The sequence below is a fragment of the Rattus norvegicus genome, chromosome Y, assembly GCF_036323735.1.
Source record: "Rattus norvegicus strain BN/NHsdMcwi chromosome Y, GRCr8, whole genome shotgun sequence".
Classification (NCBI taxonomy): domain Eukaryota; kingdom Metazoa; phylum Chordata; class Mammalia; order Rodentia; family Muridae; genus Rattus; species Rattus norvegicus.
The window spans coordinates 26,636,292-26,708,380 of record NC_086040.1 but is presented as its reverse complement, the minus strand read 5'-3'; the positions used below and the strand labels follow the sequence as shown (position 1 = coordinate 26,708,380).

Here is a 72,089-nt window from a genome sequence, read left to right as displayed (position 1 = left end):
AAAGGGAATGAATCCAGAGAGAGTAGAACAAAGTTAAGGATTGGTGTGATCAAGGTAAATTGCAAACATGTGTGAAGAATAAATAAAAATTCTAAAATAAGAAAAAAAGTTCTGAAAATATATTGAGGATTTTTTATATCCTATGGAAGTCATTTTTCCGTAAAAGTAGAATAGAGTATCCTAACTTTTGTTAAGTTGCAGAAAAGTCAGTGAAAAAACGTAGTTACACTGGTTTAGTGCATGCTGTCTGCATTATTGAAATATCAAACTGAGGCTCATTAATCTGTACAGTTAACTTATATCACCTGTTCAAATAAAATAAAATGAAACACTGTGTAATGATCCACAAAACCAAACTGCACACTATAGAAGTAAATGCAAACCAAAAAAATGTCCCGTCCCTAACCTCAACAATTTTACTCTTTGAAACTCTGAATAAATATGAATATAAAGGTTCTAACCTGATACATAGCATATATTATGGTGTCTTTGTGACTTATATGGTAAGATTTTTAGAGTTGCAAATTGCCATCAATTATGTCATTCATTTTTAAAATCCTAGGACAACAAAATCTAAAATCCTTGGGCTTTGGTCCTGACAGCCAGGGATTGTACTCTGTACATGATCACTTTATATTAATTAGCTAAACTCTGAAAGGCAATTAGGTGCTTCACAATATTATATTGTTTCATTGCTATGGTTATGATAAGTGTTTCTTGTGAGAATATATATATATATATATATATATATATATATATATATATATATATATATATTTCTCATGACAAATTTTGCTTTTTTTTCTGGTGTTTTGTGAGCTATTGATGAGCTTAAACCTAGCTTCCTTACCAACCTAGCACTTACAATAGATTATGTTTCAGTGTTGAACATAGACACACTAAAGATAGGGAAAACACTGAAAATAGTATGGGCTTTGTTCACTGTTCCAAAATATCGTTTTCTGACTTCTTCTTCATCATCTTCACCACCACCACTATCACCACCACCACCACCACCACCACCACCACCACCACCACCACCATCAACATCATCATCACCATCATCATCCAATTTACATGAAATTGAATTTGGAATTTTTTGTTACACCAAAGATGAAATGAGAAGTATTCTGCTTGAAGAAGAGATACTGATGAACACTAACTGCTCTGCAGTCATTTTAATGTCATAAAGACATTGCCAAAGTTGCTTCAGATGATTGAATGAAATGCTAGCATTCTATACTACAGGGTTTGAGAGTCCCTTAGTAATAGAATGGTCTTTTACAGCAAGGTCTTCATTATCAGATTTGATTTAACCCATCTACCAACAAAATGAAATTGTCCCAGAAATATTATAGTGCCTCTACAGAAAGAGATTTTATCCACTGATACACATCTACTTCTATTTCTTAATTGTCATGTTGACATGGGCATAGGATACAATATGTTCTGATTTACTTATGGCATTTTAGTATTATTTGGGTTAATTTTGAAAATTTCAAAGGAACAAACCTATGCCATGATTGTATCCCATACAATTTTTAATTCGATCTTGAAGAGTTTCATGAAAACTGAATGTATATCTTCCATTTAAAAAATTGTAACAACCATCATGTGAAACTCCCTCTGAACCTCAGTGGATTGATGTCTCTGGAAGCATTTAAAGACTCTCCTACTGCATTATTGCATCTCTATAGAGGCTTCACTCCCATAGTGGCAGTCCCAGATTTGCTGTAAAAAAATCATTTTCTGTGCCTTGGAAAGGGTTTTAAATTTGTGAAAATGGCGCAGACAGGCCCTAGAAAGTATGTTTTAAAATTATTTTCTTAAAATTAGACTTATTCATGCAATATATTTGAGTTATGACTTGCCTTCCCTCTATTCCCTCCTTCTTCTATTCCTCTCCTGTCATCTGTATCTACATTCTTCCGACTCTCACTAGAAAACAAACAGTCATCTCAGCGATAAAAATAAAATGCAAGTTAATGAACTGGAGTAGAACAAAACAAGCAGATAGAAAAGAACCAGTACAAGGTACAAGAATTAGGTACAGACACAGGGACCCAGACTTCCAATCACACACTCAGGAATTCTATGGAAACATAAAACCAGGAAAATATATACACAAAACATACAGAGTAACAATTAATAGATACATAAACAAATAACATAAGGAAGAAGAAATCATGAAGAAAAAGTCCTGACCCATTATGAGACAAGGAACCTCCAAAGATAAGGTTGAGTTCCCTTAGTGCTTTATACACAGTCTAAACTTAAATTTAATTTTTGTACCCAGTGAGATTCCCTTGGAGAAAATTAAGTTTTCATTTTCAAATGATTACCCATTGGAGATAACTTCTGGTTTAGAGATAATGTGAAGTGCAGGGCTTGGATTCTTTCAAGGGCTAATTAAGAGATAAGGAGATATGTGAGTTGCTGTCTTCTGAACATCATGCAGTTGTGACACTCAAGAAGTCACAATCTATCTGAACAGATCCTAAATAATATTGACCCTGCCTATTCAAAGTAACTAAGGACAGTGCTGGAGAAAAAAAAATGATGTAGCCACTGGTGTCTTATTAGTGGTTAAATGTATAGTTTCACACCCATGTTCACCGAAATGGCTCAGGTTAAATCCAGGGGTTTATGAAACAAATAATAAAGATATGCAAGTGCTATCAGGGTTTAGTACAAAGAGGGTATGTTGCTTGGGGAGGATGAGGTTGAGAGTGTAGAGGGCTTCCATACATGTGTTGTGCATCTACGGAATTGTCAAAGAATAACTTGCTTTCTTAAAACTTCTAAATGTAACCACCAAGAAAGTTTGGGAGATATTCTCTCAAGTCTGCTCTATTTGTTTTAAAAATTGGGTCTCATTGCATAGCTCAAATTGACCTAAAACGCCCAGTGTTCTGTCACATGCCTCCCCTGCCCTTATTGGAGGTTTACTATACATGGACAAAATTAAAGGATATATGTAAATCTTCTGTTTATGAAATTTGACAACATAATGCAATATTCTGTTATTTGTTTTTCATTTAACAATATATCTTGAATACATGTACATGGGGAAATTCTTCATGTAACATCAGGCAATTAAGAAATGGTAGTATATTCTTTTGTTTAAATAATAGCCTACCTATGTAATTCAGATTATTTTCATTTTCATTAACTAAAGTTCGTTACTGTAAATCAGCATGAACACTGACTCAGTCACTGTACTCAATGTTGATTATTTACATTGTATTTTGTATAAATTACAAAACACGTTGTTGGAATGATGTCAAGGCTGTTAAGTAATGTAATACTTGTATAAATACTGCCAAATTGCCATCTCAGAAGACTATAATAAATACATTTTGTAATCAATTTTATATGATAGAACCCATAGTATACCATTCAAAATTATTCATGCACATATTTTAAAAACGGTATCAGTCTCTGATTTCTGTCACTTGTTGAATTAGGGTATGGACTGAAGAAACTGAAGGGGAGGGCAGCCTCTATAGGAAGACCAACAGTCTCGAATCATCCCCACCCCTGAGATCTCCCAGACACTTAGCCACCAACCAGGTATCATACACGAGCTGGTCCAAGACCCTGACACATGTATAGCAGAGGACTGCCTGGTCTGGCCTAATCCTGGAGCGACGTGAGCCCCCAGGGACCAGGGATGACTGGCAGGATATGGGGAGCATCCTCTTGGAGTAGGGGAGGAGGAAGTGGAATGGGATTAGGAACTGTGGAAGAGGACCTGGAGAGGGAGCAATGGCAGGAATGTAAATAAATAAAATAATTTTTATAATACTTTTAGTCATAAATTCAAATGCTCGTTTCTTTTTAGCATCTACATTGCAATACAATCGTGAAGTTTAGCGTTTTATGCTTACTGAACTGTGTAAGAATTAATCCTTAATTTTCTCTATTCTTATTACTTTGCATCAATTGTGTTTGCATATGTAGAATGCTTACTATTCATAATTTGTGCAGAAAATACATTCATGAATTTTTTTTATTTTAATGATCTGTTATGTGTGAATGTCTGTGTATAAACTTGTGCACATGAACACAGGCACCTGGGGAGACCAGAAGATGTCAGATACCCTGCAGCAGCTTTTACAGCTGGTTGCAAGTGGCTTCATGTGTGTTGGAAACTGAACATGTTTGCTCTAGAGAGTAGTAAGTGCTCTTAACCTCTAAGCTAATACTACAACACTTATTACATAATAAAAACAAACCTATTTATAATTTTCTCATGTATTTCAGGGTATCTTTGAACTTGGGACATCTTGCCACATTCTAGGTGCTGAGACTACATTCAGGCAATTTCCAGCTTTCTTTCCTTTATCTTAGTAAGATGTGTTAGATTAAATATGTTAATATTATGCAGTAAATCCTCCATATGTTTATTTATAGAACCTTGGCTCAGTGTCTGTTTCATTCCTCTGCAATGACTATATTAATTTTAGAGTTCACAGTTCTCTCTTTCTTTACACAATTGATCAGATGTGTTTTTCTTTCATATAGAATGAATAAGAGCCTTTTAGTTTTTCTTTGAATAGTTAATGTACTAAGAAAATGTGTTGAAATTCCCATTTTAAGGCCAAGCCAAAACATTATTTCTTTAAAATGTTCCTAGAGTTATGTTTTTCTTTTTCTTATTATTATTATTGTTCTCATTAGTCTCATTATTAATATTCTGTGTAAGCTTTTATGTGTTCAAGTCATGTAGTGAATATGGAAATCTTCCAAACATATATGTGTAGGTATCAAATTTAGGTTCTTGGTTTTTCATGGCATAAAATTTTATCTGCTCAGGGACCTCACTAGAACACACTGTAAAACATTAAGGTGACATATAGCTCCAGGCTGCTTTTATATATACAATGTTTCCATCATTTTGTTTTAAAAAATATTTTTGATTATTCTAATATATTTTGTTTTCAATGTCCAGTTGGTAAGTCTAGTATGCTTATTTTATTATTTAGGTAATAATTTAATCATAATTATTATGCACTTGATACCTAGCTAATATGAAATTATCTTATAAAATTGAATAAATGTAATTAGTTCCCTTCAGCATGAACCTTGGTACATAATTTTGTTCATTATTACTATGTATTTGCATAAAACAGAGAATATTTCATTGTCCCAATACTGATGCCAATTTTATACAGTATGACAGCTACCAACTACATGTGACTTTTAATCATTTAAAAGGAGTTAAGATTATATTGTTAAATGATATTTCCATAACATCAAGTAAGTAGATTTTTTTGCTTCAATTAATTAAACGTGCTACAGCAGGAAAAAATTCAATTTCCTTTGATATGTTAAAATGAAATTTATCTTTACCATTCTCCTGCCTATCAGAAAGCCAATATTCTTATACAGGAAGATTTGCCAAGCACATGGCAGGATAGCCACAAAGGCAGTGCAGTGGCATGAATAGCTTGGTGATAGCCAACAGCTCTCTAATTTTGCTTAAGTCCTGTTCAGTGAACATTGATGGTACTGGTAGTTGATCCACATATATAAGGTTATTGAAGCTGTGGTTATGGGGGAGAATGTACAGCCCCTTACATACTAAAGCCAGTATCATACCTAAAAACAATCATAGCCATGTGGCCTTATATACAGAATTAATTACAGTCTCTGCAGCAAAGATCACAGTAAAAATCCCAGCCAATCATATACACAAAAGATGCCTCAACATATAAAAGAGACACGTGCTCCACTATGTTCATCGCAGCCTTATTTATAATAGCCAGAAAATGGAAAGAACCCAGATGCCCTTCAACAGAGGAATGGATACAGAAAATGTGGTACATCTACACAATGGAATATTACTCAGCTATCAAAAACAACGAGTTTATGAAATTCGTAGGCAAATGGTTAGAACTGGAAAATATCATCCTGAGTGAGCTAACCCAATCACAGAAAGACATACATGGTATGCACTCATTGATAAGTGGCTATTAGCCCAAATGCTTGAATTACCCTTGATCCCTAGAACAAACGAAACTCAAGACGGATGACCAAAATATGAATGCTTCACTCCTTCTTTAAATGAGGAAAAAGAATACCCTTGGCTGGGAAGGGAGAGGCAAAGATTAAAACAGAGACTGAAGGAACACCCCTTCAGAGCCTGCCCCACATGTGGCCCACACATATACAGCCACCCAATTGGACAAGATGGATGAAGCAAAGAAGTGCAGACCGACAGGAGCCGGATGTAGATCGCTCCTGAGAGACACAGCCAGAATACAGCAAATACAGAGGCGAATGCCATCAGCAAACCACTGAACTGAGAATAGGTCCCCCGTTGAAGGAATCAGAGAACGAACTGGAAGAGCTTGAAGGGGCTCAAGACCCCAAAAGTACAACAATGTCAAGCAACCAGAGCTTCCAGGGACTAAGCCACTACCTAAATACTATACATGGACTGACCCTGGACTCTGACCCCATAGGTAGCAATGAATAACCTAGTAAGAGCACCAGTGGAAGGGGAAGCCCTGGGTCCTGCTAAGACTGAACCCCCAGTGAACTAGACTATGGGGGGAGGGAGGCAATGGGGGGAGGGTTGGGAGGGGGACACTCATAAGGAAGGGGAGGGGGGAGGGGGATGTTTGCCCGGAAACCGGGAAAGGGAAAAACACTTGAAATGTATATAAGAAATACTCAAGTTAATAAAAAATAAAAATAAAAAATAAAAAAAAACAAAAAAAAAAATAAAATAAAATGGGGGTAAAGGGGGTAAGAAAAAAAAATCCCAGCCAATCAAAAAGCAGGAGAGAAACTTCAAACTAGTCTCAAGGCTCTATTAACAAAATGTCACTTGATTCAAGGCTGAGGAACATTACAGAAGAGGGGGCGAGAAGATTGTAAGAGACTAATTTTACTATGAGATGGTGTCTCAAAGTAAAACGAGAAATTACACTCATAACCTCTCACTAACATGATCGACTAAACAACACCTGAGGAAGAGAGGGGATGGGGAAGAATGAAAGTTTAGTTTTCTTTCTTTTTCAACTCCTCCTCCCCCTCCTCCTCCTCCTCCTCCTCCTCCTCCTCCTCCTCCTCCTCCTTCTCCTCTCCCTTTCCCCCTACCCCTCTCCCTCACCCATGTCCTCTTTCCCCTCCCTGATCTCCCTCCCTCCCTCTCTCTCTCTCTCTCTCTCTCTCTCTCTCTCTCTCTCTCTCTCTCTCTCTCTCCTTGTTGGCTATTTCCTATTTACATTTTGAATGTTATTCCCTTCCCTGTTTTTCAGTCCATAAGCCCCTTAACCTTTCCCCCTACCCTTCTATAAGGGGTTCACATTCCCACCCACGCCCTCCCATGCCTCCCCACATTCCCCTACAGTGGGGCTCCAACTTTGGCAGAAACAAGACTTTTTCATTACATTGTATCCATCAAGGCCTTCCTTTTCTACATCCATTTGGAACCATGGATCAGTCCATGTATAGTGGTTTGGTACCAGGAATATCTGGTTGGTTAGCATGGTAATTATAATGGGGTTGCAAATCCCTTCAGATCTTTCAATCCTTTCTTTAATTCCTACAACACAAGTCTGGTACTTGATTCACTAGTTTGCAGATGGCATTTGCCTCTGTATTTGACATATACTGTCTATGTCTCTCAGGAGGTATCAATATCCAGTTATTGTCAGCCTGCACTTCTTAGCTTCATCCATCTTATCTAGTTTTTGTGTCTGAATATGCATGGGCTACATGTGGGACAGGCTCTGAAAAGCAGGTCCTTCAATCTCTGTAATAAACTTTGCCTCCTTATCCCCTCCCATGTGTATTTTGGTTCCCCTTTTAAAGAAGGAGTGAAGCATCTGCATTTGGTCATCCTTCTTGAGTTTCATGTGGTCTGTGTATTGCATGATGGGTAATTCAAGCTTTTTGGATAATATCTACTTATCAATGAATGCATACCAAGTGTGTTTTTCTGTGATTGAGTAACCTCACTCAAGATGATATTTTCTAGTTTATAACATTTGCCTATGAATTTCATGAAGTCATTGTTTTGATAGCTGAGTAATATTCTGTACTGCAGATGTACCAATTTTTGTATCCATTCCTCTGTTGAAGTGCATCTGGGTTCTTTCCAGCTTCTGGCTATTTTAAATAAGTCTGCTATGACCATAGTCGAATATATTTCTCTGTTGTATGTTGGACCAACTTTTGGGTATATGCCCAAGAGAGGTATAGCTGGGTCCTCAGGTCATGGAATGTCCAATTTTCTGTGGAACCTCAAAAGAGTTGTACCAGTCTTCAATCCCACCAACAAAGGTGGAGTCTTCCTCTTTATCCACATCCTCACCAGCATCTCCTGTCACATGAGATTTATATCTTAGCCATTCTGACTGATGTGCGGTGGAATCTCAGATTTGTTTTGATTTTAATTTCCCTGATGACTAAGGATGTTGAACATTTATTTAGTTGTTTTTTGGCCATTTGATAACCTTCAGCTGAGAATGTTTTGTAATTCACTCTACCCCATTTTCTATAGGGAATTTTTGCTTTCTAGTGCCTTACTTCTTAAGTTCTTTGTATATTTCGGATATTACCAGCTACCAGATATAGGATTGGTAAAAATCTTATCCCAATCTGTTGATTATAGATTTGTCCTAATGACAGTATCTTTTGCTGTACAGAAGCTTTGCTGTTTTATGAGGTCCTATTTGTCAATTCTTGATCTTAAATCATAAGTCACTGGTGTTTTGTCCAGGAAATGTTCTCCAGTGCCCATGAGTTCAAGACTCTTTCCGACCTTTTCTTCTATTAGTTTGAGTGTATCTGGTTTGATGTGGAGGTCCTTGATTCACTTGAACTTTAGCTTAGTACATGGTCATAAAAAGGGGATAATTTCCATTCTTCTACATGCTGACTTCCAGTTGAACCACCACTCTTTTTGGAAAATGCTATGTTACTTCTTTGGATGGTTTTATCTCCTTTGCCAAATATCAAATGATAGGTGTGTGGGTTTATTTCTGGGTCTGCAATTCTATTCCACTGGTCTATCCATCTGTCTCTTTACCAATACCGTGCAGTAATTATCACTATTGCTCTGTTATACTGCTTGAGTTCAAGGGTGATGATTACGCCAGTTCTTTTATTGTGAAGTTCTTTTATTGTTGAGGATAGTTTTAAATATCCTGGCTTTTTCTTATTCCACATGAATTTGCAAATGCTGTTTCTATCTCTATTAAAGAAGTACGTAGGAATTTTGATGGATATTGCATTGAATGTGTACATTGCTTTTGGTAAAATGGTCATCTTTACTATATTAATCCTGTCAATCCATGAGCATGGAAGCTCTTTCTGTCTTCTGAGATTGTCCTCAATTTCCTTCTTCAGATACTTGAACTTCTTATCATACAGATCATTCACTTTCTTGGTTAAATTTACACCAAGATATTTTATATTATTTGGGACTATTGTGAAGTGTGTGATTTCATTTTTTCCTTTCTAAGCCTGTTTATTCATTGAGGAGAGGAAGGCTACTGTTATGTGTGAGTAAATTTTATACCCTGTTACTTTGCTGAAGTTATTTATCAGGTTAAGAAGTTCTCTGGTGGAACTTTTGGGGTCATTTAAGTGTATACTATCATATCATCTGCCAATAGTGATATTTTGATATGTTCCCTTCCAATTTGAATCCCTTTGTCCCCCTTTTGCTGTCTGGATTCTCTGGCTCTGACATGGAGTCCTGTTTTGAATAAGTAGGGAGAGAGTTGGGCAGCCTTGTCTAGTCCCTGATTTAGTGGGATTGCTTCAAGTTTCTTTCCATTTAGTTTGTTGTTAGCTACAGGTTTGCTGTATATTTCTTACACTATGTTTTTATATGAGCCTTCAATTCGTGATTTATCCAGGACTTTTATCCACAAGGTTTGTTGAATTTTGTCAAATGCTTTCTCACTATCTAATGAAATTACCATGTGCTCCTTATCTTTGAGTTTGTTTACATGTTGGATTACATTTATGAATTATCCTATATTAAACCATCCTTCCATCCCTGGTTTCAAGTCTACTTGATCATGATGGATGATTTTTTTTGATGTGTTGTTATATTCAGATTGCAAGAATTTTATTGAGTATTTTATCATCAATATCCATAAGGGAAATTTGTCTGAAGTCCTCTTTCTGTGCTGAGTCTTTTTGTGGGTTAGGTATAAGAGTAATTCTGGATTCATATAAGGAATGTGGTAGTGCGCTGTCTGTTTCAATTTTGTGGAAGAGTTTGGACAGTTTTAGTATGATGTCTTCTAAGAAGGTCTGATAGAATTCTACACTGAACCCATCTCGACCTGGGCTCTGTTTGGTTGGGAGACTTTTAATAACTGCTTCTATTTCTTTAGGAGTTATGGGGTTGTTTAGATAGTTTATTTATTCCGGATTTTCTTTGCTACCTGTTATCTGTCTACTAAATTGTCCATTTCCTCCAGATTTTGCACTTTTGTTGAATATAGGCTTTTATAGTAGAATCTGATGTTTTTTTTAATTACTTCAGATTCAGTTCTTGTGTCTCCGTTTTCCTTTCTGACTTTGTTAATTTGAGTACAATCACTTTGAACTCTGATTAGTTTGGCTAAGGGTTTATCTATCTTATTGCTTTTCTCAAAGAAAAAGTTCCTGCTTTTGTATCGTCCTTTTCATTTCTACTTTGTTGATTTCAGCTCTGAGTTTGATAATTTCCTGCTTTCTACCCCCCTTGGCTTTACTTAGTTCTTTTTGTTCTAGAGCTTTTACATGTGCTATCAAGCTCCTGACATATTCTCTCTCTTGTTTCTTTTCACAAGCACTCAGAGCTATAAGTTTCCCTCTTAGCTCTTCTTTCAATCTATCACATATGTTTGGGAATGTTGTATCTTCATTATTCATTAATTTCTAAGAAGTCTTTAATTTCTTTCTTTATTTCTTCCTTGATCATGTTGTCCTGGAGTAAAGCATTTTTAAACTTCAGTGTATATGTGGGCTTTCTGTCAATATTGTTATTGTTGAAGACCAGTCTTAGTGTGTGGTGATCTGATAGAATGCCTGGGATTATTTCTATTTCCCTGTATCTGTTAAGGTCTGTTGAGGGACCAATTATGTGGTCAATTTTGAAGAAAGTTCCCTGAGGTTATGAGAAGAATGTATTATTCTTATTTTTTAGGATGGAATGTTCTATAAATATCTGTTAAATCCATATGTTTTATAACTTCTATTACTTTCTCCACATCTCTGTTTAATTTCTGTTTCTAGGATCTCTCCAGTGATGAGGGTGGGGTGTTGCAATCTCCTACTATTATCATGTCAGGTGCAATGTGTGCTTTTTGCTTTAGTAAGATTTCTTTTATGAATCCTCAGGATTTCTCATTAATCATTTTTATCGAACAAATCCAAATGTAAATATAACATTCTGGTTCTTGAGTTGATATTCTGGAAATTTAACTGGAAGAGGCAAGGACTCACTCTCTAACTAGAGAGCTACCTATACAAATAAAGAAACTACTAATGAAAAGGAAGTTGCTTTAAAATATTTCAAATTAAAAAATGTAGTCATTTTCTTTGTTGGCTGTGGGAAGGTTGTTTATTTGTTTTTGTTTGTTTGTTTTAATTTAATGTGGAGAAATATTTAAAGTACATCCAAATAAGTGTGAAATGCATCACAATAGAATCCTATGCATTCCAGCATTTTTTTTTACAAGAGCAGAGTCCACTGAGAGGTCAAGTATGTACAACACCATTCCTGGTTCATAATTGTCAGAGCTTTAAGTCTAACCCTATCTTCTCTACATTTAGATTTTTATAAATTTTGCTTGATTGGGTCAGATCTAATCTAATAGATCTAATAAGCTCTTATAACTGACTATGTCCCCTGCACTCCTGAGAAAACCATTTATTGTTTTAATTTTTTTGTTCTTGTTTTGGGGAGCTGTGTTTTTCATTAAGATCAATAGAAAATTAATCTAGGGATCAATTAGTGAATAGAAAGGAAAATTATGTATTATGGAGAAAAATTTCCCAAAATGCAGTGTACACAAGAGTAAAACTAAATGTTTGTGTGTAGACATGCATACATGCTCATGAACCATGTAGCTGACAAGCATTCCACACCCGATCAACTTAAGTGATTTGGGAAATTAACTTATTCACACAGAAGAAAACTCATGGGGAATACATTTTTTTCTTAGCCATGTTTATAAGTGACCAAATGGTGAAGCAGGATGTAAACAAATACTACTATCCTTCATTGTTTTAATTCATGTACAATCTCTACGTGCTCTTACTCTATTGTGTTTCTCTGTGTCTCAGTCTCTGCATGAATATATAGGAACACTTGTGTATGTGGCATAAGAGTGTGTGTGTGTTGTGTGTGTGTGTGAGTGTGTGTGTGTGTCTTATATTGTATTTATGTTCATAGGTGTAATGTTTATTTATTTATAATTTGGAAATACTGAAACCCACATTTGATTTGTGGATCAACTATGTGCAGATCTACTCACATAGCTCAGACATTTCATTATACAGGTGAATAGAGAGAGAGCCTAAGAGGATGGTGATATCTCCTAAACTACTCTTGTCAGAAAAAAAGTGGTTTATCTTTTGGCAAGAAAACCCAAACTTCCACAAAGACATATACACTCCATAAAACAGAAAAGGACATCTCATGTGAAAGGAAAAGTTATCAGACTGGGAGAAAAATGAGTTTGCCACATTCCAATATTTGAGGGACATGAGACTGATCTTCAGAAGATATAATGGGAAGGGACAGGCAGAATCTCCAAGGAACCAAACTATGCTAAACACTGGAGCTTCTCATTACATGAGAGGTCAGAGATTAATAAGGATGGTAAACATAATGATAAGAATTTTGCAGTCCATATTCAGTTTCCGTATAAGGCTACAATGTGAAAAAGATGAAAAGTAGTCACCACCAAAGTGCTAACAGAGCTACTTTAGCAGTTACATTGTGAATAACAAAGTGTAACTATACAAGTGTGTGTGTGTGTGTGTGTGTGTGTGTGTCTTATATGCTATTTATGTCCATAGGTAACATGTTTATTTATTAATAATTTGGAAATACTGAAACCCACATTTGATTTTGGAAGCGAAGAATTATATTTGAAAACAAACAAGGCTGTACTGGAACTGAACAATTTTCCATGTAAGTAAGCACACAGCAGGTGCCATATGCAAAAGTGAGCAAAGAAGAAGGAACTGTATACATACTATGTGTACAGAAATACAGGTAGTTTCGTGGAATTCTAAGATGTCGAGATGAAAGAATAGGACGGAATTCTTATCAAGCCAGGCATCATGTTTGCTCTTAGAATACTCACATTCAAGTGTCTGAGGGACGGAATTAGGAATTTCAGGTTAGCCTAGACTACATATGAAGACAACACATATTTTATTATTTTTTATTTATTTAAATCAATTGTTTGATTGATAGAATATCATGAACAATATTAAGAAAACAGAAATTTCATGCCTACACAGTGATACTCCTGCTAAGATAACATGTTCAATAAAGAGACAGGAACTATTCAGTTACAAATACCAGCTGTCATATTGAAGGTTGTGGCATGAGTGGTATGGTGTTGTTTGCTTGATCCTTCTTCACTTTCAAGGCTCATTTTACACACCTTAAAAAGCTTCTCTGACTACCTCGTTACTGTGCAGACATCGAGATGTGCCTTGCCTTTTCTATGTATTAAAACCAGTAATCATTTATTTATCAAATGATTATTTGATTTTACTTTATCTTCAAAAATAATGAGTCTTGAGGAAATGATACCTTTACTGTGTGGGTTTGAATATTCATCATAGCAATCAGAGAATAATCGGGGCCCAACACACACACAGGGTGGTTGGAGAGACTATAACTGTGGCAACAAGTAAGCATAGTAATGAGTGGGTTGATCTGTTTTTCTGCATAACATTGATAACTAGTTAATGTTAAGAATGGGTGAAAAAATGAGATAAAGTCAAGGTTTTCTTTACTTTAATTTGAATGATTGCCTATACAGCATGTGAAACTGAACTCAGACCCATGGTAAAGCTTCTGCCTGAGCTTCATTAGTGCCACAACTACAAGTGTGCACCATCTTTGTAAATATTTGGACACTTGGCTCAATGCTTAGCACACTTTGGAAAATCCCCTGGTGTTAAGAAAGAAAGTATTAGATATGAAAATCTATGATAATTAATCACTTCTAAGCTTTGATTTTTGTGACTACAGAGAAAGACTTTGACTCTGATGTAAGTGAGTATCTAAAAGTATTAAAAAATTAATATCTTTCATCTGCAAGAATCCTTCTAATGGCTTACTGCTATCTTCCAGGAGATGAGTTTCAATTGTGTCAATTGCTCTTTGTGGCAGGAAAAGGGCTTGTCTGTCAAATACTTTGAGATTCCTGGAGAATGCTTCATCCTGTTCACCCTCATTCTGCTCCCATATCCTTTGCTATCTACATTAGTCCATCTCTACACACTGCCATGTACTTCTTTCTGGCGAACTTATGTATCCTGGAAATTGTTTATACTGTCTCTGTCATACACAATTTATGGAGAGCCTTGTAAGTGAGATCTGAGTAATCTCTCTGGAGGGTTGTGTCACACAGATGTTGTTCTTCACAATTTTAGGTATAACAAGGTGCTGCCTATTGGCAGCCATGGCCTTTGGCCACTGTATGGCCCCACTTCACTATTCAACCCAAATGAGTCATGAGGTATGTGTCCATTTGGCATTTTTTTCATGGGGAATAGGTTGCCTTGTAGGGTTGGGACAAAACTACTTGAGACCCAAATCTAACCACCCACAAGGAGTTGATAAATTCTTGCTCATCTTCCATACCACTGTGACATCCATGCTGAACCCCATCACGTATACCTTAATGAACCAAGAAGTCAAGGCAGCACTGAGAAGAACTCTGGGTCCGATGAAAGTTCTGATAATAAGAAGGTAATTAAAGATCCCAAAGTGCTTTTTAAAAAGGTGCAAAATCTGTGAAAACAAAACAAAACAAAACCCCTTTGGTCTTTCTTTCTGTCTTGAAACAAACTTTTAGAAACATAACTTTGTTTTAGTGTGTTCCCTTTGTTCCCCACCATGCTTAATTGTAAACAATTGTAATATATGTTTGCTACTAAATTACTTTAGTAGATTAGTCCAGTACTTAAATGTTTTCATCCGGGCAGCGTTTAAACCACATGCTAATGTCTCAGGGTCCTTGAAAATTCTCTGTACCCATTCTTAGCTATTTGGAAATCTTCCACAAATTGTTTGTAAATGATCTCAACTCATTGTGCTACAATTCCATATTCCTCAGTACATGTAAATTCATTGCATTGGACTGGAACTGCTAAGTAGTTCTCGGGACAGTGAATTGTTAGTCTCTGCTTTGTGTAACATTTGGTCAGTCCATACTTCAGTTCTGGGCACCCAGGCCCTATGATCTTAGAAAAGGAGTAGTCTTTCCCCCACTTTTTATCTATAGGGCAGTGGTAAAGAATTTCAGCCAGATGTTTCTCAACATAAATATCATAGTTTCAGATAAACACACACATACACACATGCACAGACACACACACAAACACACACACACACACACACACACAAACAAGCATGCATGAACACATTATACAAGAATTGATGTGGGTTTACAAGTGACAGAATACAAATAGAAAAGCCGGCTAGTGTCAGATAATTAGATTCAGGTTGCTATTAAACAAGAAAATGAAATAACGTAAAATTAGAATTTGAGCCTTTAGAAATATATTGAACAAAAATAAAATTCCATTTAAGTGTGCTGAAAATATGGAACACATTAAAAAAATCACCATGACACTAAAACTACAGTATTGTTTTAGGCATGAGTCACCCAACCAGAAAGACAATAATTATATTGTCCTCGGACTCATTGTTCTGAGTGTACTTATAAGCAGTAACGACCATTCAGGTCAAAATGTTGGTTAAAAAAATGACTGAGATGCTAAAAACAAATCCTAAAGTTTTGAAGAGACACACAGTCTTTCCACAGACATTAAGTAATTCTCCTATTATTTCTATTACTTTAAAAAGAATTACAAAAGAAAAATACATTAAAATATTTTAACTATGAAAGGAAAATAATTTAAAATAATTTCATTGCTACATAATTGGGTGTTGTTAAGATGACAGGCATCCTCCTAATGTATAACTGCGATAAGTAAAGCAAAAAAAACTTTTTGGTATCTGTGTCAAATACATATAATCTCAACCTATAAGAGAAAAACAACTGGACAAATCCAAATTCAGAGACATTTCAGCAAAGTATTTTTCTTCAAAGGTGTAGTCACATAAGATAAAAATAGTAATGAATTATCACAGAATAGAATAACATAAGATATGTAATAAGTAAATGTCAACTGGATTTCTGGATTGGATATGGGCATAGATAGTGTACAGTTCTAGAAACATTGTTATTATGATTTGATCAACCTACAAAATTACTTTTAACATTTTTTTCAATTTTCTATTTTTTTAAGAATTAGTCATTAGATTGATTAAAGTATATAAAATTTAGTAATTAGGTTACGATATAAAACCATACTGTTTCCTATCAATTAAATCTCCTTTTCCTGTATTGTTTGAATTCTGCTTTATTTTTTGTATTGATTCATATTATTAATTTATTTATGTCTCAAATGTTGTCATTTTTCCTGTTTTCCCCCACAGATTCCCTTAACCCAATCACCATTCTTTTCTGATTTCTTCCTTCAAAGAGTCAAAACAACAGTAGTTATAAGGCATGTTCAGTCCCTGAATAGCTGTTCATATGGCCATGCATTTGAAAATCTACAACATTGATAGTGCAGACATCAGGAAATATCATTCAAAATGATCTTCAAATATTAAATAATCTCCACTTATCAGCTATCAACTATCAGCTTTACAAAACAGGAAGAATTCAAGAGGAAAAATATCCTTGTAATGTACGTAGATAAAATTGATCAGATAAGAAGGAAATCAGAGAGCAACCTTCCTGGATTGAACACAAGAGAGCCTCAGTTCCTGTAGTGTATTCGGTATGAGTTTATAGAGTTTATGGGTTAATACCTGGAAATGAACTCCTACAAAACCAAAAACAAACAGACCACAAACTGAAATATTTATAAAAGCCAAACAAATATGTGGAAAGTATTATTTTCAGCTCTATATGAGAATACTAATGTTTAATTGTATATTAATAAAATTTTAATTTAATAACTGCATATTTTATTGCAATTTTTTAAATAAATAGATTTTAAGTGACTCATGTGATCATTAACCTTAGTGGCTTTGATTGCATTATAGATCAGTAAAGTGTTTATTTGACTGTGATTATCACTATGAATATTCACCAAAATCAAATTATGTGAAAAAGGAACTGCTCTTCTGTTTTCATACTTTTTGTTGTACATATGTAAGAGTTTTATCTGCTTGTTCGTGTGTGCAATACATCCATGCCTAGTGTCCAGGAGGTTTAAGAGGGTGTGAGATTCCATGATGCTGAAATTACAGCCACTTGTGAACTGTCACTTGGGAGCTAGGGTTCGGTCCTGAATTCTCTTGAAGAACACATAATGTTATTAATCACCAAATCATTTCTTCATCTTAAGCAAATGCCACTTCTTGTAAAAATAGTTCCTAAGCTGTCCTGTCTTCACCATAGACCACTGTTTTCTCAAATGTGATAATTTATTAAACACACACCCACCTGCTTCTTACCTTCATATATATTCACACAAACACACATACAAACAGAAACACACACACTCACACACAGAGACACACGCACAACTGCTCTTACCTTCAAGTTTACTTACATACTTACTTACACACACACACACACACACACACACACACACACCTGCTTCTTACCTTCAAGTAGACTTAGTTATTTTCACATTAATTTGTTTATTTATTCACTTTACATGCTGCACCCTGCCCCCCTCCAGTTCACCCCTCTCACAATCCTTTGCCCATCCCTTTCTCTTTAGAGCAGGAGGGGAACCCTCGGGTAGCTCCTTCCCTTGCATATCCAGTCTCTATGATCACATCCTCTGATACTGAGGCCAGACACAGCAGCCTAGATGGATTGGGGTGGGGAGCTAGAAGTGATTTCCAGAAAGAGGCAGAGAGCTGGGGTAAGAGATGCCCATTAATCAATGGGTGTTTCCTTAGCTGAGAATCAGTCTCAGTGATATGGACCTAAAGAAACCATCTGCTGTCGCCAGAGAGCAACCCAAATGGAATGATAAAGAGACACCAACTTTAGACACAAAATTCATTATGACCACAAGAAATGAAAGGGCTGTGCATAGAGAAGATAGTGAAAAATGATCAACCAATGGTTACTGCAGATTGAGACCCAATGGATGAGCACCGATCCCTTACACTATTAATGTGACTCTGTTATGCTTGCAGACAGCAGTCTAGCATGGCTTCCCTCTGTGAGATTCCACTAAGCTGCTGACTCAGACAGAAGCAGGCATCATCTAGTCAAACCACGGTGGAGCTTGGGGACTCTGATGGAAGAAGAGAATGAAAAGGATTATGGCCTCTAAGGATATAGGCACTCCACAGGCTTTGTCTTCATGCAGGTACAGAACAGCTAGTATTGGGCCTTCCCAAAACATGTTGTCTGTAGATGGGATATTTGTTTTTAAAATTCATTTATTTATTTACTCACTTTACATCCCAAAATGGGTGCTCCATCTTCATGGGATGCCAACACTCATTGTCCGGGGCACTTATAAAAAGACAAAGCTACACATTTGCTACCTATGTCCTGGGAGCTCAGGTTCAGTCTATGTTCACTCTCTGGTTGGTGGTTCAGTCTTTGGCAGACCCCAAGTGTCACTGTGAGTGGACTCTACTGGTCTTGCTGTGGAGTCCCACATATCATCTGGGACTTGATTCTTCACCTTATTTTTTTTTTTTTATTAACTTGAGTATTTCTTATATACATTTCGAGTGTTATTCCCTTTCCCGGTTTCCGGGCATACATCCCCCTCCCCCCTCCCCTTCCTTATGGGTGTTCCCCTCCCAACCCTCCCACCATTGCCGCCCTCCCCCCATAGACTAGTTCACTGGGGGTTCAGTCTTAGCAGGACCCAGGGCTTCCCCTTCCACTGGTGCTCTTACTAGGATATTCATTGCTACCTATGGGGTCAGAGTCCAGGGTCAGTCCATGTATAGTCTTTAGGTAGTGGCTTAGTCCCTGGAAGCTCTGGTTGCTTGGCATTGTTGTACTTTTGGGGTCTCGAGCCCCTTCAAGCTCTTCCAGTTCTTTCTCTGATTCCTTCAATAGGGGACCTATTCTCAGTTCAGTGGTTTGCTGATGGCATTCGCCTCTGTATTTGCTGTATTCTGGCTGTGTCTCTCAGGAGCGATCTACATCCGGCTCCTGTCGGTCTGCACTTCTTTGCTTCATCCATCTAGTCCAATTGGGTGGCTGTATATGTATGGGCCAAATGTGGGACAGGCTCTGAATGGGTGTTCCTTCAGTCTCTGTTTTAATCTTTGCCTCTCCCTTCCCTGCCAAGGGTATTCTTTTTCCTCATTTAAAGAAGGAGTGAAGCATTCACATTTTGATCATCCGTCTTGAGTTTCGTTTGTTCTAGGGATCTAGGGTAATTCAAGCATTTGGGCTAATAGCCACTTATCACTTGTCAATTCTTGATCTTAGAGCATAAGCCATTGGTGATTTCCATTCTCTTTTCCCTGCTTTCCCTATAACTAATTCCTCCAAAGGACACTCCATTCCCCACCTCCCCTCCCATTCAGTTTCCTCCCACCCTCCACCCTTCTCAATATCTATTACGCTAAATACATTTTAAAGTCAATATTTAGGAAAAAACACTGAGTAAGTGTAGGAAGTATCCCATAAGTAATTGTTGTGGATGTTTAGGGAAGGCATGAACATGTTAATTTTTATAGAGGTCAATATTACTACATATATTGTTAGAAGAGACACTGTCTTCATTACATTCAACATGAAGGAAACCTTTTATATATTCTTTTAAGTTATACAAGGGAATCTGTTAAAAGAGTTACACACATCACACAACTTTATTACCTTAAAGCTCCCTTTATTGCAAATATTTACACAATGTAAAGTACAAAGGCTTACACTCATGTGAGTGTACTTTGTTTCAAAGTTAACGTTTAGAAATACAGGTTGATGAGAACAGTCATCTCAGACTCAGAGGGGATAAATACATCAGGGAGTCATGTATTACCTTACCTGTGTTCTTTCCTTTATTCCTGCTGAAGACAAATCTCATTTGCAGCCCCTACTGTGAGAGATGGATTAGAAAATGCCTGAGAGTCTACAACCCAGAAAGAAAAAGGACAACATCTCCAAATAGTACACACAGTCAAAACTTTCTTGTAGATCTTAACACTTGAAACAAAATGCAAAGAGAAAATCCATTTCCTAGGATATTACAATAAACAGGAAAGGGTACATGTAGGAAGCATTCTTAGGGGATTTTAAACTTCTGTACCTAAGAACGAAACTGCCTCCATTTAGGTGAAGATTTGTTTCTTTGGCAAGAAAGTCAGTTTGTCTCTTGACGGTTGTGCTGTCTGTTCAATACTAAGGCAACGGTGATGCTTTATGAATGTGAACAGATAAACATACCAGTTTTCACTTCTTCAAAGAATTTCAAGAAGAACCAGAAAGAGAATGTATAATGTTTTAGAAATGAAATATGTGAATTTAAATTAGCCAGCAAAAATATGTTGTTAAAAGTTTCTGCCTACTATTAATAATTTTGACTATTCTTGCTATGAATAAAAAGACGGTTATGTAATGTCTACCAATCCCCAAAGCCTGAAACATTGTGGAAAACTGTCTTATTCCTCCCTAACTTGGTATCTCTCTCATGTTGAAGAGCAAGAATCTTTCTGTACTTGCATGTATTTGCTCTTGGGAGCATGCAAATAAATCTTTCAGTTCAAAGAACAAAGACATGGCAGTCCAATGGGACCCATATGAAATAAAATCTTTCTTCCTGACGTCAATGAACTTTAGCACACCAGTAACAATGCAGATAGCAATATAATGGAATAATCCTGTAATAATAATAATAATAATAATAATAATAATAATAATAATAAAGTAATAATAATAATAACAACAACAATAATAATGGACTAAACCCCTCAAGGGATCACGGAGTAAGGATAGTAAAAGTTGAGATGCGTTTTTCAGGTGATATTGTATCCAGGAAAGCAAGTTTCAATAGGACAGACTCCGCACACATGAAAATTACTCAACCTGTCAGGGCCTCACAGAGAGAGTTGAGAACCAGAGTGGTCTTTTAGGACAAGAGAAAGATTCGCCAACCTCCTAAAAAGAAAAGGAATCCAGACAGTCTGTGTGAGGATGGTTAGCTTATGCATGATAAACACACACACACACACACACACACACACACACACACACACACACACCCATACACATACACACATGCTCTCACACACACACAGATTCACAGAGAAACACAGAAAGAGATATAGACAGTTAGACAAACAGACATACACACAGAGAGACACAGACAGACACAGACAAACACCCAGACACAGACACACACACACACACACACACACACACACACACACACACTTCTCTTGTCTCCTTCCTAGAGTGTCCAGGGGCACAACATGTGTGAAAGGATGAAGTGGGACCAGGAAATAGTCAGTCAGCAGAAGATTTGTCTGCCTGCAAGTGAATTTTGGTTTCTTCCAAGGATTTCAGTGTCACAGCTCTGTTAGAAGGTATTCAGGGACACGCTATGTCTGTGTGCATATATTTTACTCAGGATGAACAAGGGCTAAATAAACCTTGGAGAGGAGGAAGGGTTTTCGTGTGCATTTACATCAGTTGCAGGTTTAAGGTACCAGGAAGTCCTCATTTGCTATACCTTTATAATCTCTGTCCCCGCATCGGTCTCTTGTTCAAGAATCTCCACTTTATCTCCTCAGAAATTGACTCCACTGAATGTGCCCCATCCCCACCCCTGATGTCCTACTTGCTCGATTTCAAAAGATTACAGGTTCGTACTCTGTATCTCTGTCAGATTAAATTCTCAGGAACGTGGCCCTCTAGACACGATGAATTAACGAGTGCTTCCATCGAGTTTTCACATTAAACCGTATCCCCTATTTCTGGCCAGTTCTCTCAGCACCGCGCTATCACTCCATCATCCCCGCTGACCCTCCACTCCTGTCCTCACTCGCCCTCACTCACTCACAGAACCTGTTCCAGTTTTCCTTTCAGAGAGGTCGATGCTTTTCCCCTCACGGGCCTTCTTCTTTCCTGTGTTCTCTCTGCATTTGTAGATTGTAGATAGAATATGATTTATCTCACAGCCGATACAATGCATAGGTAAACGCCTGCCATGTTTGTGTATCTAGATCTCAGTTCCCTCCTGTGCTGACTTTTTTTAGTTTCATCTATTTCCTCTTAAACTTCATGATATCATGCCTTGATCACTATGATGTCATTCCTCCACCCCAATGATGTCATGCCCAACCACCATGATGTCATGCTCCACACCCATGATGTCATGCCTTTGCCCCTTGCTAGAATGGTTGCATCTATTCACCAGGTAACATTCTGAATGCTGCCCTGTCACCACACTCCTCCAGTCCCCCACCAATTACAGTCCCTCCTTGTACCCTCTCCCCTTCTTCTCTGAGAGAGTGGAGGGACCCTATGGGTGTAACCTCTCCTCTTGCACATCAAGTCTCTGCAGGCCTAGACTCATCGTCTCCCACCAGGTCCTGAAAACGCAGCCTGGGTAGGAAAACAGAATAGACAGACAGGCGATGGGTTTAGTGAACCCACATGAAGACCATTGTGCTCCTCTGCCTCTCTCAGTCCTTCCCTCAGTTCTTCAGTGAGACTCACTGAGCTCCATCCGAAATTTGGCCATGCATCTGTGCACCGGTGTCAGTCGGCTGCTCGGTGGAGCCCTGCAGAGGACAATAACTCTACCCTCCTGTCTGCAAACACAAGAAAGGACCATAAATAATGTAAGTGTTTGCCGTCTGCCCATAGGATAAGTCTCACATCCGGCCACTTATCCTTTTGCCATTCCATCATTTCCTCTTCCATCTCTGTCCCTGTGTCTTTAATAGAAAGTGCAAATTCTTGGTAAATATTTTGGGGGTGGATTTGTGTCCTTATCCTTCCACCTTAGGTCCTCTGTGGCTACGGAAAGTGACCATTTCAGTCTCCGTATCCCCACTGTTATGAGTCTCAGCTAAAGTCACCCTCCTGGACGCAGGGATAGCCTCACGCATCCCAGACTGCAGAAAAATCATACAGATAGCACCCACCCTGGACAGTCACTGATTTCAGTTTATTTCCTTGGCCCTCTGTCCCTCTTGCCCATCTGTCCCAAGAAATGATTCTCAAACCTCATTTCCCTTCCCATACACTCAGCCACCCAATCCTTTTCTTCCACCTGCCTCCTCTCATTATTTTATTCCTCCTTTTGTGTGAAATTCAAGCATTTTTCTTGGGTCTTTATTCATGTTTACCCTATTTGGTTCCATAGATCATAGTGTGTGAATTCTGTACTTTATGGCTAATACCCTCTTTTACATGAGTATGTACATGCTATTTTGGGTCTCAGTTACCTCATTCAGAATAATAATTTCTGATTCCATCTACTTGACCGAATCTTCACAATGTCCATATTTTTCATTAGCTGTGTAGTATAGCATAGTGTAAATGAACGACATTTTCTGTAGCCAGTATTTGTTTGAGGCGCATCTGGCTTATTTCTCTTTTCTGTTCATTATGAAAAAAGCAGTTAGGAACCTTATGGAGCACATGTCCTTGGGGTATGGCAGAGGTCTTTTCAGATATAAGACCAGGTGTAGTATAGCTGTGTCTTTAGGAAGAATATTCCCCATTTTCTCAGAATCTACTGGAAAGATATGCAAAGCATTATACGGATTTGCTCTTCCACCAGCAAAAGCAATTTGTATCCTGATATTTATCTGCTTCCTCAAAGGAGGTTCGCCACTGACTATCCCCCTATCTTGGACTCAGGTGATCACATATGAACCTTCTTCAAATTTTAACTGGTCAGTAAATACTAGAGCTTATTACTGATAGCCAGAGGGGAAAGTTGTTACTGGAGGTTTGATGGTGGTGTTAGGTAAAGAGGCAGAAGAGGGTAAGAGGGGAAGGGAGAGGGCTGAAGATAAAGAGGAGGAAGTAATGATGGAAACAGTCCATATGGCCTGGAGAATGCACATTTAGCAAGGGGTTTTATGATTGGGGTATAAGTTATGATAATGTTAGATCTACCCAATACACGTTTATAGATTATAATTATAATAAACATTGTGTGTTTTCTTTATAGGCTCATTGGTTTCTGAAATGCCAACAAGCTTTCCTCTACAGTATTTGTGGATCAAATACTCTGTTAATAGATATCTCCCCTTTTAGGGGCTCTAACCATTGATCCATAGTCCAGTAGACACAGCTGTCTCTTCCTCAGTCATGTCTCTTGTATTTTCTGTGGATATCTGTTTCTTCAGTGATCCATGCCCAGTGTTCCTTTTTCTCAAGGTCTTCAATGATCTCACCCAGAGGAGTTTCAATTTTCTCAACTCGTTCCATCTAGTTGACCACAACTTCACAATGTCCTTATTTTTCATAGCTGTATAGTATTCCACTTCAAATATTTCCTGTTAACAGTGAACCATTGCTAACAGGCTAAAATTTCCCAAGGAAACTTTAAACATTCATTCTCTAAAGCTAGATCTCTTCATCCCATAATGCTTGGGTTGACTGAATGGCATGGCATGAGCAGATTTTTCTAATGGACATCAAAGCCATTTCCTTCTCCAGTAATGGCTGCCATCCCTCTGTAAGAGATTTTTACCCAGGTTATTTTCGGTGACTGATGTGATTTGAAATTGTGACAACATCTGCTTGCTAGAGTGACAGAGATGTTTGAGGTTGACCATGCTTCCACAGCCAGATGCCCTTCACCAGAGGAATGGATACAGAAAATGGCCTATATTTACACAATGGACTACTACTCAGCTATCAAAATCAATGTGTATGAAATTCATAAGCATAACGGATGGACCTAGAAAATATCATCCTGAGTGAGGTTACCTAATAACAGAAAAACAGAAAAAGTATGCACCCATTGAAAATTGGATATCAGCCCAAATTCTCTAATTACCTATGATACAATGCCCAGACCACATGAAACTCAAGAAGGAAGACCAAAATGCAAATGTTTCAGTCCTTCCTTTAAAGGGTAAATAAAATATCTATATGAGGGGTAGGGAGGCATTGTTTTTAGGAGACTGAAAGAATGGCCATTCAGAGACTGCTGGACATGTGTCACACACACACACACACACACACACACACACTCACACAAATATATATGCACCAAAACTATTATGGATAAAATAAGGATTTGAGAGTTTATCATTTGAAGTCGGTACAAAATATTTACACTGTTATATTCACTCTATAGCTGGGCCCCCTTTGTTGCCAAATTCATTGCAAAAATGGAATTGTAAAACAGAATTTTTGAGTACACATTAAGGAATATTTATAAAGTCCCCTATCAAGGAATGTACAATAAGAAAGTGAAATACAATATTCATTCAATTAAATATCTGTAGGGAGAATACTGGCCTTTGGGATACAAAGAAAATGTAGAAAATTGAACTATATATCACAGGAATGAACCTGGGAACTAATTATTATCTAGAAGAATTCCTCCACTCCATATTCCTAAATCTTTTCTACCAATGCCAAACCTTGACTACCTTTCTCCATTCATAGCATGTAACCACTAATGAAGCAAAGAGGTTTCTCTAGCTTTAGAGAGATGAACTACCTAAAGGTTTCCACTGTGTCACAGGAGACATACCTGGAAAGGGCACTCCAAATCTGGTCAATGTAGGGAAATCTGTTTAGCAGGTGGGACATGGCATGTCTCAGTGACATCATCATTAGGCCCTCCCGTAAGTATCTCTTGTAACCTGGAAGCCTCTAGCTGCTTCTGTGATGTCACAAGTGTTGTCCTGCTGCAACTGCCTCTCAGATACTCCTGCTGTACCTCTAGGGTTTACTAATTGACCTCTAATTCAGAGTAAATTGCCATAGGGGAGGGAGAAAAAAGAGGATTAAGATATCAGTGATGGGGAAAAGGAAGCTTCCTTTCTGTCTTTGTATAAAAAAAGGAAGAAATATGTGATTCTTGGGATAGCTCAGAGAGTCCTTAGTATTGATTAAGTGGGATATCTGAACAGTTAGCCTTGATGTGAGCCTTCCGCATATGGGAATCAGAAGCTGGGAGCCTCTCATAAGCAACTGGAGTTTCCTGTTCGTATCATTCCTGAAAGTCAGAGAGTTTATAACATTATTTTTTTTTCTATTCAAAAACCAAGTGATGGGCAGGGCACAGTTGTTTTCCTGAGAGCTCATAGCCTTTATTCTTTTTGTCAAGAAGAATAAGGTCCAAAGGAAGAAGGGAAAGACAAATATTGAGTCCTCAGCTCAGAGTAAACTCCTCCATGCTTTGGATACCTATAGTGCAGTTTTTGTCTGACACTGATATCTGAGAGAGAGAACTGTTTGTAGTTGAGTCTTCATCATCTCAGTCTTTCCACTAGTATTACTCTGACTATCATTCCATTACAATGACGTTTACATTTCTGAGTCAATAGCTGTGAATACTTCACAGTGTTCTTTAATTTCTTTCATTTTTTTTATTTTTTAGCAAATTGTATTCCTTTTTTAATTTGGTATATCTATATTTACATTTCAAATCTTATGTCCCTTCCCAATTTCCTTCTCATAAGATCTCTGACCGGTCCCCCTCCTCTTTTATAACCCCCATTATTGTCTGCTTTCAGTTCACTGGTTTGCCACTAGAATGCACTTCTGTATTTGATATGCTCTAGCTGTGTCTCACATGGAAGATCTATGTACAGTTCCTGTCAGCATTCACTTCTTAGCTTCATCAATCTTATCTATTTTGGTGAGTGATACACATATATATATATATATATATATATATATATATATATATATATATATATATATATATATATATTTCTGCCACAAGTTCGGCATGATCTGAATGGGATTCCATCAGTCTCTGCTCTAAATTCATAGATAGTATTGTTCCACCTTTTAAAAAGGAGTGAAGCATGCACATTTTGTGTGTTCTTTTCTTGAGCTTCCAGTTGTCTGTGGACTGCATCTTGGGTAACTTGAGCTTTTTTGCCAATATTCACTTATGATGATTTCATACCATATGTGTTTTCCTGTAATTGGGTTACCTCAATCAGTGTGATATTTTCTAGTTCATTCCATTTGTCTATAACTTTTTTGAGATCATTGGTTTTGATACCCTAGTAGTACACCATTGTATAGATATACCATATTTTCTGTATTCATCCCTCTGATGAATGCCATTAGGGTTCCTTCTAGCTCCTGGGTATTATAAATAAGACTGCTATGACCACAGTTGAGGATGTGTCCTTTAAGTATATTGGAGAATCTTTGGATTATATGCCAAGTAGAGTTCTATCTGGATTCTCAGGTAGTGAAATTTCCAATTTTCTGAGGAATCTCCAGACTGATATCCAGAGTGGTTAACCAGTTTGTAATCCCACCAACAAAGAAGGAGCAATCCTCTTTCTTGACATCCTTATAAAGATCTGCTGTCTCCTGAGTTTTTATTTTAGCCATTCTTACATGTGTGAGGAGGAATCTCAGAGTTGTTTTCATTTACATTTCCTTGATGACTAAAAATGATGAACATTTCTTTAGATGGTTGTCAGATATTTGATATTCCTCAGTTGAGAAATCTTTGTTTAGTTCTGGACCACAATTTTAATAGGGTTATTTGTCTCTCTGTAGAGTTACTTCTTGAACTCTTTGTATGTATTAGGTAATAGCCCTCTGTCACATGTAGGATTGGTGATATATATATATATATATATATATATATATATATATATATATATATATATATATATATATATAATCTCAAAGTTATTCTGTTCCTTGATACCCACTAGCAAGTTGCTCAATAAGGAGTACAACAACAAGGAGTTGGTGAGCAAAGTTCCTCTATTAGGGGCTTTAGCAAGCTGAATGAATCCTCAGGCCTCCATATTTGTTAGGACAGGAATCTATATGGATGTCACACTGTCATTTAGACAGAGTACACCAAAAACATCATATTATTTCCACAGTACAGTATTGAAGCTACTCCATATCACACACATGGCATGCTGAGATTATTGTTAAACAGAGATGACAGCAATCTCTCCCTCCTCTTGTCAGGAATTTATTCTTCCATAAGGAAAATCAGTGTTTATTTTTATGTTTCAAAGCCTATATAAAGGTCTGATCCTGAAAAAGGGTTTATAAAGTTCATCCTGGTTTTATATGAGAAATTTGGAAAGCCAGATGTATCCCCATAGTATTTGTGACATCTAATAAGCACACAGTGGCATGTGTTGGCTGAAAGAATAACATAGTGTACAACAAGGTACACGATCAGCCTGCTGTAAAGGTTATTCTTTTTCACAGGTGAAAGGCTATGTATCATAGGATTTGTGTATTACAACAGCAGCTGATGACAAGTTTGAAGAAGCATTCCTGAGGGCTCCAATAGATTTTCAACACAGTGATATGCCATGGCAAGTAGGGCCTAGCAATCACTTGACTTGGAAACATCATATAATGTGATGTTTGACAGCTAGGTTGGATGATTCTGGATTATTGCTAAATTAGCACAAAAGAATGTAAATACAAGAGGCCATTCCAGAGCAATGCAGAGTCATTGTGAGGACCTTCACCCAGAACAAAGAAACTTGATCATGTACTGCAATTAAAGGCACAAGTCAGCACTATCAGGCATCTGAGGACTCTTAAAAATATCTAAGCAACCATACAACTTGTATTTAGACAGATAGTATCTGAATCTGTAACTAACACATCAGTAAACCTAAGAAGCTTATAAAATGTAATTGTAAGGTGTTTGGATGATGTCATAGTTGGTGATTTCATTGTCATGCAAATATGAGGACTTGAGTTTGCATTCCCAACAAGTATGTAAAAACCACCAGTTGCGAAAATAATTTTTTTTTATGATGGCTAAACTCATCTAAGAATGCTGGTTCAAATGAGTTATGAGTTTTCTTTTTATGTTCAAAGAATGTTTATGTTTTAATCATGTGAATGTGTGCATGCATGTACACACACACACACACACACACACACACACAGACCCTCACATGCACATGCATAATCCCATGCACACACACAGGTATTTGTGATGTTTGTAGGAGCCAAAACGGATTATTGGAAGTCTTGAGGGTGAATTTACTGTCAGGGTGGGGTAGGAAGGCAGATGAGACGCAGAAGAGAGAACAGAGTGAAAAGAAGAGGAACTTGCAATGGTTTTTGGTTCAAAAAGGCATGGACATACCATCTGGTCAATTGGAATCAAGAGAAGGCCAGATAAAACATAGTAATAGTGTGGAATTATAGATAGAAAATAGATTTTAATGAGATAAAGTGTAAATATCTGGGCATTTCGATTTCTCAAAATGGCTTATCTTAATATAAAATGTGTGTGTGTGTGTGTGTGTGTGTGTGTGTGTGTGTGTGTGTTTTATCAGGGAATAAAATGGACAAAGGCAGGGTAAAAACACCAGAATGGGAGTAAATTATTTTTTACAACAAACTACCTCCTTGTTTTTTGTTTTTGTTTGTTTGTTTGTTTGTTGTTGTTTTTGTTGTTGTTGTTGGTGGTGGTGGTGCTAGTGGTGGTGTGTGTTTGTGTGTGTGTGTGCATGCGTGTGTGTGTGTGTGTGTGTGTGTGTGTGTGTGTGTGTATGTGTGTGTCTTTTAACAGGGAATTAAATGGACAAAGGCAGGGTAAAAATACCATATTGGGATTAAATTATTTTCTACAACAAATTACCTCTTTGTTGTTTTTTGTTTGTTTGTTTCTTTGTTTATTTTTTGTTGATTTTGTAGTTGTTGTTGTTGGTAGTGGTGGTGTTTGTGTGTGTGTGTTCGTGTGTGTGTGTTTTGTGCTATGTCTTCCTATTGTCTCAAAGCCCCAAGGTCACCTTACAGAGATCAGGGTTAGCATTAAAAGAATCATATGTCCTAGAGGTCCTGTGGACAGTCAGTGTGCCACAATTGCCTCATATAGCCAGGCTCCCACTGTGACATAAAAAGAGGCATAGATGCTGCTGTGCATTATGGATTAGTCAGACATACTTCCAAGGACAATGCACTCTTACAAGGCTCTTTGGTGATTTCTTGCCTTCCTAACCATCATTTCTCCTGGTGGCCCTGTTGCATACAATCTAGATTACAGTGTTCTAGTACACCAGGAAAGCACCCTTTTGCCTGGTTCTTCCCTGATTTACCAGAAAGCAAGTAGAGGAACTCCACACAAAACTTGCACTCAGGATTCAGCAGCTTTTCCCACCCACTCCCAGCTTTGCATTTTCTCCCCTTAAAGGACTGAAGAAAAGATTCTGTCATCCACAATTGGTAGAAATCAGCTTCAAAAAGTGTCCTAGAAGGTTTCTAGACAGCGAAAATCAAAATATGACTTGAGGTGTGTTCTACAGCTGGCCTCCTTCTCAGCAGACAATCAACAAATATTTCTCCAGGCTCTTCAGTGTCACAGCTCTGTGCCCATGTCTGGGGGCCCCACAGGTGTGTGAGACAAGGGACATAAGTTAGGGATAGGAAGACTGCTACACTGTAAGAAAATCTGTGGGAGAAGTAAGTCATATGGCCAGTAATCCCTTTGTTTTAATTCCCTTCATCTGTTCCCTTTGCATCTGGATTACAGCCTTTCCCAAGTCCTCTCATCCCATTCCCACACTCACATGCTCCTCTTCCATTGCTCCTTATCCTTCACCTTAGAGAAGGGGGATTCCCACATGTGTTCTAACCTGCCATGCTATGCACCCTTTTTTTTAGTTGGGAGACTTTTAATGATTGTATTTCCTTAGGGGCTTTACCTTTATTCAAGTTGTTTACCTGATCTTGATTTAAATTTGAAATTGACTATTTTGTTCTGATTTTCCAATGTTAAGGAGTATATGCTTTTTTTTTTTTTTTTTTTTTTGAGCTGGGGACCGAACCCAGGGATTTGCGCTTCCTAGGTAAGCGCTCTACCACTGAGCTAAATCCCCAGCCCGAGTATATGCTTTTGAAGTAAAACCTAAGGATTCTTTGAATTATCACATTGTTCCTCGTTATGTCTTCCTTCATTTTTGTTAGTTAGGAGAATGTTCCTCCACGTTTGAATTAGATTGGCTAAGTTGCTAATTTTCTCAACTCTTGGGACCCTTTTTAATATTACTGTCTTCTTTTTTCTTATTTATTGATTCCAGCCTTGAGTTTGATAACTGCCTTCTGATAACTGCCCCTGTGGCATGTTTGTTTGTTTGTTTGTTTGTTTGTTTGTTTTCTTGTAGAGGTCTTCCCTGTGTTTTTAAGTTACTGGTATGTGATCTCTCTGATTGCATTGGAAAGGCCATTTTTGTAGTGATCTTTCCTCTTTGCAATTCTCTCATTGTTTCTCATGAGATTGTGTATGCTACTCCTTCATTTTCACTGAATTTTAGAATGTCTTTAATTTCTGTATGTCCTCTCGAGGCCATCAGTCATTCGGTAAAAAGTTGTTTAATTTACATGAGTTTGTAGAGACTTTTCCTTGATTTTTAATGCCAGCTTTAGTCCATGGTGATCTTTTCCTATATCTGTGTTCTCTTAATGTATGTAAGATATCTGCCTAGGCCCTTCTGACTTTTAGACTTTCTGTTAAAAATTAATATAGTTTTGTTAAGTTTGCCTATGTTTGTTACTTGGGCTTTTTTCTTTGTACCGTTTAATATCATTTTTCTGTATATTAAGATTTGATTATTATGTGGACACATTTGTTTGTTTTCTTTTCTTTTAATCCAACATATTTCTTGTTCTGTAAACTTCATGTACATTCATGGACATCTCTTCCATTGGTTTAGGGGAGTTTTCTTCTATTACTTGGTTGAAAATAGTTCCTGGACTTTCCAACTGAGAATCTTCTCCTTGTATTCCTATTGCACTTAGGTGTGTTTGTTTGTTTGTTTGTTTTTTTCTTTTTTCATAGTGTCCCATATTTCCTGGAGGTTTTATATTTAATATTTATCTTTGCTGATAGATTAATTCCATCTGTCTTATATGCCTGTGATTGCTGCTCCCATCTCTTGTACTCTCTTGTTGATGTTTGCATCTATAGTTTCTGTTCTCTTACGTAGGGTTTCCATCTCCAGGGTTTCTTTATTTTATGTTTTTCTTATTTCTTCTATTTTTCTTTTCAGGCCTTGAACAATCTTATTCATTTTCTTCACCCATTTGATTTTATTTTCCTATATTTATTTACAGGGATTATTCATTACTTCTTTAAAGTTAGCTAGAATCTTCATAAGATTAGATTTAAGGTCATTTTCTGCTGCAGCTGTGATTTAATATTCAACAGGCTGCTTTAGTATAGTTAGAACATGGTTATACCAATTGCCCTGGGTGTTATTGATTGTGATCTTATGTTGCCCTTTAGCCCTCTTGGTTTTGCAGTTATTATGGATTTACATGATGATTTCTGAGATTATCATTGTTGGAAAAGTGCTTTTGGATGCCCCACTCCATTGATTCCTGTTTTCTTTCTGACTTCTGCTCTGAGTGTCCCAGAGCACAGGTTACTTGCAAAAGTTCAAACCCAGTAGGGGTCTATCCACAGGTTTTTACGGCCTATGCGGCCTCTTGGGTTTTGGGTCCTAAAATTGTTTCTATGTTACCTAGTATAGGTTTTGTTTGGGAACCCAGTTACCACATTAATCTAGAGCAAAGAAGGTGGAAGTTGTTCTCCAGATAATGGACCCTAGGTAATGGGGTGATATTTAAGGTTCCTGAGTGTGCTTTAAGGGGTCTTGTTACACAAGGAATTGGGTCAGGATCTTTCTTGGTTAGTCCTTGTCAGAGCTGGTCTCCATGAAAGCAGTCAGAGTTGTGCATCAGAAAATGGAGTGCAAGATTCAGGGTGTAGTTTACTCCTGCAGAGTGTGCTTTCAGGGGATTTGCTGGCAAGTGCTTGAAGCAGTGTCTTCCTCGTTGTCCATTGTGCCGGTAGGCCTCAGGGAACACAAGCGTCGTTTAAGCCTTGAAATGTAGTGCTAAAGACAGAGTCTAAATGCATGAAGCTTAATTGAAACCCAAATACTTTACTGGCATTCTTTAACTTTATTCTTAAGATACCTATAAACTCACACACAGTTTTGTTTATGTCCTGTGTAAGTGAGGACTAATTTGTGGAGTAAGTTTGCTTCCACAGCAGTAACAGATATCTTGGATTGAGAAGAATTAAGCACCAAGTACCTGTGACATGATTGGAGGCACCTACTCTATCCTGGGTCTATACCGATTTCACACAACCTAATATTAATCTATGTGTCTACTTATATGTCTAGGTATCTAGGTATCATGGTAGGTAGATAAACAGACAGAGAAGTATTGATCTGAGATATGCATATATATATACATAGATATACATATATATACATATTTAGATATACATATATGTGTGTGTGTGTTTGTGTGTGTGTGTGTGTGTGTGTGTGTGTGTGTGTGCCTGTATGTGTTTGTGCACATATGGGGAGAGGAGAGATTATTTGAGTGACTTACAGGCTCTGGTACAGCTAATCCAACAATGGCTGGCTGTGAAAGTTAAGGTCAAGAATCTTCCAATTGCTGTGTCACCAAGAATGATGTCTTAAGTTGTCTTCAGTGGTTTTGGCATTCTTTCGAATTAAGATTTAATGCCAGTAATGAAATAAACTTGCTATCAAGACAGACCAAGCAGGATAAGAACAAGCATTTCTTTCTTCCTTGTCCTCCTATAGGCTTCCAATAGAAGGAATTGACCACATTGTAGCAGGATTAAATATCTGGATTCATGGTGTGTTTTTGTATTTTACATATTCAGACTAGAAGTAGATCTTGTCACTTTGAATGAAACCAGAAGTGCTTCAAAGATATGCCAATTATTTTATGGTTTTAGATAATTCCTGTTGCATTCACGTAGGCAACCGAAAATAGCCATCACGAGTCTACTTCTTGTCAACTTGAGACAACATCATATTTTCCTATATTGTGAATAATTTGTAAATGAAAATAATAAAAGATTATAATGGTGCCTTGATAAAATAGAATGATCCTACTTACAAATAGAAGTGCATTATATATTTAACCAGGTCATAGTTATACTGAATGTGATATAATTATCAATTCCACAATGTCAAACACGTTATACATTTAGAATAGGTGCATTGGGTTTCATGGCACATTCTTTTAGTATCTCAAATTTGAAATGAATATGAAAATGATTGTATTGTCTTAATTGATATTATATTGCATGATAAATAAATGGAGGAAAGAAAACACAAAAATCTATAGAAACACTTTATTAACAAAATATGAAGGAATTATTGATTTCAATTATTAATCATTTTCTACTCTAGTTATGGTTATATAGACAACCATGTGTAAATACAACCTTAGGTTGTATTTATAAATACCTTCTTCACTAACCTGTTTTATTTTCTTCCCCCAACAGAAGCACCTCATTAGATACCAATCTCCATGCCTGATGGGTTTGCACCCTTTGTCATTCTGCACGAGTTTGACTATTTTCTTTTTACATTGGCTATGAGGACAAACATCTCTCCATCTTTTCCAAGTGCAAGCTGTCTCTCATTTCTACCAACTGGCCTGATAATGTTTCTGGCAGAGAACCCAACTCTTTTCTAGAAACTGAGAAGTTGAAGTTGACCTAGCTGACCGCATGTTCTTGACTCTTGTTAAACTTTCTTGTTTCCCCCAGCATTAGCCAAATAGGATGCATTTTTGTTCTTGTATACTTTTTCTTTAAAACTGAATCTGGTAATTTGCATTTAGAGTTAGTCTTCCTAAAATATTTCCCTCCATGCCTTGGTCATTCTGAGTGGTCTTTCGATTTTACCCTGTAATATCGTGAAGCCATAGATTTATCTTTTTGAAATTGTAACCAGTTTGAGCAAATTATACATTTCATCATGTACTATGACCCTGATGTGTGTAGGTTTTTTTCAAGGTGCTACCTGAGGCATTCCACAGGGAACCAAGATAAAGAAACTCTACAGAGTGATTGAGGGACCTGTGATACCCTGGTCTACATTTCCTATAGAAATTTTCATGTATTTTGTTACTTTTAGAAGTAATACTGGATCTAAAACCTTCTGTTGAACACATAGTGATGGCCATTTTTACTGCCTCTAACAGACATCAAGATTCTAGGGAGATGTCTCCAAATGACACTTTTCCCAAGTGCATGATTTTGTTGTAGCCACCATTTATTGTCTCCTTATATTCATTTATTTGTTTATGTGTTGTCTATCTCTGTCTCTTCTGACCATTCCGTTATTTGTCACTGTGAATTGAGATTTTTTTATTAAAACTAAAAAGCCATTCACTCCTTGGGGATATTATCTTTATTATTTCCTGAAAACCACAAGGAGGTGTGTATGGATTCTTTTAGAATGGCCTTCCTTTAAGGTTAAATGGCTGAGTTCAGGGGAAAAAAAACACTGGAAATCTGGAAAAGTATGGCAGGGCATCATAAGAACTCCTGGCCATTCTAATTAGTTTCCTTCCATAGATGTGTGCTTAGGTTTATAACAACACATTCCTCTCTCGTTTGCACTTGATTCCTTAAAATTATATCTGTGACAACTTTAAAAATAACCTTCCCACAGGAAATAACAGGAACCAAACCAACATCCCAAGAGTACACAGGGAATGACCTATAACTCTTGTCACATATGTAGCAGAGGATCGACCTGGAAGGAGAGGTCCCTTATCCTGTCAAGGCTCAATGTCCCAGGGTAGGGGAATGTCAGGAAATGGAGGCGGGAGGGAGTAGGTGGGTAGGTGGGTAAGGAGCTCGCTCATAGAATCAGGGGAAGAAGGATGAGATACTTGGTTCCTGGAGGTGAAACAGGGAAATGGAACAACAATTATAATGTAAATAAAAATTAATAAATTATATCAATCTTCCAGTAACCAAGCTTGGAGAGAAAAAACATTAAAAAGATTCTACACATTTTTTAAGATGAGGAAGAACTACATCTCTCCTCTTTCTTTTTAGGATTGGTGAACTCATGCTGTGCCTCAGTCAGGCCCAAGTTCCCTTTCCTCTTCTTCTCCTGAAGTATCTCCTTGCATACCTATGATTAATCAAATTAATCAAATTAATTTCCTTGTGTCCTGAATACCGGAATATGGCCACAGTATGTACAGTTTCTGCAATTATTTAATACCCCTTAAGGCCACTTGGCATGCCCATGAACTGAGAGAGAAACCTAGGTAGGACCAAGGGCTTCTCCTTCCATTGGTGCACAACAAGGCCATCCTCTGCCACATATGCAGTTGGAGCCATAGGTCTGTCAATGCACATTCTTTGAATATTGGTCTAGTACCAGAAAGATCTAATTCATTGTAATTGTTGTTTTCATGGTGTTGAAAGCACCTTCAGCTCTAGTAATCCTCCCTCAAAATGTTCCAACAAGAGGTCCGTCTTCAGTTCACTGGTTTGCCACTAGCATTCATGTATATAGTTGACCTGCTCTAGCTGTGTCTTTCAGGCAATATCTACACCCGGTTCCTGGCAGAATGCATTTCTTAACTTCATCAATCTTCTCTAGTTTTGGTGGCATGCATATATATATATATATATATATATATATATATATATATATATATATATATATATATATATATATATATACACACACACACACACACACACACACACACACACACACACACTTTTGTTGTCTCCTAACGCTATGAGGGTTCATGGAATGTTAACGTGGATTCTGTGCCACTTGGTCAAGAATATAGAATCCACAAATGACAATGCCAAATAGACTACCTATTGTTCTTTTGAACCTATTGAAGTTGAGGTTTCACTGGACCTCAAGCAATTCCTCTCCCAGCACATCCTCCTGAATCTTATATTTGCCCTGAAGAAAGATCATGGTAGAACATCCAAAACCCTCAAGTCTGGCCGTGGGAAGATATTTGAGAACTGATATCTAATGTGACTACAGAACCACGTTAGGTAGTCCATATTGTCCTTTGCTTTACTGATGTCTGATAAATTTTGGATAAAATGAGGATTTGGGAGTTTATCATTTCGAAGAGGTAAACAATATTAATCTTATATTCACTCTATAGCTGGGCATTCTTTGTTGCCAAAATCATTGCAAAATATTGAATTGGAAAACAGAATGTTTGAATACACATTCAGGAATCTATGTAAAGTCCACTATGAAGGAATGTACAGTAAGAAAATGTCATACAATATTCTTTCAATTAAAGGTCTGTTGGGAAAATACTGTCCTTTAAGAAACAGAAAACACCTAGGAAATTGAACTGTACAGGAATGATCCAATGAATAAAATTATTATGCAGAAGATTCTCCTCCACTCCAAGTTCCTAGATCTTTTCTACCCATGCCAAGTCCCTAACTAACTTTCGCCATTCAGAGCATGTAACCACTAATGATGCAAAGAGAAGTCACTTTCTTTATTGAGATGTAGTATGTAATCTTTTCCACTGTGTCAAAGGACACACTCCTGGAAAGGGCACCCTCTAATCTTGTCAATGTAAGGAAAGCTGTTCTGCAGGAAGGCCATGGCAGTTCTCATTGACATCACCATTAGGCTTTTCCTGAAAAATCTCTTTATCCAGAAGAGTCTTAGGTTCTTCGGTGATGTCACAGGTGTTGTTGTGACTGCTCTGCCTCTCAGATATTCCTTCAGTACCTCTACGGTTTACTAATTGTCTTCTAATTCAGAGGAAACAGCCATTTGGGAGGTGAACAAAGAAGAAGAAGAGATCACAGATGGAGAGAATGAAGCTGGCCTTTTGTTTTAGTTTAAAAAATCGACGAAATATGTAGTCCATGGGAACGCTCACTGAATGCTCTCTCAGAATAGTTATGGTTCATTGAATAGATGGTGTTGATCTCAGCCTTCCACACGTGGGAAGCTGGAGCCTGGATCCACTCAGTAGCATCTAGATTTACTTGCTGGCTATGGTTCCTGGAAATCAGAGATGTTTATATCATTAATATCTATATTCCAAATGTCAGGTACTGGGATGGACAGAGTTGATTTTCTAAGAGCTCATGGATTCTATTCTTTCTGCCCAGAAGGAAAAGTTCCTAAGGAAGATGGAAACAAAAAGTATTGTGTCCTCAGCTCAATTTAAACTCCTCCAGGCTTTGGATTCCTAGAGTGCAGTTTGTGTCTGAAACAGATATCTGGGAGAGAAAATTGCTTCTAGTTGAGACTTCATTACATCAGACTTTCGACTGTATTGCTCTGATTATCATTCCCTGACAAGACCATTTAGATTTCTGAGTCAATAAGTGTGATTAGTTGGCACTTTTCTTTTCTTTTATTTCTTTCATTTTTTTTTATTTTTTAGCAAATTTTATTCTTTTCTTATTGAATATTTCTATATTTACATTTCAAATATTATTTCCTTTTTCAATTTCCTAGCCATAAAATCCCTTATCAGTTCCCCTCCCCTTGTTCTATTACCCCACTTACTATACCTTGAAAATCATTTGAACAGGCAGTCAATCCCAGGGAAGACCAATGGCCTCTCCTTCCATTGGTGCCCAATAAGGTCATCCTCTGTTACATACGCTTTTGGAGCCATAGGTCTGTCCATGTACAGTCTTTGAATATTGGTTTGGTAAGAGAAAGCTCTGGTTCATTGGCATTGTTGTTCTTATGGGATTGAAAGCCCCTTCAGCTCTTGTAATCCTTTCTCAAAATCTACCAAAATGAGGTCCGTTTTCAGTTAACTGGTTTGCCACTAGCATTCAATTCTGTATTTGGCATGCTCTAGCTGGGTCACTGTGTAAAGTTCTATACCTGGTTCCTCTCAGCATGCACTTCTAAGCTTAATCATTCTTATCTAATTTTGTTGGATGAAATTATATATATATATATATATATATATATATATATATATATATATATATATATATATATATATATATTCTTGATGGTCCTTACAGCTATGAGGTTATTTGGAAATTTAGCATGAATAAGCAGATCTAGGTCAAGAATTTAGAATCCAAAAATTACAGTGTCAAATATACTCCCTCCTGTTCTTATGAACCTATTGAAGTTGATGTTTCCATGGACCTAAAGCCATCCCTCTCCTTGCCCATCTTCCTGAATCTTAGGGTTGGACTGAAAAAAGAATCATGGTAAAATATCCAAAACCCTCAAGTCTGTCCCTGGTAACACAGGAAGGTAGATATTAGAGAACTGATGTCTAATGGGACTACAGAAATACATTCAATAGTTCATGTTGTCCTTTGCTTTCCTGATGTCTGGTAATTTTTGGATAAAATGTGGATTTGGGAGTTTATCATTGAAATGGGAACACAATACTTACACTGTTATAATGACTCTATAACTGGGCCCACTTTTGTTCCAAAACAATTGCAAAATAATGAAATTGGAAAATGGAATTTTTGAGTAAACATTCAGAAATATATATAAAGTTCACTATCAAGGAATGTAAAATTGGAAAATGTAGTAAAATATTCATTCATTTAAAGGTCTGTAGGAAAAACACTGGCCATAGGAAACAGAGAAAACCTAGAAAATTGATTTGTATGTCACAGAAATTGACTGGGATTAAAAATATTATCTAGAAGAATCTCTTCCCCTCCATGTTCCTAATTTTTTCTACCAGTAACAAGCCCCTGACTATCTCCATTCAGAATATGTAACCACTAATGAAGCAAAGAGAAGTCTCTAGGTTTAGAGAGATGTATGTAAAGGTTTCCACTGTGTCACAGGAGACACTCCTGGAAAGGGCACCCTCTAATCTGGTCAATGTAAGGAAAGCTGTTTAGCAGGTAGGACAAGGCAGTTCTCAGTCACATCACCATTAAGACCTCAACGAAAAATCTCTTGTAACCTGGAGAGTAGTAGATTCTTCTGTGATGTCACAAGTGTTGTCGTGACATTAACTGCCTCTCAGATATTCCTTAAGTACCTCTACCTCTAGGGTTTACTAATTGGCCTATAATTCAAAGTAAACAGCCATTTGTGAGAGAGAAGATCAAGGTGGAGGGATAGGGAGAAGGAAGCTGGCCTTCTGTCTTGGTATAAAAAGAACAAATATGTGCTCCTTGGTAAAGCTCAGTGAGTCCTGCTTAGGGGTTGACTGGGTTCCTCAAAGAGATAGCCTAAATCATAGCCTTCCACATATAGGAATCAGTAGCTGGGAGCCTCTCAAAGTATGTAGACTTCCCTGCCTATAATGGTTCCTGGAAGTTATTGAGTTTATATCATTAATTTCTTTATTCTAAAAGCTAAGTCTTGGGAAGGACAAAGTAGTTTTCCTGAGAGCTCAAGGCATTTCTTTGTGCCCAGAACAAAAAGGTGCTAAGGAAGAAGGCAAAGGCAAGTATTGTGTCCTCAGTTCAGTGTAAACTCCTCCATGCTTTGGATTCCTTTAGTGCAGTTTGTGTCTGAAACTGATATCTGGGAAGGAGAATTGCTTCTAGTTGAGACTTCATCATCTCACTCTTTTCACTACTATTACTCTGAGTAGCATTCCCTAACAGTTACCCTTAAGATTTCTGAGTCAGTAAGTTTTTATTCCTTTTTCTTCCTTTATTTCTTATTTTTTTTCAGGAAATTTTAATGAGTTTTTAATCGGATATTTCCATATTTACATTTCAAATGTTATTTCGTTTCCCAAGTTCCTTTCCATAGAGCTTAACTAGTATCCTCCCCTTTTTCTATAAACTCCCCTTACTGCCCCTTGTCATTCTCTTTCACTGGGAGTCAAACCAATGGAGTACAATCGGCTTCTCCTTACATTGGTGCCCAACAAGGCCATCCTCTGCCACATATGCAGTTGGATCTTTAGGTCTTTCCATGTACAGATTTGAATATTGGTTTGAATGAACCAGAAAGCTCTGGTTCATTGGCATTGTAGTTCTTATGGGATTTGAAATCTCCTTCAGTTCTTGTAAACCTTTCTCAAAATCTACCAACAGGAGGTCTGGATCAGTGCACTGGTTTGCCACTGGCATTCACTTCTGTATTTGACATGCTCTAGCTATGTCTTTCAGGGAAGATCTAAATCTGTTTCCTGTCAGCATGTACTTCTTAGCTTCATCAATCCTATATTCATATCAATCTTATATTCTTATATTCCTTCAGTATCTGCTGTAAACTCATAGATATTTTTCCCCCTTCTAAAACGGACTGAAGCAAGCATAAGTTGGATTCCTTTTCTTGACCTTCTAGTGGTCTGTGGATGGTATCATGAGTAATTTGAGCTTTTGGGTCAATACACACGTTTGGTGATTGCATACCATGTGTGTTTTTCTGTGATTTGTTTGCTTCACACAGGATGATATTTTCTTGTTCAATCCATTTGTCTATGTCTTTCTTGTAATCATTGTTTTATAGCTGATTAGTAGTCCATTGTGTAGATGTACCATATTTTTCTGTATCCATTTCTCTGATGAATGCCATCTGGGTTCTTTCCAGCCTATGGGTATTTTAAATAAGGCTGCTATGAACATTGTTCTGTATGTGTCTTTTTTGTATGTCTTCTTTTCGGTATATGACCAGGAGTGGTATGGCTTGGACCTCAGTTACTGCAATGTCCAATTTTCTAAGGATCCTGCAGACTGATTTCCAGAATGTTTGAACCAGTTTGTAATCCAACCAACAAAGAAGGAGTGTTCCTCTTTCTTCACATCCTTATCATCATCTTCTGTCTCCTGAGTTTTTTTATTACAGTCATTCTGACTTTGTGAGGTGGAAACTCAGAGTTGTTTTCATTTACATTTCTATGATGACCATTTCTTTACGTTCTTTTCAGATAATTGATTTCCTTCAGTTGAGAAATCTTTGTTTAGTTCTGGAATATAATTTTAATAGGGATATTTATCTCTCTGAAGTCTAAATTTTGAGTTCTTTGTATGTATTGTTTATGGCCCTCTATCAGATGGAGGATTGATATAGACCTTTTCCAAATCTGTTCCTTGCGGTTTTGTCCTAAAAGTGTCCTTTGGCAGGCAGTTTTCTACTACAGTGAAGAACTGTCAGTTAGTAAACTAAAACAAGGACTGGCTCCTTACTGACTTCCCTACGTGTTCTGAACAGTAGATGGGGAAACTAAACAACCATGTTATACCCCTACAAGGCATGCCTATCTATAGTCGTGGATCTAGAGAGACCTATCAGAGATTCTGGGCATCTGTCAAAGAAATGTAGGCTGGTGAAGTTTGCAGTTTTCATCCTGGTTTCTGTATCTACAGGCTATGGTGTTGTGAAGACAAGATACCACATGTGCAGCTGTGAATAAGTCTGAGAAGGCTGACTTCTTGGATTTCTGAAGCATTACTAAGTGATCCAGAGGAAATCAGCACCCCCTGCTCAGCAGAGCTCTGGGAATGCTGACACTCTTGCTTCATGTTTATATTAACCTAGGTCAAAAGATCACCTGTCAGGTATGTTCTTGAATATCCTTCAGTGTGCTAGCATTGGACTGAAATGAAATACTCTTCAGGAGAGGTGTGGGAAACAACTGAACTCTTCCATTAGAATCAGAGAGATGAGCTGTATTCACCTTCAATTGACTGTGTATGCTTCTGGTCTTTGGCTTTGACTATGCAGATCTATTGTCTCATACATCATTGTTCATGTGGCCAAGTTGCGGGGAAAGCGCGACTCACAATTCTTTCCCATTTTCACATCCTCCATTCTAGGGTAATAGATTTTAGAAAAGCCCTTCCCATTTTATATAGTAGACCAACTGACCTAACTTTTCTTCAATAAGCTCTTCTCTATTATCTGTATACCGTGTTTGTGTTTGTGTTTGTGTTTGTGTTTGTTTGTGTGTGTGTGTGTGTGTGTGTGTGTGTTTCAGTTTGTGTGCTTAAATGGTTAGTTTGTAAGCAAGTATAGAGAAGGATTCTATGTAAGAAATCTCTGGCCCAAGAGGAAACTGTATAAGGCCTCTGGGCTCCTGTGGAGGAGGGCCCAGGAGCGGCAGGACCCCTGCCTGAGATACACCGGAACCTGAAGGAAACAGACCGGATAAACAGTTCTCTGCACCCAAATCCCGTGGGAGGGAGAGGTAAACCTTCAGAGAGGCAGACAAGCCTGGGAAACCAGAAGAGACTGCTCTCTGCACACACATCTTGGACGCCAGAGGAAAAAGCCAAAGACCATCTGGAACCCTGGTGCACTGAAGCTCCCAGAAGGGGTGGCACATGTCTTCCTGGTTGCTGCCGCTGCAGAGAGCCCATGGGCAGCACCCCATGAGCGAACTTGAGCCTCGGGACCACAGGTAAGACCAAATTTTCTGCTGCAAGAAAGCTGCCTGGTGAACTCAAGACACAGGTCCACAGGAACAGCTGAAGACCTGTAGAGAGGAAAAACTAAAAGCCCAAAAGCAGAACATTCTGTCCCCATAACTGACTGAAAGAGAGGAAAACAGGTCTACAGCACTCCTGACACACAGGCTTATAGGACAGTCTAGCTACTGTCAGAAATAGTAGAACAAAGTAACACTAGAGATAATCTGATGGCGTGAGGCAAGCGCAGGAACCCAATAACAGAAACCAAGACTACATGGCACCATCGGAGCCCAATTCTCTCATCAAAACAAACATGGAATATCCAAACAAACCAGAAAAGCAAGATCTAGTTTCAAAATCATTTTTGATCATGATGCTGGAGGACTTCAAGAAAGATGTGAAGAACTCCCATAGAGAACAAGTAGAAGCCTACAGAGAGGAATCGCAAAAATGCCTGAAAGAATTCCAGGAAAACATAAATAAACAAGTAAAAGCCCATAGAGAGGAGACACAAAAATCCCTGAAAGAATTCCAGGAAAACATAAATAAACACGTAGAAGCCCATAGAGAGGAGACACAAAAATCCCTAAAAGAATTCCAGGAAAACATAAATAAACACGTAGAAGCCCATAGAGAGGAGACACAAAAATCCCTAAAAGAATTCCAGGAAAACACAATCAAACAGTTGTAGGAATTAAAAATGGAAATAGAAGCAATCAAGAAAGAACACATGGAAACAACCCTGGATATAGAAAACCAAAAGAGGAGACAAGGAGCTGTAGATACAAGCTTCACCAACAGAATACAAGAGATGGAAGAGAGAATCTCAGGAGCAGAAGATTCCATAAAAATCATTGACTCAACTGTCAAAGATAATGTAAAGCGGAAAAAGCTACTGGTCCAAAACATACAGGAAATCCAGGACTCAATGAGAAGATCAAACCTAAGGATAATAGGTATAGAAGAGAGTGAAGACTCCCAGCTCAAAGGACCAGTAAATATCTTCAACAAAATCATAGAAGAAAACTTCCCTAACCTAAAAAAAAGAGATACCCATAGACATTCAAGAAGCCTACAGAACTCAAAATAGATTGGACGAGAAAAGAAACACCTCCCATCACATAATTGTCAAAACACCAAACACACAAAATAAAGAAAGAATATTAAAAGCAGTAAGGGAAAAAGGTCAAGTAACATATAAAGGCAGACCTATCAAAATCACACTAGACTTCTCGCCAGAAACTATGAAAGCCAGAAGTTCCTGGACAGATGCCATACGGACACTAAGATTATACAAATGCCAGCCCAGGTTACTGTATCCCGCAAAACTCTCAATTAACATAGATATAGAAACCAAGATATTCCATGACAAAACCAAATTTACACAATATCTTTCTACAAATCCAGCACTACAAAGGATAATAAATGGTAATGCCATACATAAGGAGGCAAGCTATCCACTAGAAGAAGCAAGAAACTAATCGTCTTGGCAACAAAACAATGAGAAGAAAAGCACAAAAACATAACCTCACATCCAAATATGAATATAACGGGAAGCAATAATCACTATTCCTTAATATCTCTCAATATCAATGGCCTCAACTCCACAATAAAAAGACATAGATTAACAAACTGGATACGCAACGAGGACCCTGCATTCTGCTGCCTACAGGAAACACACCTCAGAGACAAAGACAGACACTACCTCAGAGTGAAAGGCTGGAAAACAACTTTCCAAGCAAATGGTCAGAAGTAGCAAGCTGGAGTAGCCATTCTAATATCAAATAAAATCAGTTTCCAGCTAAAAGTCATCAAAAAAGATAATGAAGGACACTTCATATTCATCAAAGGAAAAATCCACCAAGATGAACTCTCAATCCTAAATATCTATGCCCCAAATACAAGGGCACCTACTCACGTAAAAGAACCCTTATTAAGCTCAAAACACACATTGCACCTCACACAATAATAGTAGGAGATTTCAACGCCCCACTCTCATCAATGGACAGATCATGTAAACAGAAATTAAACAATGATGTCGACAGACTAAGAGAAGTCATGAGCCAAATGGACTTAACGGATATTTATAGAACATTCTATCCTAAAGCAAAAGGATATACCTTCTTCTCAGCACCTCATGGTACTTTCTCCAAAATTGACCATATAATTGGTCAAAAAACTGGCCTCAACAGGTACAGAAAGATAGAAATAATCCCATGCGTGCTATCAGACCACCACGACCTGAAACTGGTCTTCAATAACAATCGAAGAATGCCCACATATACTTGGAAATTGAACAATGCTCTACTCAATGATAACCTGGTCAAGGAAGAAATAAAGAAAGAAATTAAAAACTTTTAAAAATTAATAAAAATGAAGATACAACATACCCAAACTTATGGGACACAATGAAAGCTGTGCTAAGAGGACAACTCATACCACTGAGTGTCTGCAGAGAGAAACAGGAAAGAGCATATGTCAGCAGCTTGACAGACACCTAAAAGCTCTAGAACAAAAAGAACCAAATACACCCAGGTGGAGTAGAAGGCAGGAAATAATCAAACTCAGAGGTGAAATCAAACAAGTAGGAACAAAAAGGACCATAGAAAGAATCAACAGAACCAAAAGTTGGTTCTTTGAGAAAATCAACATGATAGATAAACCCTTAGCCAGACTAACGAGGGACACAGAGAGTGTGTCCAAATTAACAAAATCAGAAATGAAAAGGGAGACATAACTACAGATTCAGAGGAAATTCAAAAAATCATCAGATCTTACTTTAAAAACCTATATTGAACAGAACTTGAAAATCTTCAGGAAATGGACAATTTCCTAGAGAGATACCAGGTATCGAAGTTAAATCAGGAACAGATAAACCAGTTAAACAACACAATAACTCCTAAGGAAATAGAAGCAGTCATTAAAGTTCTCCCAACCAAAAAGAGCCCAGATCCAGATGGGTTTAGTGCAGAATTCTCTCAAACCTTCATAGAAGACCTCATACCAATATTATCCAAACTATTCCACAAAATTGAAACAGATGGAGCCCTACCGAATTCCTTCTATGAAGCCACAATTACTCTTATACCTAAACCACACAAAGACACAACAAAAAGAGAGAACTTCAGACCAATTTCCCTTATGAATATCGACGAAAATATTCAATAAAATTCTGGCAAACCGAATTCAAGAGCACATCAAAACAATCATCCACCATGATCAAGTAGGCTTCATCCCAGGCATGCAGGGATGGATTAATATACAGAAAACCATCAAGGTGATCCATTATATAAACAAACTGAAAGAACAGAACCACATGATTATTTCATTACATGCTGAGAAAACATTTATCAATATTTAACACCCCTTCATGATAAAAGTCCTGGAAAGAATAGGAATTCAAGGCCCATACCTAAACATAGTAAAAGCCATATACAGCAAACCCATTGCTAACATTAAACTAAGTGGAGAGAAACTTGAAGCAATCCCACTAAAATCAGGGACTAGACAAGGCTGCCCACTCTCTCCCTACTTATTCAATATAGTTCTTGAAGTTCTAGCCAGAGCAATCAGACAACAAAAGGAGATCAAGGGGATACAGATCGGAAAAGAAGAGGTCAAAATATCACTATTTGCAGATGACATGATAGTATATTTAAGTGATCCCAAAAGTTCCACCAGTGAACTACTAAAGCTGATAAACAACTTCAGCAAAGTGGCTGGGTATAAAATTAACTCAAATAAATCAGTTGACTTCCTCTATACAAAAGAGAAAGAAGCCGAGGAAGAAATTAGGGAAACGACACCCTTCATAATAGACCCAAATAATATAAAGTACCTCAGTGTGACTTTAATCAAGCAAGTAAAAGATCTGTAAAATAAGAACTTCAAGACACTGAGGAAAGAAATTGAAGAAGACCTCAGAAGATGGAAAGATCTCCCATGCTCATGGATTGGCAGGATTAATATAGTAAAAATGGCCATTTTACCAAAAGCAATCTACAGATTCAATGCAATCCCCATCAAAATACCAATCCAATTCTTCAAAGAGTTAGACAGAACAATTTGCAAATTCATCTGGAATAACAAAAAACCCAGGATAGCTAAAGCTATCCTCAACAATAAAAGGACTTCAGGGGGAATCACTATCCCTGAACTCAAGCAGTATTACAGAGCAATAGTGATAAAAACTGCGTGGTATTGCTACAGAGACAGACAGATAGAACAATGGAATAGAATTGAAGACCCAGAAATGAACCCACACACCTATGGTCACTTGATTTTTGACAAAGGAGCCAAAACCATCCAATGGAAAAAAGATCGCATTTTCAGCAAATGGTGCTGGTTCAACTGGAGGGCAATATGTAGAAGAATGCAGATCGATCCATGTTTATCACCCTGTACAAAGATTAAGTCCAAGTGAATCAAGGACCTCCACATCAAACCAGACACACTCAAACTATTAGAAGAAAAACTAGGGAAGCATCTGGAACACATGGGCACTGGAAAAAATTTCCTGAACAAAACAGCAATGGCTTATGCTCTAAGATCAAGAACGAAAAATGGGATCTCATAAAACTGCAAAGCTTCTGTAAGGCAAAGGACACTGTGGTTAGGACAAAACTGCAACCAACAGATTGGGAAAAGATCTTTACCAATCCTACAACAGATATTGGCCTTATATCCAAAATATGCAAAGAACTCAAGAAGGTAGACCGCAGGGAAACAAATAACCCTATTAAAAAATGGGGTTCAGAGCTACACAAAGAATTCACAGCTGAGGAATGCCGAATGGCTGAGAAACACCTAAAGAAATGTTCAACATCTTTAGTCATAAGGGAAATGCAAATCAAAACAACCCTGAGATTTCACCTCACACCAGTGAGAATGGATAAGATCAAAAACTCAGATGACAGCAGATGCTGGCGAGGATGTGGAGAAAGAGGAACACTCCTCCATTGTTGGTGGGATTGCAGACTGGTAAAACCATTCTGGAAATCAGTCTGGAGGTTCCTCAGAAAATTGGATATTGTACTGCCTGAGGATCCAGCTATACCTCTCTTGGGCATATACCCAAAAGATGCCTCAACATATAAAAGAGACACATGCTCCACTAAGTTCATCGCAGCCTTATTTATAATAGCCAGAAAATGGAAAGAACCCAGATGCCCTTCAACAGAGGAATGGATACAGAAAATGTGGTACATCTACACAATGGAATATTACTCAGCTATCAAAAACAATGAGTTTATGAAATTCGTAGGCAAATGGTTGGAACTGGAAAATATCATCCTGAAGGAGCTAACCCAATCACAGAAAGACATACATGGTATGCACTCATTGATAAGTGGCTATTAGCCCAAATACTTGAATAACCTAGATCCCTAGAACAAAGGAAACTCAAGAAGGATGATCAAAATATGAATGCTTCACTCCTTCTTTAAATGAGGAAAAAGAATACCCTTGGCAGGGAAGGGAGAGGCAAAGATTAAAACAGACACAGAAGGAACACCCATTCAGAGCCTGCCCCACATGTGGCCCATACATATACAGCCACCCAATTAGACAAGATGGATGAAGCAAAGAAGTGAAGACCAACAGGAGCCGGATGTAGATCACTCCTGAGAGACAGAGCCAGAATACAGCAAATACAGAGGCGAATGCCAGCAGCAAACCACTGAACTGAGAATAGGTCCCCCGTTGAAGGAATCAGAGAAAGAACTGGAAGAGCTTGAAGGGGCTCGAGACCCCAAAAGTACAACAATCTTAAGCAACCAGAGCTTCCAGGGACTAAGCCACTACCTAATGACTATACATGGACTGACCCTGGACTCTGACCCCATAGGTAGCAATGAATATCCTAGTAAGAGCACCAGTTGAAGGGGAAGCCCTGGGTCCTGCTAAGACTGAACCCCCAGTGAACTAGACTATGGGGGGGCAGCAATGGTGTGGTTTGGTAGGGGAACACCCATAAGGAAGGGGAGGGGGGAGAGGGATGTTTGCCCGGAAACCGGGAAAGGGAATAACACTTGAAATGTATATAAGAAATACTCAAGTTAATAAAAAAAAAAAAAAAGCGTGATAAGAGAGTATCAGGCCATTGTGACACTGTCCTCCCATTAGAAACATGGAAGTGTTGACAATCACAGGTTGTGGTATCATGTCTGAACTTTGACACCCAGCTAGGCAAAGGTTAACCTGTCAGTTAGCTTCCTGAGTACCATCCACAAGACAAGGGTAGGCTCAGATGATGGAACGTTGAAGATAGCTGCTATTCATTGTGAGCTACTTTTCAGGGTAAGTGGAAGACCATTTATCCTCTTGTGACATTGGAGATCAGAGTAATGAATGGGGACAGAGGAGACAAATCTGTGTTTTGTTTTGTTTTGTTTTCTGGACAACCATAACTACATTTTCTAGGCTAAGGATTTGCACATGGAAGTCTAGTGTCTCACATTGGTATATACCAATCTTGTCTGATCTCAGTAGCACAACTGGTTCCAGGCTTCTTTCTTAGTTACTGGGATTTACAGGCAGTCATTTATGTGTTGTCTCCTAGATTCACAAATTATTTTCTGGCTTCATATACACAAGGCATATTTTTACACTCTGTCTCTCTGTGTATGTGTCTTTCTCTGTCTTTCAGTCTCATCTCTCTTTCTCCTTCTGTCTGCCTCTCTTTCCTGTTTTTCAGCTTTCCTACAATAATCTTTACTAATGATAATATATTTCATTTCAGTTCAAGCACTTTATTCTCTCATAAACTCCAGTGTGATCTGAAATTGCTCTCTATTGTAGAACCACAATTAAAAATATAACTGATGTCCAAATCTACTAGACTAGAACTTTAACCACTGAGAAGATGTAGAATATCAATAGCTCCCAACAAGCCTAGGGGCCAACGATCATGTATGGAAGAAAAATTTTCAGAGATAAAAGAAATGCATGCCAGGATGACCATGGCTTCTCTTTACAGGGACTACCAGCATCAGGAGAAAGGTAACATGGGGCTTTAATAAACATGCATCGTGTAACAATACCTAGTCTCTTCCCTTATGTTACACTTCCCTGTCTGTATTTTCCTAATGGATGTTGTATATAAATGTAGTAGTGACTGCCTTTCAGGAGTATAGACGTTGTCACATGTGGCCCCCAAATGAAGAATTTGATTTTTCTTCCCTGGCTGAAGCTCCTTGCCAATGATCCACAACATATTTTTCCCTATGACTTCTGCTTTGTTTTGTGTGTGAGTGTCTGTGTGTGTGTGTGTGTGTGTGTGTGTGTGTGTGTGTTTGTGTGTGTATATCTGTCTGTCTGTCTTTCTGTCTTTGTCTCTGTCAGTCTGTTTCTTCCAGATGATACCTCTCTATACTTCAGTTTCACTTCTTAATTGCTCATTCCAAGATTGACCCATCATGCTTTCTCTGAGTGTTTGCTTTTGATGACTCAAATTACACATATGTTAATCAGTGCACCTGTAGCCACAACTGTGAACCATTGATCACATCATAACCACCCTCACGGCTAAGAAAAGCTATTTTTGAGGCTCTGAGGGAAGTTTTTATCAGAATTTAAAACTTTTCTGTATTTTTTACTCCCCTATCCAAACTGTTGTAGTTTGTGGATCTTCCCAAAGTCTTTGCTTAATTGTATTTATCTATGTTCCTGGCCTACTGGGAAGACATCATCCCAACCCTCCAATATTACTAATCAGGAGGAATAGATGAAGAAATTGGAGAAATTGGTCATTTATCTACAAAAGATGTCCCTGAGATGGATTAACTGTGTCGAATCATCGCATCACTGACAAGCATTCTGAACTATGTTCTCATTTTATTTTCTTCTTTGTCATTTTGAGTGTGCTACCTAAGGTGGTGAGGACCATTTGTGGGCTGTGTTTGAGAACTGACTTTTCACTATTCATGCATGAAGAATATCTGATAATTTTTTGGCAGAGACCAGGAATTGTCAAGCATGCAGCTGGTCTACTATGAGTTTCTTACTTTCATTCTGAATGAGGAAGAATTACAAGAAGAGCCACAGGAATAAAAATTTTTACTCTCAGTGTAGAGTATTGAATTTTATCTTCAGAGGATTCCTGGACATGCCATTGGAATTTTATGACAAGGGCTTCTACCCTTGACATGCATCAATATCTCTTTTTGTCTTGGACATACATGATTAAGGATTGGGGGTCCTAAACACTAATGACTCCAGGACTTACCTGCATCCCATCAGATATGTACTGAAAATGTCCTCCATTTCTTCATGTCTTGGCCAGATTTTGTTGTTAAGGGCCAGGGGGACTGCAGAAGGAAGTGAGGCATATGTCTATCGATCATGGTTGGGAGAAAGAAAATAGCTAATAGATCCAGCTTGACTAGAGCTTTCCTCCTCTTTCAGTGCTTCCTCGTGTCTGTAGACTTCCCCTTTTGTCATGCTTTATTGTGGAATTTGCATTTTTTCTCCTGTGTCTGGGCTACTACTATGCATGTTCCTTTGTGTTTATCTACAGGGTCTCCAGGGAAGGCATCATCCCAACCTTCCAGCATCAGTGAGCAAGTGCAACAGATTAAGAAGTTTGTAGAAATTGACTAAGGAGCTCCAGAAGATGACATGTGAGTTGGAAAATTCTCGTGCATAGGTAACCATTGCACCAACAGCATTTGAAGAGAAGTAGTCATTGTACCCACTTCTTTGTAGACAGTCCTGACCCCTGTGTGATAACCTCAGTTTTCTCAGACCACAGGAAAATGCAACTGTAATGTCCTCATGTACAAATTAATTTTCTTATGTTCCTCTCAGAATCACAACATAAAGAAAGGATAGTAGTGTGATAGGAAGCTATTTTATTTCTCAGAAATGCAGAAGCAGTGGTTTGAATAACTGTCTTGGGTTACGGAAAGTAATGTGTGAGCTCTCATCATGGATTTTAATAGACAGAGCATGTATTTTCTGTCCTCAGACACACAGAAAGTTGGTAAGCTACAGAAGCATAGTAACTTAAACTTAGATAAGTAAACTTTTATTTTTTTATTTAAAGTTTTATTTTATTTGTTTTCAATGAGTATCTGTAACTCTCAGACACAACAGAAGTGGAAGTTTAATGCCATTATACATGGTTTTATGCCACTATGATTTTGCTGGTAGTTGAACTCAGGACCTAGGGAAAAACAGTTAGGACTCTTAAATGCTGAATCATCTCACCAGTCTAAATTACTTTTGACGATGATGGTGATGAAGAAGATGATGATGATGATGATTACCATTATTATTATTATACTTAAACTCTAAAGGGATCAAGATTTCCCCTCCTCCAAAGCTCTTTCCCCTCTCCTGTCTCAAGATATCCTACAATAAAGAAGATACCATCACAGCTTCCCATCCTCCCCAGCACTGAAGAAAGAAAAGTTTTACTTTGTCATGGTTATGGACATATTCTTGTTTACTGGGCTCAGAGCTTCAGATCTGATTGAGGGAGACTATGGAAATGGAATCTCCTTTGGAGGAATCTGCTTACCTTGTAGGAACAGGGAAACAGTGAGCAAAAGTAAGATGTTGTTCCACGACTTCATCCCTTGCTAAGAAAAAAGTCTATTTTTCACAGCTTGGGAACTGGGTAAGCAGTCTAAGCAAGCATGGCTAATAAGCCAAACCAGATGGGTAAACATTTGTCCATTGGATACGAAGGGGGAGCATTTAATTGACTATGCTGACTGTATCTCCTGTCCACTGTGTTCTAATCCCATGCAAGGAAAGTTCGGTGGATTTTGTCTGTCCTGTGTCAGAACAATAGTGTTTTCCATTCTGAATGCTTTTTCTTCACTGATATGAACCTTGAGAGAACAGTGGGAGCCACGGAAAGCCACAGCCAACAACATTCTACATTCTAGAATATCAAGGGCTTCTCTTAAGAAACACTTTCTTGTAGTTGTAAATTCAGCAGGGAGGAAAATTACAACCAACCTCTGATCAAGCAGCATAAAAATTAGCATGAGATAAAGAAAGACTTAAAAATGAGTCAGATCTCTGATACATAACAAGAAGTGGACCCTGGCACTGTCACAAATAACATTAAGGTTATTTTGTTGAGCAAGAGTTACTCTCCTGGAGTCCTCAGATGTTCATATGTGGTTGAAAATCTGTCACAGAAGACTGTATTGATATCATACTCTAATCCAGAGAGACCATACAAAAAAGTATATTATTCCTTCTGGAGTATTGGTTGAAATTAATTCACATCACACATTTGTATGTGAGGCTTAAATTAATGTTCTACATATACAAAAGCATTATCTCAATCCTTGCCTTTGTAATTTGTTTTGTTTTGTTTTGTTTTTTTTTTAATTTTGAAAATGGCTTAGTATTCTTCAGTTAAACAATTGAACTGAAGTGACTGTTCCTCAGACTGTATACATAGAGAACAGCTGAGTAGTAGTTGACATTTTTAGTCGGGGCGTCTCCCCATGGATCTGTTTGTGCCTGAATAAGCATGCATAGACTTATTTCAGTTAAGGGAATCATGTAGTATACAAAAAATTAGAGGATCCATCTGCTGTAAATATTTTCTTTTTTGCAGGTGAAGGAAGGTTTATCAAAGGCTGTGTATCAAAGGTTGTAGATATTACACCATCCATAGGAGATAATATATCAAGAAAGATTCTGCAGGGATGCAGAGATTGACCTAAATATCCCCACACAATTCTAAGCCAGGATGGACAAGATATCACTTCACGAGGAAATTTAAAATAATCTGATGCTATGGTATGTGGAGTGTTAATAAAGAAAAACCACCTAAAAAGCATATGCATATATAGAAGATGCTATTCAAAAATATCCAGAGGCAGTTTGGAACCTACATTTAGCACAAAGAGATTGAATCCCCACTTCACAGATACTGAATAGAGCCACTGAGTATTAAGAAATCTATATTAGAAATCACTTGCCTATCACATGTCTGTATAACTAGGTAGTCACAGCAAACATGACATTCTGAAAGCATAGCTTGTACTTGTCAACAATGGAGGGAGTGCATGTAGTGAACGAGGTTTGGGCATGAAACTCAAAAGTCGAAAATACCACTGAGATTTGAGTTTTGAGGACAATAAATACTTAATGACTTTTGGGACAAAATTTGAATCTAAAGACTCCTAAAATTATTTATCAATCAGCTCTGAATCCCTATGGAGATTGGTGGATATTATGAATTTAATCTGTGCCCCAGAGGTATAGGTAAATGGTGTAATTTGAAGTGATTAGGTATGCTAAAGAGGCATACAAACTGAGGAGGCCATGGTATCATTGAATAAGTGTGCTTCTCCAAAACGTAGCATGATTTTTTGTGCAGTGACATAGACACTATACACACACGCGCATGCACACACATAAACACACAGATACACATATACACACATACACACAAACACACACACAAACTCACACAAACACACACACACACACACACACACAAAACCCACAAATAATTGACTTCCTCTGTGCTGTGTGTGGCATGCTGGAATTATCCAAGATATGAAGAGTATTCTCCACAAGTAAGTTAAACCCAAACTCAATGAAAAATTTAGAATTCCTCCTCCTTTCTTGAGAAAGCATTCTGTGCATGAGTAATGCTTACATTTTAAAGTTTAAGAGGGATGACTTGAAAACAGTAACTACTTAATCCACGTTGAAACAGCATTTCAGAGATGTGTAGTGATTTAATTTTCATTTTATGAAACTGCAATTTCTCAGGTCTCATTAGTGCAGTATTGAACCACGTCATTCCTAAACATAACTGTAGGGACAGTAAGAGTTTGGAGATTTCTCTAAGTTGAAAAACCTCAGAAATCGTATTAGCAACAACTTAATTCAAAAATGGAGAAACTTGTGCTTGGGTAAGGTCCGGTACCTAAGACTGAGCAGCTGGTTCAAAGCCAAGGACAAACATTGCATGTAACCAAGGACTGCTGGGTACAGAACCTGTTACTAAAATGGAGAAAGCTGAAGTCTTCAGGAAATATGGATAAGGAATACTTGGAATGGTAGAAATTATATGCTATATATTTAGTGGTACACACTGAGAGGATGAATTTTTGAAATGTTTATCTCCTTAGGAGTGTAAACATTTGAGCTAAGTAAATGCTGTAGCCTAGGTAGGAAAGGGAAGTGAGTTTCCATTCAGACACTGGAATTACCTTCATGCCGAACATAAACATGGGAGGGTTTCAAAGAAATGTTGAAGCATATCAAGAGCTTCTGAGCATCCAGGAGGAGTCTGAGAGGATTAATTTGTTCTTGTTATGGGGGATTTTCTACTTTATTGTTGGAAATCCATCAAGAGAAGTTCAAAGTCTAGAAACCAAATTCTATACAAGTCTCATATTAGCTTTGGAAGACTGTGACCTATAAAGGCCTCAAAAAGGCATAGCTAGATTCACCTGTTAAAATGTATTACAATTGGTGACTGACTGCCTTTCCACTATGTTCCCAAGGCCAGCCGCAGGGTACGACTGTGGTGCTAAACCTTCAGCTGGAGAATTCTGCTTAGCTTAATTACTGTGTTTTGTTTTTGGTTTGAGTTGTGTTTGCTTCAGGTATTAGTACTGTTGGTTTGGTTGGAAGTTTTGTTATTCATTCTTAATAAATTTTTGTTCTTTTGGTGAATTTGCAGTTTTGATAACATCATGCACATTGGGTTATGATTGTATCATTAAACCCTTTTTGAAAAAAAATTAATATATATTTTTCAGAATAAAATGTGTTTTTCAACTCATAAGAAACAAGTTTTTTCTTGTGTCGTGTTGCACCCTGTAATCCCAGAAACCATATGTAGAGATAGATGACTAAAATTTGCAGTTCTTGGGATTACAATTGTTCCCAGTAAGCCAGAGGTAACATGTGGATTGGCCTTTCGATGTGTCTAGTGTGGCCTAATCTGTATACCAATTTCATGATGGAAAAGGTATCCATACTCTATCCTTGTGGTCATATATTTATCTACTCCTAAAACATAGTACTTTAGGAATGATTTCATAGAACAAATTAATGAGAAAATCAACAGTATTTGTCTAATGACTACCAGAAAATGAAAACATTCACCAATGTATTGGAAATTAAACTCCGGAATATCTGACGTATTCTGTCTCTACTTTATTGAAATATAGTCTCAGTGCGAACCACATAGAAGAGATAATGAATTCCATGTTCTTAAAAATCTTTTTTATACTTAGTTTTTATGTTGTTGGCCTTGAATATGTATTTGGTGCCTATTTTGGATAGTTGTTTGGTTCAGATAATTATCATTACCATTATTATTGCTATTATTTCTTTTTTTATTAACTTGAGAATTTCTTATATACATTTCAAGTGTTATTCCCTTTCCCGGTTTCCAGGCAAACATCCCCTTCCTTTCTCCCCTTCTTTATGGGTGTTCCCGTCCCCACCCTCCCCCCCTTGTCGCCCTCCCCCCAACAATCTAGTTCACTTGGGGTTCAGTCTTAGCAGGACACAGGGCTTCCTCTTCCTCTGGTGCTCTTACTAGGATATTCATTGCTACCTATGAGGTCAGAGTCCAGGGTCAGTCCATGTATAGTCTTTAGGTAGTGGCTTAGTCCCTGGAAGCTCTGGTTGATTGGCATTGTTGTATATATGGAGTCTCGAGCCCCTTCAAGCTCTTCCAGTTCTTTCTCTGATTCCTTCAACGGGGGTCCTAATCTCAATTCAGTGGTTTTCTGCTGGCATAGGCCTATGTGTTTGCCGTATTCTGGCTGTGTCTCTCAAGAGAGATCTACATCCGGCTACTGTCGGCCTGAAATACTTTGCTTCGTCCATCTTGTCTAATTGGATGGCTGTATATGCATTGGCCACATGTGGGGGAAGCTCTGAATGGGTGTTCCTTCTGTGTCTGTTTTAATCATTGCCTCTATTCCCTACCAAGGTTATTCTTGTTCCCCTTTTAAAGAAGGAGTGAAACATTCACATTCTGATCATCCGTCTTGAGTTTCATTTGTTCTAGTCATCTAGGGTAATTCAAGCATTTGGGCTAATAGTCACTTATCAATGAGTGCATACCATGTGTTTTTTTCTGTGATTGGGTTACCTCACTCACGATGATATTTTCCAGTTCCAACCATTTGACTACGAATTTCATAAGGTCATTGTTTTTGATAGCTGAGTAATATTCCATTGTGTAGATGTACCCCCTTTTCTGTATCCATTCCTCTGTTGAAGGGCATCTGGATCCTTTCGAGCTTCTGGCTATTATAAATAAGGCTGCGATGAACTTAGTGGAGCACGTGTCTTTTTTATATGTTGGGGCATCTTTTGGGTATATGCCCAAGAGAGGTATAGCTGGATCCTCAGGCAGTACAATGTCCAATTTTCTGAGGAACCTCCAGACTGATTTCCAGAATGGTTGTTCATGTCTGCAATCCAACCAAAAATGGATGAGTGTTCCTCTTTCTTCGGATCCTTGCCAGCATCTGCTGTCACCTGAGTTTTTGATCTTAGCCATTCTCACTGGTGTGAGGTGAAATCTCAGGGTTGTTTTGATTTGCATTTCCCTTATGACTAAAGATGTTGAACATTTCTTTAGGTGTTTCTCAGCCATTCGGCATTCCCCAGCTGTGAATTCATTGTTTAGCTCTGAACCCCATTTTTTAATAGGGTTATTTGTCTCCCTGCGGTCTAACTTCTTGAGTTCTTTGTATATTTTGGATATATGGCCTCTCTCTGTTGTAGGATTGGTAAAGATCTTTTCCCAATCTGTTGGTTGCCGTTTTGTCCTAACCACAGTGTCTTCTGCCTTACAGAAGCTTTGCAGTTTTATGAGATCCCATGTGTCGATACTTGATCTTAGAGCATAAGCCACTGGTGTTTTGTTCATGAAATTTTTTTCCAGTGCCCATGTGTTCGAGATTCTTCCCCACTTCTTCTTCTGTTAGTTTGAGTGTATCTGGTTTGATGTGGAGGTCCTTGATCCACTTGGACTTAAGCTTTGTATAGGGTGATAAACATGGATCGGTCTGTATTCTTCTACATGTTGACCTGCAGTTGAACCAGCACCATTTGCTGAAAATGCTATCTTTTTTCCATTGGATGGTTTTGGCTCCTTTGTCAAAAATCAAGTGCACATAAGTGTGTGGGTTCATTTCTGTGTCTTCAATTCTGTTCCATTGGTCTATCTGTCTGTCTCTGTACCAGTAGCATGCAGTTGTTATCACTATAGCTCTGTTATACTGCTTGAGTTCAGGGATAGTGATTCCACCTAAAGTCCTTTTATTGTTGAGAATAATTTTAACTATTCTTGGTTTTTTGTTATTCCAGATGAATTTTCAAATTGTTCTGTCTAACTCTTTGAAGAATTGGATTGGTATTTTGATGGGGATTGCATTGAATCTGTACATTGCTTTTTTAAAATGGCCATTTTTACTATATTAATCCTGCCAATCCATGAGCATGGGAGATCTTTCCATCTTCTGAGGTCTTCTTCAATTTCTTTCTTCAGTGTCTTGAAGTTCTTATTGTACAGATCTTTTACTTGCTTGATTAAAGTTACACTGAGGTACTTTATATTATTTGGGTCTATTATGAAGGGTGTCGTTTCCCTAATTTCTTCCTCAGCTTGTTTCTCTTTTGTGTAGAGGAAGGCTACTGATTTATTTGAGTTAATTTTATACCCAGCCAATTTGCTGAAGTTGTTTATCAGCTTTAGTAGTTCTCTCCTGGAACTTTTCAGATCACTTAAATATACTATCATATCATCTGCAAATACTGATATTTTGAATTCTTCTTTTCCGATCTGTATCCCCTTCACCTCCTTTTGTTGTCTGATTGCTCTGGCTAGAACTTCAAGAACTATTTTGAATAAGAAGTGAGAGAGTGGGCAGCCTTGTCTAGTCCCTGATCATAGTGGAATTGCTTCAAGTTTCTCTCCATTTAATTTAATGTTAGCAATGGGTTTGCTGTATATGGCTTTTACTATGTTTAGGTATGGGCCTTGAATTCCTATTCTTTCCAGGACTTTTATCATGAAGGGGTGTTGAATTTTTTCAAATGCTTTTTCAGCATCTAATGAAATGATCATGTGGTTTTGTTCTTTTAGTTTGTTTATATAATGGATCACATTGATGGTTTTCCGTATATTAAACCACCCCTGCATGCCTTGGATGAAGCCTATTGATCATGGTGGATGATTGTTTTGATGTGCTCTTGGATTCAGTTTGCCAGAATTTTATTGATTATTTTTGCGTCGATATTCATAAGGGAAATTGGTCTGAAGTTCTCTTTCTTTGTTGTGTCTTTGTGTGGTTTAGGTATAAGAGTAATTGTGGCTTCATAGAAGGAATTCGGTAGTGATCCATCTGTTTCAATTTTGTGGAATAGTTGGGTAATATTGTTATGAGGTCTTCTATGAAGGTTTGATAGAATTCTACACTAAACCCGTCTGGACCTGGGCTCTTTTTGGTTGGGAGACCTTTAATGACTGCTTCTATTTCCTTAGGAGTTATGGGGTTGTTTAACTGTTTATCTGTTGCTGATTTAACTTTGGTACCTGGTATCTGTCTAGGAAATTGTCCATTTCCTGTAGATTTTCAAGTTTTGTTGAATATAGGCTTTTATAGTAAGATCTGATGATTTTTTGAATTTCCTCTGAATCTGTAGTTATGTCTCCCTTTTCATTTCTGATTTTGTTAATTTGGACACACTCTCTGTGTCCTCTAGTTAGTCTGGCTAAGGGTTTATCTATCTTGTTGATTTTCTCAAAGAACCAACTTTGGTTCTGTTGATTCTTTCTATGGTCCTTTTTGTTTCTATTTAGTTGCTTTCAGCTCTGACTTTTATTATTTCCTGCCTTCTACTCCTCCTGGTTGTATTTGGTTCTTTTTGTTCTAGAGCTTTTAGGTGTGCTGTCAAGCTGCTGACATATGCTCTTTCCTGTTCCTTTCTCCAGTCACTCAGCCCTATGGGTTTTCCTCTTAGCACAGCTTTCATTGTGTCCCATAAGTTTGGGTATGTTGTACCTTCATTTTCATTAAATTCTAAAAAGTCTTTAATTTCTTTCTTTACCAGGTTATCATTGAGTAGAGCATTGTTCACTTTCCAAGTATATGTGGGCATTCATCCCTTATTGTTATTGAAGACCAATTTTAGTCCGTGGTGGTCTGATAGCAGGCATGGGATTATTTCTATCTTTCTGTTCCTGTTGAGGCCCGTTTTTTGACAAACTATATGGTCAATTTTGGAGAAAGTACCATTAGGAGCTGAGAAGAAGGTATATCCTTTTGCTTTGGGGTAGAATGTTCTATAAATATCTGTTAAGTCCATTTGGCTCATGACTTCTCTTAGTCTGTCTACGTCTCTATTTTATTTCTCTTTCCGTGATGTGTCTATTGATGAGAGTGTGGTGGTGAAGTCTCCTACTATTATTGAGTGAGGGGCAATGTGTATTTTGAGATTTAGTAAGGTTTCGTTTACGTATGTAGGTGCCCTTGTATCTGGGGCATACATATTTAGGATTGAGAGTTCATCTTAGTGGATTTTTCCTTTGATGAATATGAAGTGTCCTTCCTTATCTTTTTTGATGACTTTTAGTTGAAAATTGATTTTATTTGATATTAGAATGGCTACTCCAGCTTACTTCTTCTGACCATTTGCTTGGAAAGTTGTTTTCCAGCCTTTCACTCTGAGGTAGTGTCTGTCTTTTTCTCTGAAGTGTGTTTCCTGTAGGCAGCAGAATGCAGGGGCCTCGTTGCGTATCCAGTTTGTTAATCTATGTCTTTTTATTGGGGAGTTGAGGTCACTGATGTTGAGAGATATTAAGGAATAATGATTATTGCTTCCTGTTATATTCATATTTGGATGTGAGGATATGTTTGTGTGCTTTTCTTCTCTTTGTTTTATTGCCAAGTGGATTAGTTTCTTGTTTCTTCTAAGGTATAGCTTGCCTCTTTATGTTAGGCTTTACCATTTATTATCCTTTGTAGTGCTGGATTTGTAGAAAGATATTGTGTAAATTTGGTTTTGTCATGGAATATCTTGGTTTCTCCATCTATGTTTTGCTGGATACAGTAACCTGGGCTGGCATTTGTATACTCTTATTGTCCGTATGACATCAGTCCAGGATCTTCTGGCCTTCATAGTTTCTGGCGAGAAGTCTGGTGTGATTTTGATAGGTCTGCCTTTATATGTTACTTGACCTTTTTCCCTTACTGCTTTTAATATTCTTTCTTTATTTTGTGCGTTTGGTTTTTTGACTATTATGTGACGGGACGTGTTTCTTTTCTGGTCCAATCTATTTGGAGTTCTGTAGGATTCTCGTTTGCCTATGGCAATATCTTTTTTTAGGTCAGGGAAATTTTCTTCTATGATTTTGTTGAAGATATTTACTGGTCTTTTGATCTGGGAGTCTTTACTCTCTTCTATACCTATTAACCTTAGGTTAGATCCTCTCATTTAGTCCTGGATTTTCTGTATGTTTTGGACCAGTAGCTTTTTCTGCATTACATTATCTTTTAGAGTTGAGTCAATGATTTCTATGGAATCTTCTGCTCCTGAGATTCTCTCTTCCATCTCTTGTATTCTGTTGATGAAGGGTGTATCTACAGCTCCTTGTCTCCTCTTTTGGTTTTCTATGTCCAGGGTTGTTTCTATGTCTATGTTCCATGTGTTCTTTCTTAATTGCTTCTATTTCCATTTTTAATTCCTTCAACTGTTTGATTGTGTTTTCCTGCAATTCTTTCAGGGATTTTTGTGCTACCTCTCTGTAGGCTTCTACTTGTTCTCTAAGGGAGTTCTTCACGTCTTTCTTGAAGTCCTCCAGCATAATGATGAAATATGATTTTGAAACTAGATCTTGCTTTTCTGGTGTGTTTGGATATTCCATGTTTGCTTTGGTGTGAGTATTTGGCTCAGATGATGCCATGTAGTCTTTGTTTCTGTTGCCTGGGTTCCTGTGCTTGCCTCTCGCCATCAGATTATCTCTAGAGTTACTTTGTTCTGCTAATTACTGACAGTGGCTAGACTGTCCTATAAGCCCATGTATCAGGAGTGCTGTAGACCTGTTTTCCTGTTCTCTTTCATCCAGTTATGGGGACAGAGTGTTCTGCTTTCGGGCGTGTAGTTTTTCCTATCTATAGTCCTTCAGCTGATCCTGTGGGTCTGTGTCTGGTGTTCACCAGGCATGTCACTTGCAGCAGAAAAGTTGGCCTTACCTGTGGTCCCGAGGCTCAAGTTTGCTCGTGGAGTGCTGCCTACGAACTCTCTGCAGTGGCAGCAACCAGGAAGATCTGCGCCACCTTTTCTGGGAGCCTCCGTGCACCAAGGTTCCAGATGGCATTTGGTGTTTTCCTCTGGTGTCAAGATGTGTGCAGAATGCAGTCTCTTCTGGTTTCCCAGGTGTGTCTGCCTCTCTGTAGGTCTAGCTCTCCCTCCCATGGGATTTGCGTGCAGAGAACTGTTTATCCGGTCTGTCCTTTCAGGCACAGGGGTCCTGTCGCTCCTGGGCCCTCATCCACGGGAAGCCAGAGCAGTATACAGTTTCCTCTTGGGCCAGGGATGTGGCCAGGGGTGGGCAGTGTTGGTGGTCTCTTCCACTCTGCAGCCTCAGGAGGGCTCACCTGACCAGGCGGTGAGGTCTCTCTCCCATGAGGTTTGGGAGCAGAGAGCGCTATTACTTCTTTTATACATAATTTTTCATTTGATGTAAGTGCTATGCACCACATACATGCAATTACCCCAGAATCCAGTCAAGGTTAGTGAATTCCACTTGGAACTGGGTTATCCTTTTGGTCCTATGTTAAGGAAATTTGAAAAAATGGATGAGCTATCTCTCCAGAACCTGCCCATGACTTTTGTCCTTCCTTTTGTACTGCATTAGTTGAACTTTAACAAACTCATTCAAAGAAAGAAGGTTTGTGAGAACTACAGAAATACATAAATGGCCCCTCCACTCTCATCCTTTCCCCCCACCTCTCCTCTCCCTTCCTCTCCTCTCTCCTCCTTTCCATTTCCCTTCCTTCTAGAAAAAAAAAGAAATACATATAAGGAATAGGAATGCTTATTGTCTAAACTGCCAGTCATCCATGAGGGCATTAGTAGATGCACAATCATACCTTAGCATCACTTATTGAAAGGGTTGGAGCAGAACTGTCAATCTCATCCTGTGTTATGATGTAGATTAGACTCATCAGATTAAATTAAGAATTGAAAAAAAATCTCCTGGGGTTGAAAGTGGTAAGGAAATCATGCTTATGTATCATAAATGCAGTGCTAAGAGCGGGATTCAATCTAGTCTGGGGGGATGCATCCTTCAGCAGAGTCAACAGATCTTTGGAGAATGATTCAGTTCAAAACTGGGTATGGAGAAGGATTGTTGATATTGTTTTAGAAGACATCCCAACATTTAAAAAGTGTTTCTTTCAGATCAGTGAATGATTTTTGTAAAACAACTCATGGAATGAACTTTTGAGACCAACCATCAGCCTGAGAATTATTGTGTGAAAGAAGAAATTCTGTGTCTTTCCAGACTGTTGCTTTCAAAGCAACAGCCAAAAGTGTCCATCCTATGAATGATACATAGATATATACACATTATAGCAGGATGGATACTGAGTTTCTTCAGGTTCATGAATGAGGTATTCTGCAGTTGACCTGGCTCAGAAATTAAGGAAATTTGTGCCAACTCTTGAGACCTGAGTTCCTTCCCCATGAGCCCCATGATTGATGAAAAGAACAAATTTCAGACAACTTGTCTCAGATTTTTTGTAGTTGTGGTTTCCTGGTCTTGATCTACAGAAGGAAGGAAATCTAGTTTTCCAATTCTTGTTTATCCTATAATAATTCTTTCCGATGCACTCATGCAAATATATTACTGTGGATTTCATTGATAGGTTACTTTTGCTATTTGAATTCTGTTGCCAAAACTCTAGGAAATAAGAAGCACTGTATCAAAGCATCATATGAAAATCATGCTAAGGGAATGTGGCCATTGGTAATTTGTAACTGAGCTGAAACACTTACTAGACACAAACTTCTGTAAAAGGTCTTCTCTAGATTCCTGGTGTAGAAGCCGCTGTTCCCTAACAGAGAGTAGAGGATGAATCTCTTTGTACAGAGAAAAGGGATTTATCACAATGATCACAGTCTGTGGTCCACATAATTTAACAATGGATGGATATTTGTAAAGTCCAAGAATCCAGTAGTTGATAAGTCCACAAGCCTGGATGTCTCATCTGTTCATTATTATATGATTAAATCCTCAGTAAGCAGGTTCTAAGGTATGTGAGGGTTTGGTAGGAATGTGAGTGCAAGCTAGAAAAAGTAAAAGTTTCTTTCTTCCATGTTTTCTATGGTCTTCAATTATAATGCATTGTTCAGAATACATTGAGATTACCATTTTTCAATAGAACGTTCCTTTCAGGGAAACTGCAGCCTCACAACATGGCTCAGGAGTATGGGAACTGCAAGACCCAGTCTGGGAAGATGTTCCTATTCATCGAGCCCACCTACCAGTATTGCAAAAATACCCAAGAAATTCTCAATCAACTCCCTTTGAAACATGGTCTTCTGGGATTTGTAGACATCACAGCCACTAACAATACCAACTCAATTCAAGATTACTTATAACAGCTCACTGGAGTGAAAATAGTTCCTAGGTCTTTAAGCTAATCAAAGATTTCATAGGCATACTCAGTGAACTAGTCTCCCTCCATCAGAATGGGGCGCTGATGACGTGGCTGAAGCAGATTGGAGCTCTGCTGTTATGAAAAGGATGGCAGTAAATCCCATGCTGACAGCTGTCATCCAGGCATGTGAAGGCCAGTGCACCTGAGAGTTTATGTGCATCATGGAGGAGGACAGTACTTTTTGTGACTTGGATTTACAAAAAATTGACTTTTATTCAATTCCTCAGTGCTTAAATATAATGCTGTTTGCATGGAACCATTGGGTAGGGAAACTTAACATCACACAGGATTGATTCTCCATACTTTATGTGCTCACATGTCTCTACCTCTAAGCCCATGTTCAACAATCCAGTGCATCTATATCTCCAGTGAATCAATTACCTTTTTTCTACCATGCTTTTCTGCTGAAGTCATTTTGCAGAAGTCCACTTCCTAGTGAATATTAAAACAATGGATATTCTGAAGTTGTGTATGATCCACACACAGGCCTTTCCCACTTCAGCATTTCCAACTTTCAAATGGTGTTCTCAACCTTTCCCTCCACAAGCACAAAAGTCCGCAGTGGTATGAGGATGCTGTTTGAAAAATCAGATGAAGAGTTTTACCATAGTTGTTCCTCACTGTAGCAATATTAATGTAGATGGAAGAGCATATGATAAATTCAGCTCTGTTCACAAACTGGTTAATTGCCAAGAAAATCCCAAACAGTTGTGAGTTGATTCTAGTCAGAGTCCCAGAAAAGTCAAATATGAAATGCAAAATTTCAGAGCTCTTCAAAGACTGTCTATGAAAGAATTTGCTTGCAAAACACTGTACTAAAATATTTATTCCATTCAGACTTTTATATTTTGCTTTGATGTTTATTAATAATGCAACTGCAGGTCTCTTCTCTGGTCTCCAGTGCGAAGGATTCATTCCTAAAAAAGATGTATCTGCAGATGACTAAAAATATAAAAATAAGAATAGATCTTGATTAAAGTTCTGAGTTAAAGATGCAACATCCTATCACAAAGATCATATTAGAAGTAGATTTGACATATATGTGTATATATTTTTATTTTTAGTGTCTTCTTGAATCTGTTCGCACGGATTTTATTGAGAATATGTGTGTATCGGTGTAAATTAGTATGTAATACTCAGACTTCCTCTCTTTCTGTCAGTTGTCAGTAATGGAGTAGAAACACTTTTTTATTTTTATCAAAGTTAATAAAGATTTATTATAGGTAGAGGGACAGAAGATAAAATATGGATTGGGTTTATCTATGTAATTTTTCAATAATAAGTATATCCCAAAATATGGATTTTACCTTTGAGCAAACCTTTTGTATAGTCCTTAAGGAATGAGATGTGAATGTCTCTGTTGGAAACATGAACATATTATATTATAAACATTATATCTATACAATAATCTATTCCTTTGTTTACATTTCAAATGTAATTTCCCCAATTGGCCTTTCTTTCTTGAATCACACAAGCCATTCTGATCCTCTTAGTTTCTAAGGTGGTGCTCCCCATCTACATGCCCACTTCCACTTTAGTCCTCTACCATCCCCCTTCTCTGGGATATGGCATCTCCACAGGACCAATTGACTCCCTTCCCAGAAATGGAAGATGAGGCAGTTGTCTTCTCCATATGCTCTACAATCTATGTAGCAGAAGCCATCTACTGGCACAAATATACACTTGTTTGTGTTAAATTTCCTGAGACTCTGAAGGGTAAACTTTATTGATAGTGTTGTTCTTCATATTGGGTTCCAATTCCCTTCAGATCCTTCAGGCAATCCACTAGCCATGCTTTTCTGGCTCTCAGTTTCTGTCAAATGGTTATGTGTATGTGAATCTGTCACCATCCGGTAATGGCAGAGCCCCTCAGATGACAGACATATTAGGGTCTCATCTGCAAGCACATCTTGATATCAGGAGTCATCTGAGGATTTGGAGTATGTGGATGAAATTGTTCTTCTAGTCTGGTGGTCTCTGGATTGCCTTTCCTTCAGTCTTTGCTCCTTTTTTTCTTTGCATTTTTTTTTCATTTTGGACATTTATAAGTTAAAGATTTTGAAATGTGGGGGCATCACCTTCTCTTCACAGGTGGGCATGTCTAGCTACAGGAGGTAGTCTCTTGTGGTTCTATCTCTTTGCTGCTTACTATTTCAACTACCATAGTCCCAGTAAATTTATGGAATCCTCTTGCATCCCTGGCATCTGTGACTTTCCTGGAAATGCCCAAGTTTAACACCCACCACTGATGCTTATTGTTATTTATTCCAATGTTCCTTTAGATTTCTCTTTTGTCTTTATATTGTTTCTACACTCCCCATTTTGTCCACCCTTCCTACTTCTAGCAAAGTCCCTCCATTCCTCTCTCTTTTATTATCATTTTGCTCTCAATTCTAAGTCGGTTGCAAGAATCCTCAGTATGGCCTTCTAACATTTTACCTTCCATGTGATAAATGATTTGTTTATTGGGTATACTGATCTTTTTGGCTAACATTCACTTCTCACTAAGTACATCCCATGTTATGTCCTTTTCGATCTCTGTTACTTCACTAATTTCCAGGTCCATCCCTTAGCCTACAAAGTTCTTGGTTTCCTCATTTTTAATACCTGAGTAGTATTTCTTTGTTTAAATATAGTACACTTTCTGTATTTATTCCTAAGTTGAGTTGACATATATCATGACTGTTTGCAGCATTTGACTTATATAAGTATGGCTGCCCTGAATATGTTCAAATACTTGTCACTGTTATATGTGGATCATATTTGAGTATTTGCATTGAAGTGATTGGTAAAGCCGGGTCTTCAGGCAATGCTATTTGCAATATTCTCTGAACCTCCACATTGATATCCAAAGTGGCTATACATATACCAATCCCACCAGCAGTGGTGGAGTGTTCCTTTTTCTCTACATCATAGCCTAGTCTGCTACTGCATTAGTTTTTTGTCTTAGTCACACTGATTGGTGTAATGTAAGACTCTCAAGTTCATTTCAGTTTGTATTTTTCTGATAACTAAGGATTTCGAAGATTTCTTGATATGTTTCTCAGCTACTGAGATACCTCAGTTGAGAATTCTTGTGTTAGCTTGCTAACCCAGTTTAAAAGTTGGATACTTTGTTGTGTGGGAGTTTACCTTTCTGAATTATTTCTATATTTATTATTATGGCACTTTACCAGATATAGGGTTGGTTAAAATCTTTTCCAAATGTGTAGATTTCTGTTTTATCCTATTGGCAGTGATCTTTGCGTTAACAAAAATTTTAAGATTGTTGAAATTTCATATATTGACTGGTGATCTAGGAGCCTGAACCTTTGGTATTTTGTTCTGTAAAATTCTCCTGGCAAATGTGTTTTAGGCACTTTCTGACATTTTCCCTTCTGTTGGTTTCTGCATATATGGTTTTATATAGATTTCCTTGATACACTTGGACGCGAACTTGTAAGAAAGAGAAAGAAATGGATCAATTGGCACTCAGCTATAGCCAGACCAACAGTTAGGTAGCATCATTTCTTAAAATACTTTCTGTTATGTACAACATACTTAGTCATCAGGTAAATGCACATCAAAACAACCCTGAGATTCCACCTCACATCAGTCAGAATGGCTAAGATCAAAAACTCAGGTGATAGCAGATGCTGGAGAGGATGTGGAGAAAGAGGAACATTCCTCCATTGTTGTTGGGATTGCAAACTAGTACAACCTCTTTGAAAATCTGTCCTGAGTTTCCTCAGAAATTGGACATTGCACTGCCTGAGGACCCAGCTATACCTCCCCTGGGCATATACCCAAAAGATGATCCAACATACAACAAACATACATGTTACACTTTGTTCATATCAGCCTTATTCATAATATTCAGAAGCTGTAAAGAACCCAGATGCCCTTCATCAGAGGAATGGATACAGAAAATGACATATATTTAGACAAAGTACTACTACTCAGCTATCAAAAACAATGAGTACATGAAATTCATAGTAAAATAGATGGACCTAGAAAATAATCATCTGGTGTGATCTTTCCCAATCACAGAAAACACACAAAGTATGGATTCATTGATAGGTCGATATTAGCCCAAATGCTCAAATTTCCTAACATACAATGCACCGAACACATGAAACACAAGGAGGGCCAAAATGCAGATGATTCACTCCTTCCTTATATTTAGAGTAACTAAAATATAAATAATAGGTGTAGGTAGGCATTGTTTTAAGGAGACTGAAGGAATGGCCATTCAGAGTTTGCTGGACATGTTCCCCCATATATATATACCCAAACTTGAAAAGATTGATGAAGCTAAGCAGTGCATGCTGGCAGGAACTGTATATAGATCCCTCCAGAGAGACACAGCTAGAGCATGTGAAACACAGAGACAAATGCCAGCAGCAAATCACTGAACTAAGCATAGGACCACCTTTGGAGGAATTAAAGGAAGGACTGAAGAGGCTAAGGGACTTACAACCTCAAAGAAAATACTGCCAGCCAACTAGATCTTTCAGGTACTAAATCACAACCCAACTCCATATGTAGCAGTGAATAGCCTTGTTGGGGCACCATTATGACGCTCTTGGTCCTAATAAGATTGGACCCTTCATGTAGAGGAAAGTACGGTCGGGTGCTTTAAGGATAGGAATGGATGTGGAGGGTACAACCACATTATAGAAGGGGAGAAGGAGAGGTTCGGGCTGATGGCCTGGAACCACAGAAAAAAATAAAATATGAAATGTAAATAGTAAATACCAAATTTAATAAAAATGGGAAAAATTGTAATCTTAAACGTCAAAAATTTTACTCTTAAATAAATATAGCTTTTGAGATTTTAAAACATTTATTTCCTATGGAGATGAATATTGTTTATACACATGGAATACAAGTGCTCAGCACTATATTAGCTAGTTATATGGAGCCTCAGAAATGAACTCTGATGTTCTAGAAATATCTTTCAGTATAATTTTAAAAAGTTTTTGAATTATTTCAACATTTATCTGATACTTCTTTATTATGTCCAATTGCTGTTAAAAAGATACAGAAAAGTACTTATTCTTTTTACAAACGTTGTTACTCATATTCCAGCACTGACTCAATATGAATTAGGGGGGATATTATAAGGTATTATTAACCTACTGTCTTCCTGTAAAAGTAAATTCTGTAAGCAATTATTTATTGGATCTTGATTTTTTTATTGTATGAAATATCAAAATCTACATTGACATGCCATTATCATTTACTTAAACTATTAATTTAATCGATTGTAATATGGACCACATGTAGTGCACCATATGAGAAATGTAAGGATTGCTGTAAATCGTACTGTCTCCTCTTTGTTAAGCTTGGTATGTATCAAAATCAGAAAGGTATAGTGACTCATATTGACATGTAAAAATGATGTAATTACATATGGTGTCCTCTGCGGTGAAAATGATAAGCAAGCTTAGTATTTAAGATTTTAAATATTTAATGGAATCAAAGTTATGTTAGATTGCTTTTAATGGTAATCTTCTGAGGAGATAATTGGGCCTTAGTAACCAATGCCCACAAATATGATACACTCCTCTGCTTATTATTTTAAATTAATAATACCTGGAGTAGGCAAATGCTGTATGAAGTTTCATCCACTATACCCCTGTTTAGAGATTGGATATGTCAGAGATGAAAAGGGTTATCTTCGGTTCTTTATTGAATTTTATTTAATTAAATGAATGTTTTCAAAAAGAAATATTAAAGAATATACCCATACATGAACAGATTTTTGTCAAAGGTTATTGTTAATGTTTTCACACTGTGTAATTTCGCTATAGGGTCATGCAATATTGTTAATGTATCTGAGGCATTCATCCCATTAAATCGACCAATAATCTTCAGCATGTTCAAATTACCAACATCCATATTGAAACCTGTACCAACTTTTAACTTCATTTCCTTTTCTGCTCTTTTACAATTTGATGCCATTTTTCTAGTATTTACCATGTATTTATAAATTAACCTGTTTCTGTAACCCACTCAGAATCACTTGTGTATATTCTTCAACAACTTTCACTCAATATGAAAGTTCAGGTCTTTTACAATTTTTGTTTACAATTGAATGAAGCACTTCCCTGCACAAGGTCTTCTTCTACAACTCTGGGTTCTCTTCCAGAAGTGTTCTTCCTATGATTCCTTTCACATAGCCAGGTTTCTGTTTTAGGTCTGAGTAGAACTAGAACTTTGTAACAACTTTGTTTTTCCTGTCTAAAGTTTCAATGGAAAAAAAAAACTCTTGGTACATAATTTATTAGGGGAAAAATAGATCATTTTATTTTCTCAAATAAAGAGAAACTATAAAATGGTTGATGTTGAAAATGGTACTTGAAAGAGAGAAGGGGATAGTGATCACATTGGTGACAGAGAAATAATAGTTATCTGTAAGAGAACAATGGTAGTAAAGATAAAAAATGATGGATCATGATTAATTTTCATGAGAGCACATGAGGAATTGTTAGAGACTTAAACATTGTGATAGGATTTGAGATAGAATGCAGAGCAGGGTGGAAAGTAACGAAGATTTTTACTTGGAGACAAAGTTTGATGTTTTCCATTTAAGTAACAAAGACAAGATGATGGGATAATTTAACAGATTAATGTAAAGGAAGTTAAGTATTTAATGTCTCTTAATTACCTGAGAGGATATTTCAAATAGACATTATATTTTAAATATTATGGCTGATAAATCTCCCTTTAGGTATTAAAATATGAACGTAATTCACATTTAAAATTTTGCTTCATATAGGAAGATATTTTCACATTTTAATACTAGTTATTTCATGATCGATGATTCTGAGTATTTGATATTTGTCTACTTTTCATCTGTGA

At 37.6% G+C, this 72,089-nt stretch overlaps 3 long non-coding RNA genes across 3 annotated transcripts in view; 1 reads left to right on the top strand and 2 right to left on the bottom strand.

Annotated features, from left to right (window-relative positions):
- Positions 1–18,105: 18,105 nt before the first annotated feature.
- On the top strand, positions 18,106–52,485 carry LOC134484483 (uncharacterized). Its single transcript, XR_010061952.1, has 3 exons — positions 18,106–18,621; positions 42,520–42,711; positions 52,079–52,485. It is a non-coding gene; the product is annotated as an uncharacterized LOC134484483 (long non-coding RNA).
- Positions 22,851–26,019, bottom strand: LOC134484373 (uncharacterized). The gene is made up of 2 exons (XR_010061787.1): positions 25,948–26,019; positions 22,851–23,035 (listed from the first exon to the last, which is right to left on the bottom strand). It is a non-coding gene; the product is annotated as an uncharacterized LOC134484373 (long non-coding RNA).
- A 13,579-nt stretch (positions 52,486–66,064) lies between the features above and the next one.
- LOC134484323 (uncharacterized) overlaps positions 66,065–72,089 on the bottom strand; it is a 15,497-nt gene continuing 9,472 nt past the window's right edge. The window contains exons 3-4 of the long non-coding RNA XR_010061726.1: positions 66,551–66,600; positions 66,065–66,185 (exon numbers count right to left, since the gene is read on the bottom strand). This is a non-coding gene — a long non-coding RNA (uncharacterized LOC134484323). The remainder of the gene's footprint in view (positions 66,186–66,550; positions 66,601–72,089) is intronic.